The sequence below is a fragment of the Megalops cyprinoides genome, chromosome 7 (assembly GCF_013368585.1).
Source record: "Megalops cyprinoides isolate fMegCyp1 chromosome 7, fMegCyp1.pri, whole genome shotgun sequence".
Taxonomy (NCBI): Eukaryota; Metazoa; Chordata; class Actinopteri; order Elopiformes; family Megalopidae; genus Megalops; species Megalops cyprinoides.
In genome coordinates this window covers 23,450,795-23,522,266 of record NC_050589.1, presented here as the reverse complement: position 1 = coordinate 23,522,266, position 71,472 = coordinate 23,450,795, and the positions used below count along the sequence as shown (strand labels likewise).

At 45.2% G+C, this 71,472-nt stretch overlaps 2 protein-coding genes across 3 annotated transcripts; both read left to right on the top strand.

The window, feature by feature from the left end:
* Window positions 1–5,545: 5,545 nt before the first annotated feature.
* LOC118780374 (transmembrane and coiled-coil domains protein 1-like) lies at window positions 5,546–19,260 on the top strand. The gene is made up of 4 exons (XM_036532823.1): window positions 5,546–5,560; window positions 15,641–15,684; window positions 17,442–18,207; window positions 19,063–19,260. The coding sequence occupies exons 3-4, from the start codon at window positions 17,620–17,622 to the stop codon at window positions 19,258–19,260; spliced, it is 786 nt and encodes a 261-aa protein (XP_036388716.1). The 5' UTR covers window positions 5,546–5,560; window positions 15,641–15,684; window positions 17,442–17,619.
* Window positions 19,261–33,665: 14,405 nt separating this feature from the next.
* On the top strand, window positions 33,666–69,305 carry tmcc1a (transmembrane and coiled-coil domain family 1a). Of its 2 annotated transcripts, none has more exons than XM_036533245.1 (4): window positions 33,666–34,065; window positions 63,177–64,114; window positions 66,646–66,781; window positions 68,970–69,305. In XM_036533245.1, exons 1-4 carry the CDS (start codon window positions 34,027–34,029, stop codon window positions 69,282–69,284), a joined length of 1,428 nt encoding a protein of 475 aa, XP_036389138.1. In that variant the 5' UTR covers window positions 33,666–34,026; the 3' UTR covers window positions 69,285–69,305. The 2 variants fall into 2 exon arrangements, with proteins under 2 accessions (XP_036389138.1, XP_036389137.1); XM_036533244.1 differs by lacking the exon at window positions 33,666–34,065 and adding an exon at window positions 61,686–61,811.
* Window positions 69,306–71,472: the final 2,167 nt, after the last annotated feature.

Below are 71,472 nucleotides of genomic sequence, written 5' to 3'. Positions count from 1 at the left end.
ACAGCACCCCAGAAGGACACAAGCCTCCTTGGGTCCCTTTTTTGAAAGATGTGGCTATTCGGTTTCCGTGTGAGGAAGAAATATGAACTGTTTCTTGATGTGTCTTGATATGTCTGTGGCTAATTACAGTTAGACTTGTAGTCCTACCATAGGCATAATCAAATGCCTGTCAGCTGTTGTCACAATGGAGACCAGGCTCTTGATGTGGTATAAATAGATGGTTTGTTATTATGTATTTGTCAATATTTTGAAATCCTGGTCCTGGAGTTATCCCTATGTATGCTGGTTTTTCTACCACATAACCTCTTACATGGGTTTGGCCAAGCTTTCAGCTGAATACGGATCTGTATTTGACATGGTCATTGAATGTGTGTTTGAGTTAATATAAAGAATAAATTTAAGGTACTTAGGTACTTTATTTCTTCTGCATATTCTTTTAAATATGTGGCCTGCATAAAAATCATACAAATTAGAGGTGACCTCGATTATCATTAATTTTCCAAATCCTTTAGAATAGGGCTCACAAAAATACCTAACTGTCCAACTAATTTATCTTAACTGCAGCAAAAAGGTGGTGAAAGAGCATCCTTGTTTTACACAAACATATGCCCAACAACACATTTATTAATGGACCTAGAGCAGACAACCCTTCCAAGATTTTGAATACATATCAGCCTTAACAAATGAACTGGATGGCTCTAATTCAATAACTAGCATTTTTCCAGGCAAAAAGGAAAAGTCAAAATATATTTTAATTTAGTCATTCTTTTTTTTTCTTATTCATTCATCTTGAAAAACACCATTGAATATCTTCGACAATACTGCTATCTGCTGGATGTGATTAAGAATAGCATATAGTTCATTAAATTTTCAACTTAATTGGAAATTTTCACATGAAGTCGTGATGATTATTGGCTTAGTAAAACTTGATAGTTGATAAAATGTGATATTTGGATAGTCAGACTAGGTTTAACATCTATATTTGAATAATTATGCTTTGTATTGATAAAACTGATATGATAAAATAGCATCAAAACCTACAGTGCTAAAAGCATTTTTCAGAACATGCATATATGTATATTTGTAGGTATGTAATTTGGTATACGACTAATATTAATTGGGGTTCTGTTTGTTTTTCATTGGGGGACACATAGAGCTCTATGAAACGTTTTTCGGAATTACGAGCTCTCTGGAACAATAGCTCCCCCTGGTGTATAAAGCTGTGAACCAGCCTGTTACTGTTTAACTAAAGTAACTAAAGTAACGTCCAAAAAGGTGTAATAAACAGAAATTGATGGGGCAGTAAAATTAAACTAGATACAAGAACATAAAAGTAGTGTCCTCAGGAACTTCAGGAACTATGTATGATGCATATATAGGAAAGGCATCAGTAAAATGAATGAATGTCCTGTAGGTTGAAACAAAGCAATATGCCTGTATGTTTCAATCAGCACTAAAACATACTCAACCATATTCCCGCCTCTCACAATGACACAGTGTCATTCTGGTCTGCCCACACACACTTCAAAGATTCCATTGTAACAACACAGAGAGTGGGTGTCATAGACAGCATAAAGGTTCATTGTGCTGTACTGTATTTAACGTACATAAGACCAATAACAAGATATTCTCTACAATGGAGATTTATCTTTCGTATGTACAATCTTTTTATAATGCCTTTTGTTTTCCTCCTGTGATGCTTGATTTTTCAGTAAGTTCAAAACGTTACAGTTTCACATGCTGTCCTTACCACACCAATGCAATGCCTCTGTGTAGATATTGTGAAGAGAAGAAGCTGAGAAAATAAAATCTGGAATGAATCTTAAAGGAGTTCTTGTTGCCTTGGTTACCAATGGAAAATGCTTTTTCTGTTAGTGGAAAGAAAACATCTATCACATTATATAGTCAATTACAATTACATTGCATAAAGAAAAAAATATTAATAACTAAACTATTAAGCGCTGAAATGGTCCAACAGCCTGTAAGTGAGGGTGGGGTACCCAAAAAGTCAAACTGGGTGAAAAGTCTTGTTGGAATTTGTAGGCTTATTATCAAAAAACATAAAGGCTGAGGTCTTATGGTCACTTCCTTCCTTGTTTGTCTCTGAGCTACAGTCGTCAGTGTGGGTGAAGAGATAGGTTTATAGTTACAATCCCAGGCTGACAGAAACATGACTTCACACTGAGTGCTCGAGCAAAGATAACTGTCATCACAAAGCTACATTAAAGAACACAAGTTGAAACAAATGCTCTGAGCACTCTGCTTGCTGGCTTGAATAGCACAGCATAATATTACAGTATTTCTCATTATGAGCCTGAAGTGTCAGTGTAGTTTCGTGGTGCAGTGACGTATCGAACATGTACACGCTTGTTGGAACATAGCATGCATTATTGAATATACCCTGTTGTTCCCACAAAGGTGGAATGTGCAAATGGTGTCAAGAATTGGAGCTATTGTAACTGGAGATGAGTAATCACTGAGGTACGAGCCGTGAGACTCAGGACATGAGGAGGAGATCATGGGTTCTGTTTCACACTGCGAGTGAGGACTACGAAAGTGCCAGACCGATTGGCTGATCGAATGACTAGCTCAATGAATTGATAATGCACTGCTCTGCAAAACTTTGCATCTTTGTGTGAGGCTTGCTGTGTTACTAGCACACTGTTTTCCTGGAACTCAGTTTTTCACTCCTAGCTTTTGGTGGTGCAGTTTCTGCTCCTTGGCCCACTTCCATGCAGTTATTGCTGCCCTTACAACATTACAAAATTCTACAATCTATCTGTCCTCCTCCAGAACTGGTCTTGTGAATCCCTCATATCTGGTCCAGCCTGCCCTCCACACCTAGTGCTGTCTAATCCTGGACCTGATGTCTGAAGTATCTGTGTTCCAACCTGTTGTACTGCTGTTCAGATTTAATTTGAACATTTGTGTTGTTTGTGAACATTTCTGTTCTTTCCCAAACTTGATCTGTGTACAGTACTGTGTGCATGTAAAAATCTCTACTTAGGGATACTGGACACCTGGCTATGAAGCTTTGGACAAGCATTGGACGGTGCTGTATATCCTGCCATGAGCAGGATGCTGTTGCTTTTTGACGTCATTGGCCACTGCTAGACCCTAGCTCCATTTTGACCCTGACAACATATACTCGACATGACTTCAATCACTGTGTGATTGTTGAATATTGTACTAATGAGCACTCCATTAGCCAAGAATGCTTCGGCACATCATCTATCAAGCCCATAAATAGCCTATATAACTACGTTGCGCTCCCCTGACCACACAAAAATGGTTTGTCCCTGCACTATCAGCTACGTCTTGCGTAAAATACGCGCTCTTACGTCACCGTGGGAGTACTCAATCAGGAGAAATGAACCTACATCAGCACAATCCTCCCAGCGCTCCTGTAAGTGTCAAATTAAAAAAAATAACCTTTTACGTTTTGATTTGCAAGCATTGTTTAATGAAAAAGTTTAGTGAATGTCAGTGTGTGTTTTCTCTTTGAAAGATGCAAACTGTAAAGGCTGCAATGTTTTATGCCCGCACACCCAGTTTCATTAGTGTTGGCTAAGCTAGCTAGCTCCTTCGCTATCTACAAATGACACTCCAGCCATGGGTTTAGGCAGTGTAACGTTATTCAACCTGTCTGTCTCCGAAGTGCTACATAGTATGACAAAACAGAGTGATGTAAGCTAGTAAACTTGCCAGCACGATGCTTCGTCGTTTTTTTACTGAGACCTTTCATATTAGCCAACCGTCTAGCTAACCAGGTACCTGTCTGTCTTATCAATTTTGTGGCCTCAGTTAGCCAAATTCGTACCGATGCTGCTGCTAGCCTTCTCTTGCATTAGGTGCGCCAATTGGTCTCACGTCTGTCATTCTGCACTTTTGTGCAGAATAAAAGTCAGTAGTTGGAGTGTGTTAGAAAACCAGCTGTACTAACCATTTAGTTCTTCTAGCCAGTTCAGTCACCCAGCTGTTGCCATAAATATAAGTAAGTTCACATTAGCTAGTCTAGCTAAGTTAGCAGGACCATAGCTGGTGAGAGAAATTCTCGATGGTGACACATTAACTGGCTGACATATCAACTGGGATTGCTGTCCACTGGAATGTGATTTTTTTGGACATTACTAGCTACTTTGTTAGACTTGCTCTCTTAATTTGTCGTAGCTAAGCTTATGGGTGTTACTTTAGCTGTCATTCTAGCTAGCTAACTAAATGGCTAGACTAACGTTAGGTACACTAACGTTACCAACTTGGAATCAGTAGAAAATGATTGTGAACGATTGTCCTACGTTATATTAACAATCGCAAGCGTTTAAAGGCTGTCTGTCTACTTCACACAAAGTGTTTCACAGATGTCAAACGGTTAATGTGTAGCTAGTAACTTCTGGAAAAGGATATTCATGACATGTTGGATGAGTGTGCATGATGTCACCTATTCTAAAAGACTGATAAGAAGTCACCTGTTAGTCTGCATGAATTAGAAATAACAATGGACACGATACGTCAATGCATGTCCCTTTTGCAAGCCACATTTCGCCGATTCAACGTCACTTTTAGTCTCGGACCTCGGAGCTAACTCGATCATGTTTAGCCAGCTAGCCTGACTAACCAGCGACATGTGCCGCCTTGGTAGCTAAATATTATAACAGTTAACTTTATCGTTGCCATGATTATATTGAGACTTGTCCTCTGAAAGTTCGGTTGCTTGCTCTCCACTTTCAGCTGGCTAATGGATCGGGTCAGCTAACTGGTTAGTCTTACCACCTAATTTTGTAGTATTTGAGAAAAATAATACTTTAGGGTGGACCCACCACAAAACGGCGCACGATGTAGGTCACTGAGCTAACGTTAGCTATAGTATGCTTTCTATAAGGTTATACCTCAAGCCAGGCTTCTTAATACAGAAAGCCAGCTAGCTAAAGATAGTTACCATAACAGTGAACAGTTTAGTCGCAGGCCATTCATAGTATTTTCTCTGCTTTTAAATTGCAGGATGTTTTATTTCTTTAACTCCGGGGTGAAGAGTGGACATACCCAAGTATTCGCAGAAAACGGACAGCCTTTCTGGCGACAGGTTTTCTTAAGGATTACTGCTAAAATTTTATTCCATTTGCAAAACTGGAAGACTTGCTTTGGGATTAAATGCAGCAGTTTTTTCCTATCCTTTCCGTACAAAGAAGAAAGGAAGTTGCCACGAATGGTCGAGACTGAAGGTACGTGTGTAGCTTTCTTATATTGTGGCATGGTAGTCTGCATAGATGTCTTGGTGTTTATGACTCCAAATTTCAACTGATCAAGCAATGCACGCACGCACGCGTGGGGATGCCACGCGAAACAAGTCCCGTTTGATTACACCGTTCTACGTGAGTACCGGTTGACCCACTTCAGCAAAATGATGAGCGAATGTAGTACCCTGAAGGGGCAGCAAGAAATAACCATTCATGTTTCTCTCCGCGGGTCAGACCACACTGATGACGCTGTTGTTGATGCTGTGGCCGGTGAAGCATTGCCTCATTCCCTCACTGACTTGAGAGGGACTCGGCATCTTACCACGGTACACAACTAAGTGCACGCCTGTTCTGTGCTGTTAAGACTTTGTGACCGGTGTCGTGTTTCGAGAGCAGATCTTATAATGAGTGTAAGTATTTACGCATTTAATGTCGGTATCCTAATTAGAGAATGAATCATTACTACATTACTCCGTGGGCTGCTGCCTTTTAGTTAAAGTGAAACCAGGATGTGCCAGATATGGACGTTATGACACGCACGATGGAATTACAGATGATTGAAATTGTGGTAACCAGCTGTGACGAGATGATGAGTGATACTGGGCTACTGACTCAAAAAATCAAAACAAAATGGAACGGTTATGAAGTTGGGCATTTCTGGATGGTTCTGTGAAACAGCATTAAATTCTGTTATAATTGGAGGTATTATTTATTTATTTATGCAAAAGCGAGATTACATTTGGTTTAGCAGGGCTATCATTCTGTGGGCTTCAGTACTGTATCACTCCACTATTTTCTTCTTTAATCATGCATATCTTGAGATTTGTTGAAGTGACCAGTTTTCTTTACACCCACTATTATGCTGTATGGTAAATCCTTTAAAGGATGGCACTTGTGTGTGTATGTGTGTGTGTGTGTTTAATTGAGATTGGAATATTGCAATACTATCACTGGTTGTGCTGTGGGTGTTCAATGGGTGTCCTATGTCACTCACTCAGTACGGTAGCTCTTTGAGCAAGCCAGGGGGTGTCCGGTGTCCTTTGAGTTTAATCCAGTTCACATCCTTGGGGCTGGGTTGTTATTTAAATAGGTGATGAGAGACATTATTTCTGATTAAGGCACACCAGTGTGCTGGTGATGGGACAGCTGGTAGCTGGTTCACATTGAGCCCACCTGCAGACTTTATTTGGTAGCCTGTGAGCATCTCTGTTAGAGATGTGGGAATTGTGTGGTTTGTCTTTTCAAGTATTTTCATAAAATAGTTGATGAGTCTAGTAATCTATATTAGACCAGTGGGTGATACCTGTGTAGGGGCAGTAATGTTAATGCCTCATTGAGATGTCACATATAAGCACCTGTTTACTGGTAACAAATAAAATATTTGGAAGATATTGTCTGTTTTTAAGAACATGCTAGATTTTAGTGCCAAGATGAACCAGTTGGCAGTGTTCCCTTCAGCTTGTCATATTTGTTTTCTAAACTGTTTATTTGATATTCATTCTCAAGTAAACTCTCTATCATTTTCAATAGAAGTTATTAGATCAGTACTTTTTCAGACATCACATTGTGTTTATCATGTTAAGCTGAGCATGTTGTGTCCTAAGGCCCATACAGCTTGTTGAATTTGCTCCACCATATTCACCAGCCACTTTTCCGCTGTCAGCATCTCAACTCGGGGCGAATGGAACCACGCACCATGAACCACAAGCCAAAAAGCTGGTAGCGTTCTGGTTTGCGTTTCCATTCTGTTTCCTTTCGCAGATCCGCTCCCGGCTGCTCTTGTCCTCTGCCAGGGCTTTTCAATTAGGAGAGATTTGGCTAGCAAGCCGGCATCAGATTTCTTGCAAGATGGCAGTCTACCGGTGCAGAAAGCATAAAATTAAGTACCTTTTCTTTGAGAAGTGTTTGTTCCTAGATTAATTACATCAAATATTTGATGTCTCTTGACACAATTCAGCTGTAATATGTGCCCATAGCTGGCTAGAATCATAAAATAGCCATTTTCTAGAAAGCTCACCGTGGCTATTGATTATTGTAGACTGCCCTCTTTTTAACCCCCACACCCAGTGTTTAAACCCTTTGCCTGCTTAAGTGATGAGCTCAGCGCTTCAGCTATTGTGGCCAAATTAAACGCAGGCTAAGCGGCTGTTTTTTTCACTGGAAAAGGTGCTTATTAGCAACTATGGCAAGTGTATACAGTTTAGAAGCTGGCAGTTTGTCCTAGACAATGACATTGTCTATAGCAAGGCATAGCTAAATTTCAGTTAAATGGCTGTTTTTAGAATCATCCTAACAGGAGAAACTTCTCCAAAACCAATCGCTTGCCTTTCTGATTTTTACAGATTGGTTGTCTGCCTTAAAGATATTGATGTCTGTTGTTCTCATCTGATTGGATGATGTCATACCAGCTTAGATACTGAAGTATATATTTTAGAGTATTGATGTATTGTAGAGTATAGTAACCTACTTTTCTGATGTGACAGTGTTGGTGCTGCTGTGTTTCTATTAACAAAGTCTGATGGTAAAGTTACATCTTCAACTTCTTTTTGTGCTTTTGTGCTGTTAAACAGAACAGGTTACATAACTTATTTGGGTTATTTACTAGTTCAAGTAGCCTATTTGTCATGGGATCATGAATAATTGAGTGAATAACATGATTTATCTCAACCACATAGAGCTGAATCAACACAAATGCGGCTTTGCATCAACTTGCAGCTGTGTGCTGGCCATGTATGTTTGCTTGCATGGAAATAAAGGAAACAGAACACATTACCAGTCACGCACTATGTACACGGTGCACGCATAGTTCACTGGCCCAGCTCCTCTTATTGGCAAATGTCTGACTACAACACAGAGGTGGGTAGAGAGAGAGAGAGTGGTGGGGGTGCGAAAGCTGGAGACAGTGTTAACAATGTTACTGTGTGTGTGCCTAGATTAAAAAACTCAGGCCAGATTCCAGAGGGAAGATTAGTGCCTTGCAAAGGGGAGGTTGTTGGTGTAGTAGATAGTGGAGCGGTGTGTGCAGAAACACTAGGCTTTGTCAGAGTGGATCCTGGGCAATGGCTGTGTCTAATGGTCTTCGTGGCAGCCGGTCCCATTCATTACGCCGCTTATTGAAATGTTGTGTTAATTGGATGACGCGGCTGTCAGGCCTGTCGTTAACCTGACTCATCTGATGGTAAGCCTAGTTTCTGCCAAAATCTCTGATGGAATGAAGCCTGTTCTTAACTTTGTACCATGATGCGCTGAGTTTTCTATAGTTAAAAGAACAGTCTCTTAATGCCGGCCATATTAAGCACAGTCCGAAGCTTAAACTGTCCAACCCAAATATCTATACTGGTCTTATCACCACAGTACAGACAGAGGGTCACTGGGCTAATAAAGCATTCACAGGCCGTGATCCTGTAAAGAGGATGTAAATTATGAGGCTCTGTTGATTTATGTAGAACAAATGTTAAATCATATAAAGCGAGGTTTAGGTTATTCATTAACTACTGTTTGAGATACCTTTCTCGTATGGCGTTCAAATTCTAGCCTGTTGCCTTGGATGTTTTGGAGGATGTCATATGTAATTCTTTAGTACATGAACACTTTCCACCCATAAGGAGGTACTTTGGGGTGCATACATGTACTCTTCACCTCCCTCTGGTATACTTTACCCTTCTTCTGGGCGTCCATAAGTGTATACTTCTCAACTCCTCGGGGTACCTATCGCAGCACACTGTAAAGGACTGATATATGCTCAAACATGGTCAGTTTTGACCCTCTGTCATGTACCTTTATTTGATGTGCTTCCTTCTTTTTCATTGTAAGTTGTTCTGAATAGGAGTCTCTGCTAAATGACAAAATGTAGAAGTAAATGTATCTGTATTGACTCATCTTCTGTCTCCTGGGTGTCTGCCTATAGACTTCAAGCCCCTTCTGAGGACCTACATTTCCCATCTGTCTCCCCTCTCCTGAGCACCTGTATGTGCATTTTTACAGATATGATGAGTCTAAGAAAACTTCAGAGACCTGAGGATTCCTCTCTTCCTGCCCTGTCAGGAGTGCTCAGAGGTGCTGCAGCGCATAATGGTGTTTTGAACGCCACATTCTATAATTCAGCTGTACCCTTGAGCCAGGGACTGTACCTCTCAGCTTCTTCGCTTAAAGTCAATCTGTATTACTGGCTGAATGTAAGATGTCAACATTGTGACCAACATGTAGAGAACATTTTATACAGAAAATAAAAACAAGCTTCTGTCTGGTTTTGTCTCCCTTTGGATTGTGGTGAGGGGGGCACAGGACTTGGGGCCGGGCATTGCTGTCCTGCTTCTCGACTAAATTCACGTGATTCAACTGTAGAGACAATGAAACAAAAGCAAGTGCCAAACAGCAGGCCTAGCATTATTTGCTTGCCCAGCTGATGTTCAGATAATGTAAATGACTGTATTTGCCAGAAGCCCCATTGACTACTGTGCATGGCACCTTTGATAGGACAGCAGTGTTTGCGGGTTCTGTGGAATTGTACTGAATCATCATTGACAGTAGTTTGCTGGAACAAACTGCTGTGCTATTCATGCCATGTAGTTACCTTGTGGGAAGCGCGGAAATGTGGGGCCACATCTACAAACGCAACCAATCGCGCTTAATGTGGTTGACCAAGCGAGTAGTTGCAAGAAGTTGCGGAACTGGTAGCAAAGGGTGGAGACAGGCTGTACTTTCTGAGAAACTGTTTGTGCAATCTGTGGTTCTGCTCATATCCTGTCTACCTGTAATGAACTCTGTGGGTTTCTTTTTTTTAACACAGTTTCAATGACTGACAGCAAATGAGTAATCACTATGAACATCGGCAACAGCGTGACCACAGAAATAATTGCCTGCCTTTGTATTTGAAGAAATAAAGGTGCTTTTCTAATAAATGTGGCTATAGTAAAAAACACAGTTTAGGAACACCTTGGTTTGATGGCAGGACACAACAGTAAAGTCAATACCCTCCTTTCAGCTCCATTGATCTCGATTAGTGTGAATGTAGCGTTGCAGGCTATAGTGTATTCTGATGGCCTCTCACTGGCTACTCATGACATGGGTGTAATGTTACTTCTTTGCCTTTCAAGCCAGGAAAAGCACAGGGTGAATAGTACTACAAGAGCTTCAGGGACTTTCCAGTGGGAAATCAAAGCGGTTGGCTAAATGTGAAATCCCAATTAATGGATCAGGAATAATAAATGGGACTTACTATTTTTTAATTAATAAATCTGTAACTTGTTAATTTTGAAATAAAATACAGTAAATCTTAAATGTAGTTCATAATTGGTTGTGATATTTAAATAACTGTCCCTCACAATCTTGTATATTGTAACATATAACCGACTTCATGAATAATGTGGGACAAGGCTTGCTTTGAGATACAGTATGATGCAGGTATCCCAAGCTAGTGAAGCTATCTCATGTATCCAGATACTGCAGTCCCTCTCTTGGTGAAATTGTGTCTTAAAACGTTAGGCCTTGCTAAATATGATAAGATAGTCAAGTTACATGGGGTGCATACTGATAAAGTTTCTTGTGTTCATGTGTTTTCTCTTCAGCAATTCTCAGCCCTCAGACAAGAGCATTATAAGGACTGTACCTCTTGCATCGGGTACAAAGATAAGATTTGACCAGACAGCTCAATAGATGAACTGAGGGCATCACAGCAACAGCTAAATCCAAATCTTTGTCAGTCGCTACAGATGCCAGTTTTAAGATAGCTAGCAAGGTTGCCAACACACACAAAAATTAAATTGGTTTTAAAGCAATATGAACAAAGACAACAGTGACAATGATAATGAAAACAGAATGGATGAACAATGACAGCCTTGATCATATCGAAAATAATTTCTACTACAATTATTTCTGAATTTCTGAATCACTCTCCTTTCAAAAAGCCTGCTCACATTCTTGGTCCTGGCTTTTTGAACAACAGATTGTGTATGTGTGTGTGTGTAGACAGTCTAATTGTGTAGCAACCAAGTTGTATAGGTGTGTTATTCGTAGGGGTTTGCACTAGTGTACAGTCAACGAGGGAGAGGACATGTGTGTGACAAGTAAAATAAAATATATATAACATCCCTGAACAATGTGGAAGTTGACTGCTATTGGGAGTGTATGAGAAATGGGGAATGCTTGTTATTATGTAACAAATTTAAAAATTAGTTCTGCCTTTCTTGTTATTTGGAGTTAATTGTGCATGTAAGCAGAATACATTCATGTGTTGTCAAATAAGGCACAGTGTTCAGTTTGCAAAGCACTCTAGAGAATGTAGTTTAATTCCATGTGCAGTTAAACACCATAAAAGAGCTAATCATTGGGCAGCTTTCTTAAAAATGTGAAATGCACTTGCTTACTTTTTAGTTACTTAACCAAGTACATGCTGTTCTACCCAAACAAAAAGCCCTGAATGCAATTTCCTCACTCATTCTAACTGCGTGGACTCACTTGTTGGATTGCTTTGTTATTACGCATTCTTGATCACATAAGTGCAATAATACAGGTTAGACAGGCAGGAAGCAAGTTTCACGTTGCCTGTTACAAAATACTCACGCTGAATGGGGAGAGGCTCCCACAAACAATGGGCTGCTTGCTTCACTATGAGTCAGAACATGTACATTATTACCTCATACTGTGATTCAGAGCGAAAGCCAAATTTGCCATATTGCAATGAGGTTTTGAAGATCATAAAGCGTCAAACAAATGTTTTCCCAGGAAAGGGTTAAACAATATTTGTCATCAGCCTGGGATGCAAAATACCTCTTCCTCTGATAAGCTTGAAAATTAATCTACATATGGATGTGGCAAGTGAAGTGTCATAATGAGTATGATAAAGAAGTGAATATTAATCAAAAGGCAGCTCATACATGTTCATCCTCACGGTACAAGGTAACTTATACTCGCAGGGCAGGGGTGACTGGTGTCTGAGACAGTAATTTTAGAAAGAGCACATCTGATTAAAGCCTTTTGCCCAGACTGGGGAATGTTGGTGTAATGCCATCGATAATAGGAAGGTTTCACAGAGGCTGAAAATAGTTTTCAGCAACAAACTTTCATATCAATATGTCCTGTTTCATCGACTCGTTTAGGTCAGAATATTAAGTGTCAGAATTACTTTTCCTAAAAAAGAATGAAGGAAGAAAGTCAAGGCATACAAAACATGTAAATAATAGCCACATACCTAGTAGCGTCACGTATTCAGGCATGATTTCTCTTGTAAGCATGAGTAATTCTGACAGTGGTGCTGGAAGCCGTTTGGGGAAAAGATTTTGAAAAGTTAGCTTTTGCCTCAGCTTTTTCCTTTTATTAATTAGTTAACGGATGACAGGTGTACAATTTGCTCTCTAATTAGTTATCTGAAGCATAATTGTAACCATGACCACAAACAAAGTCAAACCATAACTATACCCATTAGTAGGACCTGGTAGATAACCATAATCTCAGCATGATTCACATGCAGACTAATTCATTCAGTGATCATTATATGGTGGCCATTTTAACTACACTAAAAAACTGAGACACTTGTTATTAATACAGGTCAATGCACTCTAGCAAATGAGCTCCCCTGTTCTCTGGGACTTGGTAGAAATGGTGGAAATGGTGGAATATGTTTTTATAGGACGGTACTGACATGGGATGTGGTGCAGACATCTAACCTAGATGTCTGCAAATATATAAACACCATCAGCTGGTGTTAAATATTACAAGAATAGTCACATGTTCAAAGCTGCAAGAAATGAATCATCAGGCTCCATGTGGAGTGTCTTGCACTTTAACAGCAGAGGATGATCCCAGCATCTTAAACCTGGAAATGCTGCTGATTCACCCTGCCCTTTCTGCCACAGCTGGGCCTGTAATCCAGTTTGGAGACGCATTAAGACAGTGATGAACATCTTGGCTGCACAGGATCCTTTCACTCATCTAATGGGTGTTTACAAACAGGTTTTAGCTCGCTCTGCAATGTAATCTAGGTGCTGATTGGTCAGGCCGTCTCATGGGTTTGTAATCTGCAAAGTGATTGGCTGTACTGTGTGACCGTGGAAAGAGACCTGCCTGCTTTTGGGGAGAACAGGACGTTTAAGGTGCATCCAGGCTGATAAAAAAGTAGATCCAAGATCACAGTAAGGTTCAAAATAATCGTAACGTGGAGAACAAAGATTTGTAGTCAAGGGAAAACATACACAGGTTCTTGACAAAGTCAGCAGGTCCCCAGAAAGGAGGAGTGTGGCCAGCTGGTCTGTAGTATACAGAATGGAAACAGGGCATTGTAGTCATGGGAAATTAATGAAAAATCTTAGGAATTTTTTGCACATGTAGTTCTCCATTTAAATTTTACATTGCTATGTTTTTCTGCATGCCAGCAAGATGAGATGCTTAGAAATTCACTAAGGCCATGCTTGCAATAGCCCGCATACAGCCCGCATACAGCTATACCACATTTATTTATTTATTTATGCATTTGGCAGGTGCTCTTATTCAGAGTGACTTACAAAGTTAATGAGGCTTGATGCATCAAATACAGCACAGTAGAAACAATAAAAACAGTGGTACAGTAGAGAATTGCACTAAATAGGCATTGAAGTAAAAGGCACAGTTAACATAAAACCATAACAATAAAAACGCAGTGCCTTGCAATTATCCCTAAAAGCAACATAATTGCGTCATACTAGACAGAATGGAGATCTTAACCGATCTATAAAGGCAACATGACCGTAGGTCATGGTGTCGACTGTACACGATGCCAAGCAATGATCAAACAATGATTCATAACAGTCATGCCCCATCATGTTCTCCGCTGCTCCAATCCAGATCACTCTCCAGCACATCACAAGAGGAGGTGGCCTGGCACAAGATAAGATTAGTGTGGTGCACTCCTGAGGTGATGGTGCTGGCTCAAGCCAGTGTGGTCTGGTCCAGATTCTGCTCCCTCTCTCTTTCTCTTCGTCCGTCTCGTAATCAGCATGCTCTCTGTACAGTGGTGTGGTGGGTTGGGCGTTGCCATCCCGGACTGATCAGGCAGGTGGAATTCTGCCGTTAGCGTGGGAGACCTGGCTGTGCTGAACAGTGAAGCTCTTTGCTCACGCTGATTCAGTTTACTTGGGTGTCCTGCGCGGCACACTGATTGGATCGATGAGGCAGAGCTCTCCTCTTCATGAGCCCTTACCAGGACATGAATGGTTGATTAAGGGATTGATTTGTAAGTGGTGCCTGAATCGATGAGGACATACTGTATAGAGCATATGTAAAACGCTCGTTCTCCATGGGCTGGTGCCGATGTTTGGTCATAGCAAGATCAGTGGTGTGAAAACATTAATATTTATGCAGTTTGTGTTTTCCTTAATTATGTGATTTATTTCCCTGTTTTTTCCCACACTGCATATGATATCCGGGTATTCCTTGCCTATACAAACAAGCCTGCCATGCCACCTAGATGGTATAATTCTGTCTGTATTTTAAATAACTTAAATAAATTAAAACAATAGATTACATGATTCATTTTAAGGTTATGCATGTTTCTGAGGGGTGCTGTATAGAGAAAGCTGCTCTGCTTTGTATTAGGCTTGTATGATAGATGACTGTATGTACATTCATTCATTTCTGTAAATTATTACCTTGAGAGCTAGCTAGGGGACTGTATAAACTTATATATAGTTTGGAGGGTCCATCATCAGGTTTGGAATAGCAGTGATCTTAGCAGATGCCTATGTGATACATTCATGAGCATTTCACTGAAAGAAAAACATGTTGTTGCAATTGATTGTTTTTGGTTCAACTTGAATTTCAGGTGCTGAACCTAAAGCTGTTTTACTCTGTGATATTTCTCACTCACTTTCGAGTTGTTAACCCCTGATTACAGTTGGTGATTACAGCAGTTTATTCCATTTGTGCCTTTCCTAAAATGTATCACATTGTCGTTGGTCTCACATTCATTTTGGCAAACCTAGAAATGTCACTGGCTCCATTTCAGTGAGTGTGGAATCGTAGCACACCGTAAAAGGGTGTGCAGGTGCTAGTGTTTATGCAATGCTGGAACAGGAGATAAAAATTAGGGGGATCTGTATCTGGTGTTATATGATATCAAGCTGTTTTACAACTTTGGGATCCACCTTAAAATTAATAGGCCCACATTTCTGGCCATTTACCATTGTAAGAACTGCATCTTCTGTACTTCTTTGGGTACAGCATGGAAATAGGTAATCATCTTGTGATAAGTAATAAGTCCAATCATTTTAATAGTATGTGCATCACAGTGACTTCCCTGGAGAATCACAAGTAGAGTATCAGCTCCCATCAATGATGCCCACAGTATTGCATTATCCTTCTGTAGCTGTTGAGCATGTTTTGGTGGAATCACTCTGAGGGTGTTTAATGTGGTCTCTCCTCTTCTTTCTCTGCAGGTGACCCTGGACTGTGAGTCAGGCCAGGCTGAACAGGGCTTATGGTAGGTGTGGGTGTCCCCCTGTATGGGGCCCTCTCCACTGTGTGAAGCACCTCATAACTGCATTGAAACTAAAATGTCCCCTAGAATTCCTTTAGAATTTCCTCTCCTCTCCAGCAATATCCCATCCAGTCACATCTGTGTAGTGTCCCATCCAGTCACACACCCCAGTCAAGCACACCAGACATTCTCATTCTAGAGCTTCAGTCATGATTGTGCTGTGATAGTTCACAGACATGGGGAAAAAGGGAATTAGTGTGTGGATATGACTTGTTTGCAAGCAAGGTCACTAAGCTCAAAAGTCACACACTGGCTGTGTTCTGAAGGCGTGGTGTCCACTGTTTTTGCCGCGGTGGCCAACCATATCCAAATATTAACACGGTTAGGCTTTAAAATAAGTTCAGCTCACAACCAACTGCCAATAGAAAACTGTGGTTGCTGTGCTCATGTTTTGGAATGAAATGAGTGCAATTGTTGAGCTGAGTTTGCAGAATCAGAGTCCATCCCATCAGGATTACGACTGCATTCATTTCCCTCCAGCGCACTTTGAAGATACCTCTTATTCAGTTTATTCACTGTCATTTTTTTTTCTGAGAAAGTGTTTCTGCACAGTTGATCATCGTGATTAAATCTCAGAATTTCTAATCCATATTTCTCTGATGAACATGTTGAATTTGCACAGAAGTGAATAAATATTTTAAATCCATTGTTTAGTCTTCACTAATATGATTATGTAAAGAATAATTGTCATTACTGAATGCTGTTGTGATTGTAATATCAATATACTGGTATAATATTACAGTGATGATATAAGCTGCTCTTCTAGAGGTTGTTGTTTAAGTATTTAGTTGCAAAATAATTTCTGATGTGAGGTTAGCTTTAGGAATCTTTGAAATTCATGTAGCCATTCTGAAAAAAGTATGCATGTATATAAATGCCAATTGACCAGTTGCCAATTAAGACTTTCAGATCTACATGAAAAATTGTGAGTTGTTCTGTAGATAATTGTAAGAAAAACATCCCGGATTGTCAGTTTGCTTGTATGAATTTGACGCGGGGAAGCACAAAGCCATGCCATTGTACTAATCCACCCAGCGGGGGAATTGCATTGCAGGATCTGGGGACAGACAAGGACATCGTGTCCTATGAAAGAGGCATGAGTAGCCATAAGCCCTCAGCCACACTCTCTGTGTTCCTCTCATCTCAACACTAAAAGGGTGACTCACCAGCCCGCTCACCAATGATTGGCAGTCCTGGACTTTGACTCTCTTCCTTGTGAAGAGAATTTGGTGTGATTTAAATATCAGGGCTGAGTTCTGAAATGGAATCAAGATCTTTATCATGAAGCACATCAGAAATTATTTTTTTTTGAAAGATCATTGCTTACATTGCTTTCTTTTTTTTTTGCGACATCCATTGATGCGGAAATTCATCCAGTCCATTTAACCCAGCAGAGCTTGTTTGAGCTAATTGTGTTTATGCTAATTGTGTTTTGTGCATTTTGTCATTTGAGACATGGCGGTTTTACATAACCAGAAAGTATTTCACGATTGGCTGATCAGAGTTATGGATTGCCCCAGTGAAAACAATTTGACAGCTCCAGTTTGAAACTTCCTTTAGAGATGCCCACAGTCAGAACTGGTATATTGTCAAACCTCCATGTCTCACTGCTAAATCAGAAGTGATTTTTTCCCATTGCTATTGTTGTCCCTCATTTATTGCCGCATGTCATAATTCATTTTATTTCCCTTTTGTGGTAGACGCGCATGACTTTGAGCCAATCCACAGATGCATGCACGCTCACAAGCCCGAGTTGAGCGCCGCCGCACGGCTTTGACCCGCCTCTCAGAAGGTGTAGCTAGAACACTACCCACCTACCCACTCCCCCCACGGCCTCTATATGAGACTGGAACCTGAGGTGCGCTGTGCTGCCCCCTGATGGATCACAGTAGTAGTGAGCAAAATCACGAGGAGCTGGACCCGGGAGGCCGCGGAGCGCCAGAGGGCAGGCGGGCGTCCGAGCCCGAGCACAGCCTGTCCAAAATCACCCACAATGCCTTGGAAAACATAGGTGTGCTGGGGCAGGGCTTGAAGCAGCTCTTCCAGCACCAGCGAAGACGCTCGTCCGTGTCGCCGCTCGGTGCGGGCTCCTCCCCCTCCGCCTCCTCCACAGGCAGCCCCGCCCCCGAGCCCTCGGAGGCGGGGCCGGAGTCGGGGGACGCCCCCCTGGCCCTGGCTGACACTGACCCCCACGCTTCCGCCCACCCCACAGCTCTGAACCGCGTGCTGCAGCAGATCCGAGGCGCCCCCATGATGAAGCGCGGGACCAGTCTGCAGAGCCGCCGCAGCAAGGCTGCCGGGGACCCGCCCAAAGGCAGCCCCCAGATCCACCGGCGCAGCACCCAGGAGGCCCTGATACAGGCGGGCCGGCCGCGCTCCTCCTCCACCACCGACGCCCCCAGCAGCCCCGCCCTGGCCGAGGCACTGCTGACCTGCACATACCCCGCCGCGGAGGAGCCTGAGCGGGTGAGTACCAGTTTCTGGAATGAGTTGGAAGGTTGCGGAGACCCCTCCAAGCAAAAAAAAAACCTCCCTAATACACAGCCCCTCAAACACGGCTAGCCAGATGGCACGTCTAATAGTTCAGTTGCGCCATTTCAACCAGTGCTAATTAGACCCAAAAGGCTGCATATTTGCTGCCCTTCTCGAAAAAAGGCTCTTAAATGCACTGGTACAGCTTGTTGTCATAAACGCGGTGCCTGGCTTTGCTGTGTGGCCCGGCTGGTTTGTGTGTGACAGTCCTGCGGTGAAGCACAGCGCGGTGCAGGTCAGTGAGCATTGGGCCCTCGGAGCACACGTGGTCCTCACAGTCGGGCTGATGCACCGCCACAGGACACGCTGCCTGCATATCGCCAACACTTTTTTGATGCTTGTCTGCAGTGGGTAACCCGGGGACTGGGGACACGGGGGGGTGGGGCTGGATGGATGAGGGGTCGGTGGGGTTATTTCAGCCGGTTTTTTCCGGGCGGTTCTGCTTGTGGTTATGCGGCAATGCGTTTGCAGTGTTTGCATTGTGAGAAAAACATAGGAACTGTGTGCACTGTCATTATGAAGCTTCTCTGTGTTGTTTTTGCTTTGTACAAATGGCTATTCAGTGGCACCTAATGGTTTACCAGCACACAAGGTAAACCCACCGCATGCGACCTGTTTATTATATATGAGCAGCTCCTCTTTGTACTGAAATGGTCGCCCCTGTCGCTGGAACAGAACGGGCGGGGGAAATCCAGATCCCGTTTTGATGCGTCAGTAGCTGTGATTTGCTGCAGGAAGAGCGGTTTATAATGTCAGGGCTGGGGTCACGCGTGACGGCGGTCGGGCGAGGTCCCGCCGCTGTCGCGTGTGCGCCCGGCGCGCTCCGAGGCCGCGCGCTCCGCGATCGGAGAGAACACCGAGGGCTCGCGGGCACGCAGATCTGCGCTGGGAGACGCTGCACCTGTCACCTACCAGCATGTGTGCGGTGCAGATGGGAAGCAGAACAGGAATCGCTGTGCTCACCCGGGCATGTGTGCTGACACCTAGCTCGCGTTCCGCCGCTCTGCCCTGTGGGAAGAACTCGTGGGAATATCTTCAAGCCGTTTTATGAGTAGATTCCAATGAAATGCTGTCACAAACTCCCTTTTTTTCTAGAATTTGCCATCTGTCTAAAGCTCGTTCTTCATCGGATTAAACCATGAGGAGGACTCTTATGTGCATATCAGAGTGATAAGCAGTTACTCATGCCGGATATCAATGAGAGCACTATCCAGACTGCAGGTGTGTCTTGGGTGCTGGAAAAGGCAGTAAAGCTCTGTCATTCATCGTGTTTTTTTAATAAATATATTTAGATTAGATACACGAGATTAAATATTTGTCTGTTGGTAATAGTCACTGCTATTCTTCAAAGAAAGCAGCATGCTTATTCTGAATTAGGCTGCTTAACTGACTTACAGCCCTCTCATTGTACTCTTCTCTTTTCTCTTTTACTCAGTTGCCTCCCTCTCCGTTACTGGGGAAAATATAAAAACAGAAATTATATTTTATAGAGTTTAACAGCTCCATGGAATGATTTGTTCCACCTTAAAAATAAAAAATAAATAAACAGCAGGAGTTTAGCAAGAGTATCATTATAAACATTAATAACTGAGGCTATTACATTTCATATCTTAGACTTTATTTTAAGGTTATTTTAAGATTGAATTATCCACTGGAATTTCAAGATAATTAACATTAGTTTATTTGATTTCAGGATCTGCTATTTGAGGAACATGTTTTTCTGTGTGCGTGTGTGGGTGTGTGTGTATGTGTGTACGTGTGTGTGTGTGTGTGTGCGCGTGCACGTGTGCACGCGTGCATGTGCTTGTGTGAGAGTGCTAGTGTGAGTATGACCCAAATGCAGGACTTGATCTCTGTCTCTGCCACAAGCTGCAACAGACTTTAAATATAGCTCCGACTGTGCTTTCGCACCTCACCTGACTCACCTTTCGCTGCCAGGTGCAGGAGATGTCTGCAGGCATCAGCCACAGACAGCCCTGCAGCAACACCTCCACCCCCATCCCACTGCCCGCCCATCAGATTATCTGCCTGCCTGCCTGCCTGCCTGCAGGTGTCTCTGGATTAAACCTGACCCAGACTCTACATCTAATCCACGTTGCCTGTGCCAGCTGCCAGCTCTGTGGTGCCTGGTGTGGCCAAACAGGGCGCTCTGGCAGTGGTGCTTTGCCCCAGGCCAGTCCTGATATTGAATTGCAATCAGACTGCCCTGCAGTCATGCTGCCGTTGCCGGTACAGTTTGAATACAACTCTAGATATTAATAAACAAGTCATACTTGATTATATAGTTGCATTAAAATCCAGAGTTTATGGTGCAGTTTGGTGAGGAAAACACACCTCTCCCATTGCCTTCTTTGCAAGATATAGATTGCAGGATCCTAAGTGGAATGGAACATAGAAACTTTGAACAAGAGGAGGCTGCAGTTTTTTTCTGTGAAGTGTATCTCATTCCCTTGAGTTCAGCTTAGTTTTTGGTTCTGTCATTGTGCACAGCTCAGTGAACGTCTTCAGTGGGTCCACTGGGTCCTTGATATGGAGGGGTGCGCACGCCGCCGAGGATTCAGCTGGCATAAACTTACCCAGTATCCATTTATGTCGGAGGTGCTGCTGTCTTGTGACACTGTGGCCTGAAAAGTACATTGCTGCCCTATGTTGTCACATTGTGCCGTTGTGAAGGTCTGGCACCAATCTTACCCAGCTGGCGTCACAGCACACTGAATCTGAGGAGAACCAGCAGAGCAGCTTGTTCAGTCGGTCAAGCGCTTGCTTTGGCGTCAGGCCCTTTTGCATTGGCATTGCAGCGGTGGCACTGGAGCAGTTTGAAGAAGAAGTATCTCTGGTCTGTTCATAAGGTCACATATTGTTACGGCCTCTTCTGATGGGCTTCATAGTCATTAAATGCAGTAACAAAGGTAACATATTGACATATTGTGTATGAGACTGTGATCGGCGGGATCCTGAGCTTTGTGTTGTGGAGACAGAGAATTGATCTTTGTGAGCATGTCCTGTACTGTATACTGTAGGTCTGTGGGCCTTAAGGTATTTCTGGGGTTGCCACAAATCCTTACACTAGAGTGCTTCAGCTATCTTGTGTTTTAGTCACACGTAACATATACCAAAGAATTAAACTGATAAAATGATTGTTACATTGCGGCAGAAGTGATCCCAGCGATTAGTGATAAGCACATCACTGCTGTATTTGTGGAGGAGCGATGCTATGCGCTATTGATTAGCAGAAATGATCCTATGCACTGATGATTGGCACGTAACCGCTGTATTTGTATAGACGTGGTCCTGTGCGCTGTTGACTGGCACATCGCTGCTGCATTTATGCGAAGATGACCCCTCCGTCCTCCTGCTCCTGCCCGCTGACACTGATGTACATCTGCTGACAGCTCAAACTAGGCCATCGAGGCCCTCCGTGCTCAGGCAACCAGCTGACCTTATTCATCCTTACAGATTCGGGTTAAAGTCACGTCAGAGGCGGCCGGGAATAGTGTGGCGGCCCAGAAGCGCGAAGAATCTGGAGATGTAAGAAGTCGCTTCTGTAACTCTAAAAGGCCATGTCTGCTGAAAATGAGTTTCGTCATCAGTTTTAAATAACGTGTACTGTAGACCTGTAAATAACTGTAAATAATCTCTGGACCCTATAAAATGTTTTCAAAGGCAAACATATAAAATGTTTGCCTTTGAAAATTAAAAGCATGGATGAAGATGAAGACTTTATTGACTTAGTCGGGGAATGGTCACATTTACAGGCACCGGCGTCCTCGTTTTTGTGACAAAACGGTCGCAGCTGCACCGGCGTGCCGCGCCTTTTATCAGCTGCCCTCTCGGCTCTGCCGATGCAGCAGGATTCTTTCTGCTCGCATTCACGCCGGGCACAAAGGAAGTGTCCTCTTTCAGCTTTTGAACCGGCGGTCAGTGGATTAATCTGAGAGGGTTAGCATGACGACACCTTGGCCGGGGTTACTGCGGTCACATGGAGCGCAGCGGGGCGGAGGCTGGCCGCGTTCAGGCGGATCCCCGGCCAGGCTGAACGGTGCCCTGCACTGGAGAGGGCCACTCCCAGAGCACAATGAGACTCTGTTGACTGAGTGACAACAGCTGGCAGCGCCACCGGGTGGCACTACCGTGCGGGCAGTGACACGGACCGGGGGCCACTTCCTCCCTTGGTACCGTGTTGCTGGTCCAGCGCTACACACAGGCAGGCATGCAGGCAGGCACACACACACTCACCCGCTCACATTTACGGTACCATGCTTAAGTCGTGATTATTGATTGCTGCGGTGAAATGCTTTGTAAGCTTTTCTCTCCTCTTTCACGTTCATTAGATTATCATGAGACTTGCTGTGTCTGGAGCGCCACTGAAACTATTTGCTGTAGCAAAGGTTTTTCTGTTTGTTTGCTGCAGTGAAATAAATGTCAAACAAAGTTCCCTGTCAATAATGCTAAAGCGGCCTGTGATTTCCCGCGGCGGAGCGGAGAGGGAGCAGAGGGTTGTTATGTAACAGCTCGTCAGGCCCTAATGAGTTGATGTAAGAGCTGAAACGGTGTTGCAGCTAGAGCACGCTCCATTAAGGCCAGGAAAGTGGCTTTGCAAGCCTCGGCTCACTCTGATGAGACCATTCGCTTGTCACACATCGAGGAGCTCCTTATCCAATCAGCTGCACTGGCATGGAGGCAGGAGGCATGTAGCATGGCGGTAAGGGGCAGGACTCGTAACTGAAAGGTTGCCAGTTTGAATCCCTGCTGCGGCACTGCTGTTGTAGCCTTGGACAAGGTACTTAACCCAGGAGTGCCTCAGTAAATATCCAGCTGTATAAATGGTTAGCATGTAAAAAAATGTAATGTACATTTGGGCCTCAGTCCCCCTGCTAGCACCTGTGCGCGAGCGCCATTCATTTAGCATTAGCACATGTCTAGCTAACCGCACTGCCTATTCAGTAGTGCCACACTTTGTGGTCTGATAGAAACATTACTTTTCCCTTGTGCCCTTTGGGACCAGAGAGAGTAGCGCTACACAAAGGAGTGAGTTAGTGATGGATCATGTGTGAAAGGGTAGTCTCGGATCAAACCCGGGGGAGACGTTCTGCAAAACAACGCACACACAATGGGTCGTCCCCCCCCCAGCACTGGAGCCCTGCCTGCTCTGTACAGTGCAGGGGTGTGCCGGCTCCCCCAGGCCTGGCGCTGAGCGTGAGGGAAGACCCTGTACCAGGCTCTGCTGTCTCCCGATGCCCCACGCACGCACTGGGCTGCCATTCAGAGCCGCTGCACGCTCCAAACCTGGAGGGGCACAGGACAGAGGAGCCCTATTGTTTCCCGCTGACCTTGAGACTGTAGGGGGATCTGCCTTACCTCAGACCCCTGCCTCTGTCAGCCTGTGTGCTTATGCGACTGACAGTGGCCCGCTTATGGAGCTCCGTGGTTGCTTTCCAGTGGAGCTCCTGTCTGCGGTTCTTCCCCAGCTGTTTATCAGTACCTGTGATGGTGTGCGGTGTGCTCACACGCACAGTCACACACAAGGCTGTGAGGGACAGGCCAGGACAAAGGCAGAGCAGCTCAGCTGTCTGCTCAAGGACAGAGGAGTTGGCTTGCAAATCCACTTTTTTAGTTTTAGATTAGTCCTCATTTTAATGGATGTGAAATGATATTTTTGTATCTCCACATTAGTTGTAGTTAGTACAACATTACTAGGTTACAGAGTTATGAGATGGGGTAAATATTACCAAATGCAGTCATTACAGTCTCTTTGATAGAAGGAGGAGTCAGACGGTTTGCCTTGTGAACAACCGTCCTTTTTAAAGAGCTTCATGTTTCAGCTTAGGCCCCTGAGAGAGACCAAAGGTTCCATTTTGGAAAAATTAGGGTGTGATCCTTAGCCGTAATGTAAAACAGAACATCTGAAAGTTAAAGGGAGGTGGATAATCAACATAACCATATTTTCAGATTGGCCTCTGCTGCATTCAGTGGGTGGGTGAAACCGTCATCTGAGGTAGGCCCAAGTACAGAGCCTAACAACACGCCTCTGTGCAGTTTCACATGATTGTGCTCAGCAGAAGCAGGGTACGAAACGGTTTTTTGTGTGTCTGTGTGTATGTGTGCATTTATGTGCTTGTCTGAGTATGTGTGTGTGTGTGTGTGTGTGTGTGTGTGTGTGTGTGATTGAGAGAGGTTGTGTAAGCTTGTCAGCTGTCTCTGAAGCGAACAGACCTCTTCAGCAGCAGTTAGAACGAGAATGTGCTGTTTCCACCTGATGGAGTACCGCTTCCTCCTCCTCTCTCACTTAACACCTCAGATGCTTCACCCACATGAGCTGTGTGCTAACCAGGTTACTGTAGCGTGATCACATGTTCCTTTTCACTCCATTGATTAGCCAGTGAAACACGCTGCAGTTGTGATGGGACTGACTGCATCCTGTGTTTAGCGGCTCAGAAATCAGTATGCTCTGTCAATATCATACCCTTTAGCAGTCAGTAATGAAGAGTACTAATTTCAGCATGCCCTGTGTAACAGTCAGCAGATGCTGCCTAACATTCAGAATACTGTGTACTGTGTAGCAGCGTATACCACATACCATTTATCATGCAATGTAATACTCCATTATACAGCCATACTGTATAACATTGAGTTAAAGACTGAGCATAATGATGTATAGGAGGAGTGTATGATCATATCAGAATCTTACAAAATCGAAAATGATGCCCTCAGCTGTACATTTTTTATTGTATCTTGCATTTGAGTGCGTAGGCTTGTTGTCAGTTCAACTTAACACCTTGGAATGGTACTATAGATGCAACACATTTTCAGTGCAGATGTTAAAAAGCTGATGGTAGAAACACATGCCTATTCAGAACAGTGGCTGTTGAACCCACTGATGCCTTGATATTTGATTACTTGCTGCATTATTTCAGAATGTATACTAGCTAACTGTTTGTGGTTTTTGATTAGTTTTATCTGGACAGTCATAAATCTCTGCAGTAAATTTCTTAAGTTACTAATAGCAGCTGTTCAGATGATTTATTCCATACCACTTGCAGACAAGAAGTGAGTAAGTGAAATGAGTCAAGGTTAAAAGTGGGTTAGGCTTACAGGTGTTGCCCAGAGATAATGCTTCTAGTCACCACACCTCTATGGGTTTCAGCAATGGAATGGAAAAGCATGTGCAGTGTGAACCGGATGTGTAGCAGTGTTAGAGGGGCCTCCAAGTATTTTTTCCACAAATGAATAATAGCAGGATGAATTTGAACAGTAAAGTGATGTCATAGCTGAATCAGGTGTTCAGTAACAGCCTAACCAACCCTGACTGAATGAGCCTTGCCCTTAATTGCAACATACACAGTAGTCTGCCAGTAATGAGAATGAGCAACGCCGGGCTCAGTGTTGCAAGGCAGCTGTTAAGGAAACGTCATTTTAATGTTGTCAGTGGAACATCGAGAAATTTGACTGTATTTGGTGCAACTTTGGGGCTAGGTATGACATTGCCAGTACTTTGCAGATCCATTTTGATAAATGCAAACCATTGCAAACTTTTTCCCACTGCATTTCTCTCTGAGAGGGAAAAGAGGAACATCAAAATTTGGCAGCAGTATTTTTAGAACAGTGTTTACTTGGAAATTGCGCTCACCAGCCCTGGAAAGAGAGAGAGCAGTTTGTTTCCCATGGCAGAGGGAAGTCTGGGTACACAGGCAGACGCTATTCTACAGCAGCTCTCAGACTGAACAGAACTGAGGTTGGAATTTCAGATTCCCCCCACGCTAGCGGTAGGTCATTTAATACAGTACACATCGAACTGGCGTCTCATTACCCAGTCTCTCACCAAAGGATAAATCCAACAGTTGTAGTGGTGCTTCAGCCATCTTACCGCCGTGTCAACCTGCCTCGGTGTCAGAGTTGCAGTGTTTGATCACCCTGCTCTCTTGGGTGATGGTAAAGACGCTGACCTCTGTCCTGCAGTGAGCTGTTAGGTTCTGGCTGGCCTTCCCTCTTTTGCCTGTCGGGGCCCAACTCCTGCCAACTTCACCAGAGAGGCTCAGAGAGACCGAGCCAGGCCACCTGGAAAGCAGGGTCTGGGTCTTAACAGTGATATAAATAACTAATGCTGAAACGCATTAACTCCTGTATTGCTCTTGCACAGACACACTGCACAGTGCACTCACTCACAGTGCACTCATTGCAATCACATTTGTCCATTATGAATTGGCTCTGTGGCTCTATGGTTGACTCCAGGTGATTGATTCTCTATGCAGTTCTCTATGCATTTATGCTCTGCCTTGCTCAGTATGCATTAAGGCATATTGGCCGATGCTTACGAGCATTTAGGGCTTTGCGGTGAGCGCGTTCATGCCTCAGTGCCATCAGGGAGCAGGCAGGCGTGTGATATAACACATCCTGCCATTCTCGCCAGTTTGTGTCCCTGGTGATCACTGTCTGCCCCCTTTGAATCAGTCTGTCCTTGTGCCTGTTCCATGGGGGGCCAGTGCTCTGTATGACTCTGCATGACTTCTCTGTGTGATGATGGGGAGGTTTGTAGATCATTCTGATTGTCCAGTATCTGTTGGTGAGTCACAGCATGGTTGCTGGCTCTCCGTGTGAGCGTTTTCTCCTGCCGCGCAGAGGAAGTTGGGGTTTATAGGGTTCCTCTGCAGCTTGAATTGTGACTCGCGGAGGGCTTGGCCTGGCTGACCGAAGGTTACCCAGTCTCTGTGTCAGGAATTTCCTTTACTGAGGCACACTTTACAAGTTTCAATTTGAAAGGAGGAGAGACAGAGAGAAAATGCGTTTGTGTTTCTGCTGGTGTGCGGTGTGAGAGGTGGCTAATGTCTGTGTGTGTGTATGTGTGTGTGTGTGTGTGTGTGTGTAGGGGAGGGAAAGAATATATTTGTGCTTCAGGGATAATGTGGTGGTTGTGAGAGAGCTATTGTGGATGAGAGAGGGACGGAATGCCTTGTTTGAGATTGACAAAAGCCATGTGTGTCTGCGCGTGCGTGTGTGTGTGTGTGTGTGTGTGTGTGTGTGTGTGTGTGTGTGTGTCTGCGCGCGTGTGTGCGTGCGCGTGTGTGTATGTGCGCATATATGTATATGCATATCTGCGTGCCTGGTCACGTTTGTGCCAATGTCTCTGAGAACGTGTTTGTGTATGAAAGAATACATGTTAATGAGCGTCAGGGAGTGTATGTACTTGCGCAGATAAGGATTGTTCCCCTGTGAAGTTAGGAGAGATTTGTGTGGAGGGCTGGTTTTGCACCGTAAGCTCTTTCTAAATTTGCCTGTGTCTCTGGTGCGTGCTCTTTGAGTGCACTGTCGGTCAATAAATCCATGCCCCACATACCGGCAGCGTAAACATGCAGGTTAAGACAGTTCAGTAAAATGTTAACTTTCCAGTCTCTCTTTTCAAGCTTGGATTTTAGATCCTGAAAAACACTTCGTTATTTTGTCTATGCCTTGACAAAAACGGTTACTCTCTGTTGTGAGTGCACCACGTACAGTTACAGTTCTCGGAAAAAAATTAATCTGCACTTCAGCATTATTATGAAAAACACATCTTATACAAATCTTATTCAAATCTTGATGCAGATATTCTCTGTAGAACGAACTCAAGTGATGCAATATTTAGACCTGGCACATACATGTACAGGATCAGGCAGACATTGAATAGATGGTATTCTTGCTTGGTTTGTGTTTTGAAAACAATACAAAGTGCCCTTTAAAATGGAGATACAGAATGCATATATGCAGAATTTAGATAAACACACCTTTTGGGAAAGAATGTTGTTACTGTCAGCTCTTGACACAACTCCAGTATTACTGGATTAAGTGTCACGGCTGCTTGTGGAGGTTGCAGCTCATAGGAAATTTTACCCAGCCACCTCTACTGTGGGAGGCTCTCTACCTGTAACACTTAGGCTGCAGTGTGTTTGTGACTGTATGGTGATTTCTCTGTCTTTCGCTGCATCTTGGTTCATACAACAGGCATGTCGTGTAGTAAAGATCATGCACGTCACCTGCGGTGTATTTATTCATGCAAGTTGATCGGATGTTGATACAGAGGGAATGCTCCCCTTGAAATGCATTTTTGAGTGACTGGATCCTCTGAGGCAATGCTAACACAGAAGCAGACTGTGCGGGGTGCCCGTCTGCGAAGTGGAGAGTGTTTAGCCCCGTTTTTGATTCGGCTACTTAGAGTGTGTGCCACGAGCCGCGGTCCCTTTGTGTAGTTTTGATGGTGAACAACCTTTTCCAGGTCAGGAGAGAATCCACTCAGAGCGACAGTGTCCTTTTTTCCTGGCTGTCTGCAGGACACAAACGTCCTCCCCACACCGGAGCAGGGATCTCCCTCTGTCTCTCAGGGGTGAGTGCGCGTGCGAGCGCGTGTGTGCGAGTGTACATGTACAGTGCGAGTGACTGTACGTGAACGCGTGAGCGTGTTTGTTTGTGAGTGAGTGTCTGCATGAGATGATGTGCGTGTTTTGTGAGCAGACCTGGCTATGTCTTTTCAAGCAGTGCTTCCTGTCTTTCACTCTCTCTTGCACGTCTGCTCTGTTGTGTTCTCTCAGTATGTGATAACGCGCCACTGTGGTTAAGTATATACGTGTAAGTGTAACCGTAACTTAGAAGTCTGTGGGTGAGCTGGCTTTGTCTCTCTCTCTCTTTCTTCGTCTGCAGGGTTCATAACACCAGTTTGCCTCCTCTTGCAAGCTGTCTGTATCCTGAGTTTCATCTTGCTGTACATAATGTTTAGCCTTGCTGTGGAAAAAAGATGACTGTTGAAGGCATGTGGGCACTCTTTAGATTTAATGACTTATTTTATGTCAGGAAGTCATGAAACCTCTCATTATGTAAGAAGCGAGCCTGTCTGTGTGGGCAGTGACTGACATAGTGTCTCAGTCAGAGGCCTTTGGGTGTTCTGAAGTTGCCTTATTTATTCATTAACTCTTTTCTTCCTATTCGCCACTAGAGGGGGCTGTCAGACCTGCTGTGCATAAGCTATCAAGCAATTCTAGTTTTTGATCTGTGAAGCCTTCACCTTAAATTAAACACCAGGGAACCAAGATACCAGTTTTGAATAATGAGAAAGAAAAAGATGCCTGATATAATAACAACAGTGGTTGTTTTTGATGTAAGCATTTGTACTGTTGTTTTTAACATGTGCCACAGCCAGCACAATGTTATTTGTTTCTTTCTTGCACATCTAAAGGCGTGTGTGTGTGTGTGTGTGTGTGTGTGTGTGTACAGGGGAAGGGCCACAGTATATCTGACCTTGTTGGACTCTGGGTAGGAACAGAGTTGCATCCTAGTACAGTGTTGAGATGAAAGTGAGTTTTGGTTTTGTCTCAATCCCTGCATTACACATTTTTTTTATTATTCTGTGTGTGAAAGTAGGGAAGGCATTGGTGGTATTGTAAAGTGCAGTGGGAACCAATTTCAAAGAGGTGAGAATGTATGAGAAATGAGAGATGAAAGATGAAGGTAGCTGTAAAGGACTGCGGTCACTGCTCAGGGACATTGTCACCACTACAGTTGTTATGAGTTATTAAAAGCAACCAGACGAGTGACTCACCATGTTACTGGGGGGCTCTGCTGTCCCTCTCAGAGCGCTCTTTAAGGGACAGTTTATACTCCAAATGTCTGGTCGTTTCCATTTTGATCAATAATCTTCACCTCTGTGTTCAGCAATTACTGGTTAATTAATACACGGTATCTCCACAGCAGTGGTCATACACCCACCCATTACCCATAATGCTTTTCCATACTCGGGACATCTACACTGATCAGTTCTCCATGCTGAGCAGTACTCGCATATATCTGGTCAGTGTAACGGTCAGTACTTATAAACTGATCAGTGCTGTGTGAGCCCGTGTCTGCGACTTTTGGTCTGGAGCCACTGGTGACACCATTATCATCATTACTGTGTTCTTGTCTTACAGTGTTTTTATGATATGTGTGTAATATTCACAGTTTAATACTTTAATGCTCATAAGCACTTACAATTCGCAGTATACTGACATGGTTGCCAGAGCCAGTAACGTGGTGACAGAGGATTGAGAGAAGCACTTAATTGCAAAATCAGCTCCACCGATATGATAACAGCAGTAATTGTCAAGCCAGAAGCACTGAAGTACGTTGATTGTGCAGGTCAAGTGGAAGAGACACTCAAACACAATCAGCTCAATGGTGTCCAAGTGTTACTGCAGCAAGACCAGGCCTGTGCCCAGAGTGCTTTGCTCTGTTGGAGGGAGCGTGATAAAGGCAGAGACGGGGCCGGCAGAGAGCATGTCTCCCGGCAGAGGGCAACAGTCTTTTAGTGGTCACTGGCCCAGCGGATTGAATGTGGGTGCTGGCTGTTGACACCAGAGCGCTGCCCTGTGCCGGACTGCATATTTTACCCACTGACACAGGGTCGTCTGAGCAGTTACTGTGGAAACCCTAAGTGCATAAAGAGATGAGGAGTGCTGCTTGCGTGTTAGTTTGTTTGTGTGTGCGTGTGCATTGAGCAACGCTATCCGGAACCCTCTGACTGGGTGGCTTTCTGTGGTTCCCATAGCAACTGCCAGCCGCTCAGGTGACCTTACTTTAATGTCAGTCCTACCACATGCAGGGTCAGAGGTTAAACAAGTGAGCCAGCTCTCAGATATCGCTCCCACACGCTGGAGTGCCTGTGTAGCACACAGTCTCTGCTCTCACCTGCTGTAGAACAATCATAACAGGCTGTTTTTGCTTTAGTAGATCTCTTTGGTGCCAGCAGCTTTGCGCAGTGATATGACAGGAGGCATTTACTCTATTGTGTCATCCAAAGGAGGAAGCAAGCTCTCTATCTGCTCTCTTGATCTCTCACAGTACAAATAGAAAGAGGAAAGAGGCCAGCTTCCTCAATACTTGCTTTAAATGTCATTGATTTTTTTTTTTTTTTACCTTGCTCACCTGTTATCATTTCTCACATTCTTTTCATTCATGTCTCACAATTTTAACAAGGTTAAAATTAGTTCATTTCTCTAACGCAGCATCAGTGACCCGTTAAGAAATTTAAGAAATTTTAACCTTAAGAGCCCTTTTCAATTTAGCCGACTGCCGTTAACCTTGGTAGTGCTTCCTGAAGGTGACCAGTTGTAAAACTGCTTTGAATAATGAGGTTCTGTCACCCCTATCAACAAATCCTGCTTGCCCTAGAAAGAGTGAATAAACAAGAATCAGCCTTCTTGTTTTGAACCTCCCCTTTCGTTTAATGAAACCGTTCCACTCTCTCATCTCCTGACCGCTGTACGGTAAATAATTAGGAGCCTGTATTTTTAATGATGGGATCCAATGGGGAGTTAACAAGGGCAGATTTTCTGAGGTTTTTAGAAAGCACATCCTAATTGGGGGGTGCAGGGAGGACCAGGTGGGCCCAGAGTGCGGAGGCTCAGGCTTGACCTGTCCGATGCTCTTTGTGTCTGGCTGTCTGAGGGAGGGACACACGCTGTGCGTCCTGGTGCAGACGGTCTAGCTGTCATAAGGCGTTGTTGCCTCCAGGGAGTGGATAAGTACTTCACCTGCGCTTGAATGCGTGTTAGCGCCCATGCACGCCATGTGTGGGTGCATGTGTGGTTCTGTGCGGGCGTGTGCCCATGTGTGTTTTTCCCCCTGTGCCTTCGTGTAAAATGCGCATGTGTGTGTGTGTGTGCTGATGACCTTCAGTACCTCAGCCAGTCCTGTCGTGTGGATCCTGCCCCGCGCAGCAGCGCCTGCTTTCGGAGTCTATTTTTGTAAGCAAACATATTTGTCATCAGTAGAGTGTCTGGCGGCCCCCTCTGCCATGCAGCCGCTCCGTCCAGGAACAGGCAGGAGCCGCGTCTCAGGCACACCGCTGCAGCGCCGGTCTGGGCTCCGGCTGGGGGGTCAGCGGGGGAGAGCGGCAGCTGTCACATGAGCCTCCCCCCCGCAGACGCGAACCCGCGTCTGACGGTTCGTGTGTCATCGTCCCCCTCCGGCTGTCTAACCTTCGTCTAAAAAGGACAGCAGCCAGAGATCCCCCTCCCCTGTTCAAAACGCTCAGTCTTCGGTGTCAGAGCCAGTGGCTGGTCCAAGCCAGCGAGAACAGCGCGGTCCTCTAATTCACAATATGCACAGCGTGCAGTTCCTGCTGGCTGTTGGGGTTCCCCATCTTTGGATCTGTGCTGAAACTGTGTGTGTGGACTGGGACTCTGACATTCTGCTGGCATTTTTCTCTGCCCTGACCCCTTCTTTGCTTTGACTTTTGTGATATTACTTTAGATTGTGCTGGTAGGTTTTCAGTATTGTGGGTGTTGGTTGTTGGGGGGTTTTTGGTCATTGTTTTTAGTCATTGTGATTTGTGTGAAGTCTTTTGCTGTGCTCACTCTGTAATTTTTTTTGTTCAGGTTTTCTGTACTTCTTTGCAGTAATATCCTCCAAGGCTCTTCAGACATCCGGAATAAGGGCCTAAATAAATAGGTGTGCACTCCCTCCTTTCACTACCTAACATGTGGATGCAAACAAAGGCTTGGCGAGGGGTTGATAGATGATACCTTCTGTTGGGTTGGGCTGTCGTTTTTGGCGTCAGGTGCTGCATTCAGGTAATCCGGGATTGAGTGGGGTTAAGACGGTGTGTGCAGGTGGCTGTTTGCCTAGCAGCAATGCCGGTTGGGGGAGAGAGGGTGGGGACACCACCAGAGAGTAGGCTTTTGGCAGTCGCAGGGTCTTAAACCCAGTCTGTAGACGTGTCTGAAACGTTTGTGCGGTGCATGCAGGAGCTGTTGATCGCTGCCAGATGCAAAATGCACCGGAGAGCTTGTTTCGGATGCCTTGTTTAGGGGCACACAGCACAACCCCCCCCCCCCCCCCTTTAGTTGTGTTGTTTTTGAGCTGCGCTTGCCGTAAGCGTGGTAAGCTTTGATGTGATGGGCTGATGTGGGAGAGCAGGGGGGAGGGAGAGAGACGAGGGGAAGAGAAGGGGGGGTGGGGAGAGGGAGAGGGAAGAGGGAAGAGGCCAAGCCTGGTTTCAGCAGAGAGGAGCATGTATTTATTTGTGTGCACTCAGCTCTCCGGGGGGGATTTTTGCTGAAGGCCTGTTCAGGAGCCAGGGGCTACACACCACCTTTGTTAAACCATAGAACCTCCCCTCCCTCCTTCTCTGTTTCTCTCTCCCTCTCTCTTTTTTTTCTCCCCTCTCCTCTAGTCTGACTGATGTAGCAGAAAGGGTTTGCCGGCTGGCTCTATCTCACACTGAGAGAGAAGAGTTTCAGGAGGAGGAGAGGGGAGGGGAGGTACAGATTGAGCCAGCCAAAAAGAAGAGGACACTCCCCCTTCAGCCCTCCCCTTCCCCTTTAACACCCCCCCCCCAACCCCCCCAGCCTCGGCTTGCCGCTCAGCTGATTGACAGGAAATGTGAACGCCGCCCTGCCTTGTCTGTGTGCGCTGGAAACCATGCTGTGCTGCTGGGCGGTAGCAGCGAGCACCTCTCGGACAGCTGAAGGGGGAGGAGATCGTCTCCTTGCGCACTGCGAGCTGGAGACAGTGCTGTGCGCGCCGGCCAACGGCGGCAGTTGAAATCGCGCCACGTTTGTGGGACAGGACAGCCGAGTGCCGACTCTCTCTCTTTTTTTTTTTCCTTGCTGTGCCGTGGTTGTGTTTGCTGGATTCATGTGCTTACTGCCGTCATGTAGCCTCCTCCGCTCCTCCACCCGTCTCCCAGCATCTCTCCTGCCTGTCGGAGCAGGCTCTGGGTTTTTGGAGAGGAGAGCCTGAACAGCCGGGAGAATGGTGCAGCGCTTCAGCCTCCGCAGGCAGTACTCCAAGGTAAGCTGCCGTCTCCTTCCTGCTCTCCCCTGCCAGCGCGCCGCCCGCGGTCCGGCTCACTCTCCGAGCACAGCGCGGCTCTGCCCTCCTGTGGAGCGGCCGTTTGTGTTGTCAGGGTGGTAGGGTGCCTTCAGCAGAACTGGAGGGAGGCTGAATACTCTCCCTGTGCCTGGGCAGGCTGTGATGAACTTAACTCTGCTGTGCTGTACTGAGGCATATCTGCCATGCTTTCTCTCTGGCCTCAACGGTGAGGTGTTGGTTAGCTTGCTCTGGTTTGGTGTTTGGAGTACAGAGCGGATCCACCCTTCTGAGTCTGGTAACGGAAGGAGGCGAGTTGTTGTTGCTGTTGTGGTTTAGCGGGAGAGGATGAGGAGGGGTGAGAGAGGGTGGCGCAAGTGGCAGAGGTGACATCGGTTAGAGAGAAGCGGGCCCCATCAGAGGGCAGAGCAGTCACAGTTTTGTTTTGTTTTGTTTTTTTCTGTTCGCCCCCCTCGGTAGATTCCAGTCACAAGCGCTCCGGTCTCTCTGATCATGCACAGAGCGAGCAGGTCTCCTCGGCGTGACCCCCTGCGACCCGCCCCGTTTCGGCACGGCGGTTCCTGCGGCTCCGTCTTTCTCTGCGCCTCTGTGCTCTATATATACAGCCGCGGTGTCAGCGTTCACTCCGGGGCACTGATCTCATGACAGCCGCGGCGAGCTTAAACTCTCCCACGGCAGACAACGAGAGAGATGTGCTCGTAAGTGCGACAAGCGCGATGAAAATAAACTCTCTGCTGGAGCGCTTTTACATTTAACAGTTTTCAGGTATTATAGCACTGATTTTATACATCAGCATGTTTTGACTACCGTGGAACTTCACACAGCCTATATTTTCAGTGTGACACTGGTAATTGTAGCACTGCATGAAGCAGTCTTCCTGCCTGTTGTGAATGTAACCTCATCGGTGGCTGCACCTTGCCTTACAGGTCGCTCTGAGTAACAGCGTCTGCCAAGTTAATAAATCTAAATGTGGCGCTGGAATCACGAATTTAAATGTCAAAGGATTTAAAAGGTGGCATGAAAATGCAAAAAAGGCAAAAAGCTCCTTATTTGGCAAAAATAAGGAGCAGTTATTAAGTTTAATACAGCAACAGTATTTTTTTCAAACTGCTTCAAAGAGAGAGACCGATCAAAGAGAAACACTGCACTAGGACTGATCTCCTCACTGCAATTCAGAGCTCATGGCTTGAGTTTCACGGCGTTCTGATAATCAGCACTTCGTCTCTGCCCAGTTCAGAATTGCAGGTGCTTTACCAGAGGGACTCCTTGCTCCTGTTTGGGTGTTTTCAGCAGTACAGTAGAAACATGCTGCGGGACAGATCAGAGGGGGACTCGCATTGTGACGAAAGTAGGTACAGCAGTACAGTGCTAATGAAGGTCTGTTTACACAACCATTAAAAGTGTTTAGTCTTGAGGAAAATCCAATCTCAGCAGCCAGAATGGAGGTGCATTACAATCGTATTGTATGGACTTCCTGTGTCTGCGTAAATTTGCTTAAGATTTCCATTTCGAACACTGTTGTAGGAAGCCCAATAAACTTAAGTCGCACAAAGGTCACATGCTGCTTTTAGTCTGAGTAGTGGAGATGGGAAGTACAGATTAAATGGGCACACTGAATCCTCCCATGAAACACCCAGTTTTTCTTCCCCTGGTAGTTTAATGAAAGCCACTTTCATCATCTGCCTTTTGTGAGTGGCGCAAAGCAATAACATTTACAACCAGCTAAATTGTCTGCTTACAGATAACAGGCAATATTAGTGACCAGCAGAGGGAAAAAATGACGGAAGGTCTGATAGTATACAGTGTACTCAATTGTAGTGGGTAATGGCTTGAAGGTTACAGGGACTGAAATTTGTTTGACTGTTTGAAAAGTATGTGGAAGTGGCTTTTTAAAGAAACGGGGTAAATTGTCAGAGCTTTTATAGCTGGCAATGTCAAATGTTGCCCGGCCCTTTTGTACCGGGGTGGCCCTCTTAGGGTTTCGGAATTTCTTTTTATTTGCAGGAATCATTCTTCAGAAGTTACTTATGAAAACGCCCCCCTCCCCCTACATGGTTCTGTCTTGTTTTGTACCAAATACAGAAGTGGTTTGGTTCCCAGGACAGAGCCTGTCCATAACTGACACTGAGGGACAGGCTGTATCTCTTATGCAAACTGGAGCTCCTCTCTGAATGCCCGAGCTTTCTCTTTTTATAAGCAGATCATTTTAATGTAAGAATTTCAACATGTTTTTAAGGTTTCTAGACAAGGCTGTGTGCACCTTCCTGAAGGTTTCATGCAGAGTTAACTCTCAGTGATGCAAAACCAGGGTATTTTCACATTTCTGTGAGAGACAAGGCTAGGCTGAAAGTGAATGCTGAGAAGAGCTTTTGTCAGAATGTTGCTTTTCGCTGCCGTCCTCCCTCTGGACGCTCTAATGTAACAGTGTTTAAGCTGAATGTGTCAGCGCAGAAACTGTGGCCTTCTCTTGTGTCAGGTGTTACTGCGTGAGCGGGACATCGCCTTTGTGCAGGTAGCCCTGAAGGCAAGCCAGCACAGGGGTTGCAGACAGTTCCCAGGTGGGTAGGTTCCAAAAACCTGGATGTTGTCCAGTGCTTTTGCCGCTGCAGTCATGCTGGCTTTGGAGCGCTTTCTGTGTGTAGCGGAGGGGTCGAAGGGCGAAGCATATCCCTCCAGCCCCCAGACGACCACGCTAAGTCGATTATCCTGGTGCAGGGTGCACCTGGAGCTGTTGCTGAGATTTATTGATTAATTATTGATTGCTGCCATGGCGCTCTTTCTTTCTTTCTCTATCTCTCTCTCTATCTCTCCCTCTTGACTCCCCACCCTCCTCCCCGTCTCTTTGAAAAGGCCGCTTCTGTTTGCCTAGAAGCATGGCCAAGAACGCAGAAGAAGTTGATTGATCTGTGTGAGTCTTTATGGACATTGCTGGAGTCACCCAGAGGGCCTGGTGCTTTAATGCTGTGCCCCAGTGACGAGCCTGGGGGGTTATAGTCAGAGCCCGGGCTCGGGAGAGATGCTGGGGGTGCGGTGGAGGGGGGAGGGGGTGGGGGGTTGTTTTAGAGCCGAATAAAGAACAGACATCTTGTCCTTGGCAGCCTAGCAAGCGGGGCAGTGGTTCACCTTCAAGGCATAGTGGGTTGGCTCGTGTGAGATATGAGTTCATCCAAGTCTAAAGCATCTGTCACGTGCGCATATCCAAAACGAAGGCCCTGCTCCTCGCTGAACTCTGCTGTTTGATCGGTCAGTATGCAGGAGCAGAGGCCCCTATCACCTCTGGAACAGCCAGCAACGTTTTCCGAGGCCGCCAGAGGGGATTGTGGCTGCTGTAGTATTCGGTTACTGGGGGTGAAACTGGGTGCCGATTAACAAAAAAAAAGGTGCCTGGAAAAATGTGCAGCCTCTCCCAGTAGCTGAATAGTGTGAGCTGCTATTGTCTGGCCACTGTTTCATGGGTGCAGAGTGAAAAATGTCCTGAAACCTGAGCGGTAGTTAGGGGGGGTTGTGTAGAGCGAGAGAGGAAGACAGAGACGGGATGTAGTCATTTCCTCTGAATCACAGTCGTATAAAGTACTCCCTTGGGTGGCAACATCGGCGGTTGTGCCTTCTGTTGGCATGCAGTGATTAAATAGCTTTATTAATTTCAGGCTGTGCCTGTGACCCAGCAGTTCTTTAGTCATCATACCCTGCTTTAGGAAGCATGTTAATAAAGTTATTATATTTGAAGGAAAAAGCATTTGATGGACTTACATCTGCTTTTCATTCAAGCCTTTTTAAGAATCATGCACTTCTGGGTCCTAAAATATTTTACTGGCATCCTAAAGTTAAAATTGGCACCAAAGTCACAACTGGAGGTGGATTCAGAGGAACTAGTCATTAGAGAAAAACATTCTCTCTTTATTGTTTCTTCTTGATAATCTTTGTGTTGTTTTTTTTATTGTTCAATAACACAAGGAGGCATCTAGTTGAAAGACCACTTGAAAGACAGACATGTTTTCTACTATTTGTTTTAAGCTTTCTGCTTGTATTATTTTTCATGGGATTTAACTTAGATATTTAATAAAGCACTGGTTCAGTTGACCATGAATTTGTGCTGCTATCATCAGTTGATGTGCACAACACCATTTTTGACAGCAAGCCAAGTGTACCTTATGTCTTCCTTCTGCATGTATAATGAAAAAGAGCCGTGAATTTAGCTTATTAGGTTGCAGATGAGGAGAGTATACCTTGCTAAAGAACAAAATGGAGTAATTACTTACATTTCATTCATTTCATTCATTTACAGATTGTCTTGTCTTGACTAACTATGACAAGTTAATTATGAGGTTAGCAAATCAACCTGTCTTTGTTGTTGGTTGTATATAGGTGAAACCGACTGGGATTAAATTTATGCATCTATCTGTCAAGATAGCTTGCACAATATAAATTACAAAAAGCACAACATAAATGAAGAACTCTCTGGAAACAGACTGCTAATGGCTGGTTTTTTGCTTATATTAATTACTGCACCTGAAGACACTTGAAGGCAAATAGACATGCACTCTAAACAGTGACACTTCTAACTTCAGTCTTTGAGCAGATTTTGGGAAGTCAGTGTTATCAAAGTTTAATGTGAACTACGTCAACTTCCACTGAGCTCACCATATTTTTTTTTCCCATATTGACACACTAGTATCAATTCCTTTACAGGAGACAGCTATTGAACTTATTATGACTTAAGTATGCTCATATCAGTGAACATTTTCATATTTAACCATTTGAGAATGGCTAAGCAACTTAATAGTTAATCGTTGTTTACATTCTTCAGTATTTTCTTTTTCTTACTCATGTATACAAGGTAAAAAAAAATTTCACAGGGAGACGTATTCCACAAGGTTCGGTCACATGTCAAAATTGTATTTTGCCTGTGGTTCCTTGAAGCATATTTTGCAAACATAGTCATCATACTATGATGCAGTATGTTTTCATCCATATACTGACGTACTTCATACCATAAAGTTACCCTTGTATTTCAGGAAACTACCGGACATGACAATTCTTTGACGAACTTTCAAAGGGCTTGAGTATCTGTAACATATATGTCTGACCCCAGCCAATCAATGTTATCTGACCCCTCTGACTGATCACTATACCCAGACCCCTTCAGCCAGTTACTGTAATCTGACCCCTCCAACAAATCACTCTGCTCTGACCCTTCCAACCAATTACTGTACTCTGACCTCTCCAATCAATTACTGTTCTTTGACCCCTTAAACCAATTACTGTACCCTGTGACCCCTCTAGTGAAAAATTCAACTCCCCCTGGAGTTTGTTTGGTTTGGACCTTTGTTGTCTGAATTATCAGCCAACCAGGGACTAGATGTTACATGTGGTCAGTGATTGTTGTTGGGTCAAAGCTTTAATTTGGCAAGCAAATCATGCTCTGGAGAAAAGAAATTGAGAGGTTATTTATGGTAAGGTTGAGAGAGTCACTGTCCCATTTGTAAGGCAGTCTGCCTTTTGTCCAGCTGCCCTCTCTGTCAGTTCTTCAAAATACAGCGAAGGAATCGGCCCATCGGCCCAGTGCAAGAAGTATTGAATTCCCCTAATTCTGGTTTTGTGTTATCATCATTCAGAGAAAAGGCTCAAGACCACTGGAACAACAAGTCCTGCCAACCACAGCGGTTTCATGCGCATGGAGTAATCACTCCTTTCATATGTGCTGCTCCCATTGTGTTCCTGTACGCTGCAGCCTAAAATTTAAATGAAGACAAGAACTGTAACGCAAGCTCACACAGACACTGACACAATCAAATTCAAACATACGTCTTTGCCTTATATCCTGCGTTGGTTTTTGGAAATGTTTAACAGTATCTGCTGTGGCCATAGCTGTACCCCAGGAAGGACCTCATCCTGTGTGTGACATCTCCCATCAGCCCGTGACAACGTGGCATAGCTGCAGCCACAGCAAACCGCTTGGAAGCCATGTCTTCCTTGTCCTATATTTTCTCTTGAGTGGGACCCTACGAGCGTGGTCAAGTTTCTGCGGTAGATAGCAAGCGCTCTCCGCAAACAGGCTTACCATCCTTATCTGTGTCAGAAGACACAGCTGCTCAGTTGAGTTTGGTCTCCCTCAGATAACATCTGTGTTTTTGTGCTTGACTCGTGTGGCTGTGTTTGGCTTTTTTTTAAATTTTTTTTAATCAGACAAGTCTCTCTTTCACCAGGCAGCTGAGAAACACTTCTGCTGAAACTGTAAATATTTCCGCCCTCGCTGGCCACAGAAATACCAAGACTGCAGGGTGCACTAGCTTGCGGGGAGTGTTGAGAATGGGGATGACAGGGCTTGCTGTATAGTGGGTAGATCTGGCATGGCTTACAAGTTAGCAGCTTGTGTAGAGGATCTTGTACATCCTGAAAGATGTCTGTCTTTGTTACATTGGCATGAAACCGCAGAAAGCACATCCATCCTGGTGTTACCTTCCAGTACAAACTCAGGGTACCAGCTCCTGGCCAAATGCAATTACCCTGACTCAGAAAATCAAGCAAGGACAGGGCCGGCCTGTGTGTTTGTTTTATGATAACGATGTGTTTCCTGTGTGTGTTTGTCTTTAATTTGGCCGTGGTTATAAAGAAAGGTAAATGGTTATCCATCAGTATGAATGTTAACTTAATTTGTGTTCCCTGTGACGGTGTCTTCAGGTGATTGCCGGTCTGCCTCTGGCTCCAGTCACACTTATGTCATTGAATAAACAGCCCCTCTTTGCCACCCCCCCACCCAACCATGGGGGAGCCATGGCAACCAGCCCAACTGTATGGCTGTGTCACAGCCCAGTGATGGTTCGTTTGAAAGAGCTGAAACTGCTGTTCTTGAGGTTAGCCTATCGATTTTAATTGTCTGCTGATTATCAGTCTCAGTTAGTATACCTCTCTCAGTGGTGGCCTGTGTCTTTGAAATTCTGCACTTCCTCAAGTGAAGGGGGAAATAAGTTAGTTCAGTAAACTCTGAATGTCACTGAGCTACATTGTTGCAAGTCTGAAAAAATGCAGTTGGTAATATGAATAAACCCCCAGTTTTATATGTACATTTTTGTAAAATTATGTAAATACCAAAGGAGTGATGAGGTCACAAACTCCTCAGGATGCTTGCCTGGGCTGGAGGGGCGAATCACTGCCATACCTCTTGGATGACTAGACCCAGAAAGCATTGCATATAAGTGGGTCAAAGACCACCACTGCAGAGCTGTGGTTTTTACCAGCATTGACATTCTTCTGCTGCTATCAGTGTTTGCTTCAGCAGCATGTCACGGGAGCGGTCAGTTCCCACTCTGACTCGCGTCATTTCAGTGAGAAACGCTATTGACGAGAAGATGAATGCCTTGAAATGGCTGGCTGCAGTCCAGTAATCTATATTAATTGTGCGGTTAAGCTGACACAATTTCACAATCTTGTGTGATTAAATTGGGTTCTGCAGTATAGAGCTATTAATCGCTCAGAAGTTCTGTGTAAAAAAAAAAAAAAAATTAAAAAAGCAAGGAGAGTTTTCGCCTTGCAGCGGCTTCATGGTCGGCTCCATCCCTCTAACGTTCGGGTGGGGTGTTTGCCCAGCCCCATGGCCTGTGTTAAATGCCCCGGTAATTTAGCTGTTTATCTCACTGAAGCTTTATAATTAACCAGGGGCTTCAGTGAAGAGGCGTAGTCTTTGATGCTGTTCGGATCTGTCAGCCCCGTTTGTGGTGCTCTCTCTCATGCTGCCAGGTCCATTAGTGGCCTTTGTGCTTCCTGGCTCCTGGGTATGTCCCGCTGGGTGCTTGGTTAGCAGGTGCAGCCTGCATCCCTGTTCCTCGACCACATGAAAGGTGCTTGTCGCTAGCGTCAGTAGAGACCTCACCAACGCCTCTCTCCCTACTTTACTGCTCCAGAAGTGGGTTGTTTTTAGAGGACAGACCTTATTCAGTATCGTCAATTTTAGTGACCCGCTGAGAAATTACAAGCGATTTGTTTATTTAATCTCATTTTCTTAGAATAGAATGATATTCTTTTTTTTTCCTACGGCCTGTCCGTGCCATTGGCGTGTATGAACATATTGGTTACAATTTTTCATATGGATACATTAGCTATCGGATGCATCATATGGATGCATTAGTGTTGTTTGAGCATAGTGGTTGTAGCATTTCCACGAACATATTGATCATGGAGGTTTTTATTGATTTATTAGCTGTTAGTGTGCTGCAGTAGCAATAAGACCGTTGTGAGATCATGTTGCCTCAGGTTTGTCCTGTTCTCTCTGTCAGAAGTACAATGCAGACGCTCCTGTGTTTGTACCTGGTTGTTTGCAGAGGGGAACATTGATCTCTGGCCTTTCTTTTTCACTTATTTAATCTTTATTTAACCAGGAAGTCCCCTGAGATAGAAAGTCTCGTTTTTGAGGGAGACCTGGCCGAGCAAGCAGCTTTACAGTAGACAGAGTTAGAAACAGAATGACACAATACAATACAGTACAAACAGTGCATTACAGTACAGTGCAATAACAATATAAATTGATCTGAAAACATGCCTAGCAGAGAGACATGCAAGCTGCTGGAGATTGTGGAGGTGGTATAGAGCGAAATGGCTGAGGCTGAACAAAGGGAGATGGGTGCTGCTCTGCGTGTTGCCATCCCCTGCCCTTCCAGGTCACCGCCGCGTGTGTCAGCCTCCAGTCCCCCCCGCCTGTTTCCAGGCCTAATTGGCAGCCACCTGACTGGCCCAGCTGGAGTTCTCACCTGATTGCTGTCTGCCCTGGCATGCACCTGAAGGTCGCCGTGACATTCAGCAGTACGGTCCTCCATCAGCCCAGCTTCGTGATTGCCTCTCCTGGCTGAGGCCTCAGTCCTCCACAGCTGATTCCCCCTGCCAAGCCCCTGCCAGTTTCCTTATAGGCCATATTGTCCATATGGCAGCATGTGTGAATGAAAGTTCCATCACGTTCGTGACCGTCATGGCTGCTGGTTAGGGCTGGGCATGGACAATGTCTGTAACCGCTGCTGTTGCTACCACGCCACAGAGCCGTCAGTGCGCACCATCCGTGAACATTTTGTTCAGAGTTGGTGTTCCTGTGCCGGCTGCTCTACAGCCTATACGATCTCACTGCCGATAGGCAACCTGAAAAACCCATGCTTCCTGTTGTTTTGCATCTGAGGCCCCGGTCTTTGTGTTGTGAATATGTTGTGCTCTCTGGATGTGTTGAGGTGTTAATGATAGGTGTGAATGATAGGCAGATGGATTTGGGTTTCACAGACTTGCAGTCTTCAGGTTTCTGCAGATAACCAAGAAGAAAGCACAACTGTACAGCATGTGCACTATTCTGTGCAGCACTGTGGATCATGTGCTAGTCTCTTTGCAGGAAGTACCGCTGTGCAGCGTGTACATCATTTATGCACAGAGTAGCCCCCCATGAAGCTCACCTTGAGTCACTTGGACCCCAGTTGTGATAGACTGTTGTGTATTTATGCGTAATTCTTTTACATAATTCTTCATATGCGTTATTTGTAGAAAAAAGGTGTCAGATGTACTGAGGGTAAAGAGTGGCAAGCATTTTGGTGTCAGAGTTCCCTCATTGGCTTTATTTTTGCACATCCCAAGAAAAGAGGCTGTCATACGCACAGACACAGACACACACACACACACACACACACACACACACACACACACACACACACAGACTAGCTTCTTTTTGCAAATGTGTAAGTCCACTCTCTCTGGCCCCAGTTGTGTGTGTTTGCATTTGTGTGCGTGTGTGTTATTTTTTTGAATCTCTCTGTTGCCACAGAGCGATTAAACCACATATCCTTTCGTTTATTACGTGGATTAATAATAAATGAGCCAGCTGAGGACTCCCTCTCCCCCCCTCTCTCTTTCTCCCTCTCTCTTTCTCTCCTTCTCCCTCTCTTGTCTTTTTCACATCTTTCGCTCCCCTCTCCTCCACCTCACTGACAAGACAAATTATCTGGTGCTTAGAGTCCCCACCAGCAGCAGATTAGATATTTCACCGAGACCCTGCGCGGCTGGCACTGTTGGGACTAGGCTGTGGTTACTGGGCCAGTGTTAATTACTGTTCGCCCGTTCTGGAGATGCTGCGAGACAGCTCATTTCACACTAATGCGATCGCGTCTGTGCGCGGGGGCGTGCGTGTGTGCCTGTGTGTGTGTGTGTGTGTACAGTACGTGTGTGTTTTTACCGCTCTCGTCTCTGTTTCCCTTTGAAGTCGTGCTCCAGCCTGTTTAATTTCCATGTTCTTGCCTCTTGAATATTCACTTATTATGTATTAGGCTGGCACTCTGATCCAGGGGAGCCGGCATTTATATGCAAAAGGGAAGAGCAAATGTGTACAGATGAAAGCGTACGCAGGCGTGCGGGAGCCCGGGCAAACAGCACATGCTGACCAAAGATGTGAGCTTACGGTAAAGGAGGATTCTGCCTCTGTCCCCATGCCAACCGGGGTGTTCTCGCTTAGGGAGATGATATGGATTTTCTGACGGCCTGAAAGAGGGGAGGGGCAGCCGTCTTGCGCTTCACAAATCAGCCGACGCTGTCTCTCTTGGTAACATACTTAATTGCCTTGTCGTGCATTAATGGGTCAGCTTTTCATAATTTCTCTCTGTGGGTTTTTTTTTTGTCCTCTCCCTTTAAAGAAGGAAACCACGTGAAGTGTCAGTTTCTATTGTGTTCTTTATTTTTGACACAGCTGGCATAACCTCATTTCCTGTTTTGCCAGTTTTCCTGTAGTGTCTGAGCCAGTGCACGTGGGGTTGAGCTCTGGCCCAGAAGCGCATAGATTACGCTCTGACCCACTGTGCTTAGACTGCTCTCTGACCCACTGCGCATGGACCTTATTCTGACCCAGTGCGGTAACCCAGTGCCCATAGACTGTGCTATTGCACTGCAGCCCAGCTCTGACACAGTACACATATAGACTGCATTCACTTGCCGAGTGTGTCTGTACCCCTTTCTCATCTAGTGCACGCGGGCTGAACTCTGACTCAGTGAGCCCAGATTGTTCACTTACTCATCAGTCATGGGCCTCGCTGTTTGGCCTAGTGGACATGGACTGCATTATACTTGTCAGTCTGACAGTGGGGATGCCATGGTCTGTGAAATGAGAGGCTCCGGTGTCGTGTTTGCCAGGTTTTAGTGATGTACTGTAGGCAGTGCAGGACACATCCGACCTCACTGGATGAGTGATGGAATGAGTAGGTATCCTCTGTGAGCTGTGTAGCGTGGAGTCTCCTCTGTCAAACCTCTGGTGAATAATATCAGTGTTGAAAGCTGAGTCTTAGCTTTCTTTCCGAAGTGTGAGTGTGTGCGTTATGTTTGCGCGTGTGTGTGCTTGCGCTATTTGTTTCGAGTCTCATGCACCTGTGAGCATGTGTGTGTTCACGTGTGTGTAGGTGTGTGAGATGAATAATGAATTAAAGACTAACATGAATTGCTGAGTTCAGCTCTGTCCCAGTGACCCAGTTTACTCACAGTAACACGCAATCAGGTCCTCTGTGTCATCGTCACGTCCTCTTCATCTCCCGTTCTCAGGTGGCGGTTGTGTCCGGGAAACATGGCATTATCCCCAGTGCCAGCGTCCTCTTACCTTACCTTCTAACTCTGACAATAGGGTGTCAGGCACAGTGTGTCATGTTGGGTTTTGAGTGTGGGTTAGAATAACAGATCTTCATTTCATGAGAGTTAAAGGAAATGATCTCCTACCATAATGCAGAAATAGCATACAGTACCCATTCAAAAGCCACACATTTTACTCTCAGTCGCACATAAATCCAGCAGATGACATTTAGATTTTCAGTTCCTCTTTGTCCTCTGTGAACGCACATTATTCGTTTATTCCGCCATGCGCCCTTATTCGTTGTGACCAGAAATGTGAACATCTTCACAGATCCTTTAACCCATTTCCACAGCTGGAGTGTTTTGCTGGTTACCCTGTAAACATGCTCAAAGGTGCATGGCAATGACCCATGTGGGACACGGGCCCACGGCCACCGGAACTCCGGTGCCCTCGCGCCTAAACTCGTACAGAAACTCCTGCCAATAAGCCTTTTCCCCTCTTCTCTCTTTCTTGCTCTCCGTCTCTGCGGGCAGCTGTCTCTAGCCTCTGTGATCCGCTCTGCACCGTCCTTTGACCTCTTACCTGGCGTGGTGCGTATTGTTATTTGTAGACAGCTGTAGAGCTGGCAGGGTCTTGCTGGAGTCCTCTGGTCATGTGACCGTCTGGAGTGAGGCTCGCCGAGGTCCCTGCCAGCCGCTTTGGTCCATGCTATTAAAGCAAAGACGTCAGCAAAGAACATATGAACTTAATACATTTTGTTCACCTCATGATGATCTGCAGCGTTTCAGCGAATTTTCATCAGAGGCTTCACAATATTGATAATAATAGTCATGTTTTTCTGTGGAACGGGAGGAATGTCTAAAGGAAATGAACTGGCTTTGTTGGAGGATTTCGCTGGTCAGGTGCAAGGCATGCACCTGGCTCCCGGCAGTGGAATGTTTGGCGCATTTCCTTTCGTTGTTACTTTGGGAAATTCGTGACATGCAGGTGAAAAGAGGACATTTGGAGGTTTTCAGCAAGCCCCTTGGCATTGTTGGCAGAGCTGATCAGATTTCGCAGTTTTATGGCAATTGTTGCCAAGCAGACACTGTTTATCCAGGGCAGCCTGAAGTGTTGTAGACACTGTCTTGTGCTCACATTCCTTTTCTTATTAGAGCCAATGAGTTAACCTGCAGAGAGAGGGGTACACCCCCCCCCCCCCACCTCCCACTCCTGCTCCATGTTTTCCCTCCCCAGTCCATGTCTGCTCTACGCTTCTGAATGAAACTGTTGTGTGTGAGGTAGGAGTTTATTGAAACGGGAAGGGTGGAGGATTATGCAAAGAAAACCTCAAGTATTTTCCACGAGTGCTGCAAACAAGAAGACCCTTCTTTTCTCAAAGCTGATTCGCTCCCTAATCCCCAGTTAAGAAGATTGGCCTTTTTTGTTTCATTGTTTTTTGTTTCAAGAACAACAAACAGGTTACAAGCACAACAGAGACCACAGTTTGTCTGGTACCGTACTTTTTTTTGGGAATCGTCCAGCCTTCCAAAGCTTGTGATCCAGACAGAACATATTGTTTCTGTTGTAGTTTCGGTAAGAATTTTCATTTCAGACAGTGGACTTAAGGGTTCTGCTTTCCAGAGTGACTTCATTTCCCATAGTGCTTTCTTGCTGACTGATTTGAAGGACATATCTGAAGTACAGATCAATTGCAAGTAATCAAGTAAAGTTCATATGTCCCTTGAGTTCCTTGTGGCAACACCATCACAGGACTTATCCAAGAGCCAACTTCAGCAAACTAAATTGCACTGGTTTTAGTACCTACAAAGACCTTTGCATACCAAATGTAAAGATGTTGATGTAAACTATTATTTGCCTTAAATATATGTGCATTTATACTAAGCAGTAGCTATGTGTTATGGTTATGTCCCCAGATGGATGAGGCACTGCTGGGAAGGACTTAGTGAAGCCATTGTTAAATCATTGCTTTGTGAAAGTGATGCATTCTCTCAGCTATTCATGCCATTCATGAAACTAAATAGGAGTGTTCCTCAAGTGACAAAAATATGTTTTACGAGATGCAAGGATTACTTCCTTTCCAAAACATGGATCATTTTGATCTTGGGTAACAACTGAGAAAATGGTAGAGCATTGTGTGAGTGATATTCAAAACCAGAAGCCCAGAGGACATACTTATCATGTTCCGGAGGTTTACAGATATCCTGGAAGGTGTAAACGGTGGGGTAAGGGAACAGGTTTCAGGTTGCCGATAATACAACTGGCACTTAATGAAGAGAAACAATGCCAATTCTGTTATTCACTTTTTTAAAACTAAGTCTTTTAACCCTTGTCTCATCATATTGTAATGTGCACGTTTATATGACTCATCTTCAGCTCACATGTCACAGCACCCTCTTGCTGCTTGCTGATCCAGTATGACTTCATAGCATCCTATCTGCACTCTGATTGGATACGACAATTCTTTGTCACTGTAGTCTGATTAGCTATGACTTCATATTACCCAGCCTGCTCTCTGATTAGATATGACTTCATCTCAAATGTATGTCATACTCTTTGGGTATTTTTGTTCTATGAAATGAAATGAAATGAAATTTGTATTTTGTTCCTTTAAACAATTGGGGCAGCAGTGTCTAGAAAAAGTTTCATGGTTTCTGGTGAAATTGATATTTCCTGTTACAAAATATCTCTGTCTCTGTCCCTTTCCTTTCCAAGATAGCATGGATGACCAGGAACTGGGGTGTAGCACCACCTAGTGGACAACCAACATTTTTTTTTTCTTAGCAGTGGCTCCCTGTCAAAAAAGTGATGTCACCAATGCAAAATATGTGGCTCAGAGGTGGAATGTTCAGAATCTGTCTAATGAATCAGCACGCAATTCATACCAGTTAAGGTCAAAATCAAGCTGAACAATGGTTATGGGAGGAGAAGTCAGATGGCTCAGATGATAACCTCTGGCATACGCCTGTGCCAGTCCGTTTAAGAAACGATGAAACGGGTTACAAAGCATGGGTGGCGGTGTGCCTAATGCTGTAAGGGTCAGAGGTCAAAGATGGAACTGTGGTCAGTGGAGGGAAGGAACAGTAGAGTGTGTGTGGGATGCAGTTCTGCTCCCTCTCTCTGTTCAGGACAACAGGTTTCCTAGCCTAGAGACTACTCAGCCAGGGATGGGGACCTCTGTTTTCATGTCATATCAAGTGTGTCACATGAATTACACATTACAAATGGAAATGTAAATACCACTATAGATATCTTTACATACCCTTTACCCTCCCCTTAGTTGCTGTGGTCTAAGGCCTCCACCTCTTGCTCCAGTGGTTAAAATAAAGAAACATGAAGTCTGACTGACATTTTAACTTTGTTCCGCAACATTTTCGTCACACCTGTGTCTGAAGCACAACACTTGGATACGTGATGTGTGAAATGAAGTGACTTGCTGCACGCAGGTGCATTCTGGTGAGAAGATCTCTGGCTCACATCCGCACGGTATTAAAAACTTGTTTGCCTGCTGATTCAATCAGCCTTTTAAAATGTACTGTTGTAAGACCCTCAGAGCCTGCCAGCCTTAAATTATTGCCCTCTTAAATTGAATCAAAACTTCCATCCAGTCTTCTGTAGCGAGCTATAAGGCCAAGACCTTGAAATCGCCTGAGTTCTCTTGCCTCCACCCCTTGGAAATCAAGTTACTTGCCTGCACATGGTATGCTTCCAGCATTTTGATTTAATACAGACCCTAGGACTGCATCCAGAAATTAACTGGCATTATCCCTCCCAGTAAACAGACACACACTAAAAGCCAATGAGAAGCTAAATGGAAGTGTATGCAGTGTATAGTGTGCACTTGGCTCAGCATAAGTAAATAAAAACAGTGCTGCAAAGCTCTGGAGTCTGTGCTTGGTACTGATCTGAGCGGTACCCTGCTGTATACCCCTGCCATTTCCCTGTGAATGTGTCACAGCGTTTTCCCCGGGTCACCGGGGGTGTGGGGCCTGACCCCAGCAGGGCAGGATGAAGGGGGCAGAGTGGTGCCCGCCAGCACCACGGAGCAGAGGGGGCCCGAGTTGATTATTTTATTGCTTGTCACTTCCTGCTGTTGAATAGATTGGCAGGGTTTTCATTTTTCCACCCATTCCATCTCACTGACTGCATTGTCCCCCCACTGCACTGTGGGAACTTTGCCGCCTCCTCTGGTTTATGTAATCTGAGGGGTGTATGAAGAGATTTAGTAAACAGCATCCCTCTCAGCCACTGTTTAGCAGTCTCAACCAGCTTGATTTTAACCACTATGCAGTACTCCTTTAAACTAACCTGAAAAACTACCCTAATATTAACTCCACTAATGAGTAAATGAGTTTGATTTTAAACGCAATACAGTACCTCTCTACACCAGTCTGATAAACTAGCCAATGTTTAGCTTCAGTGTAGAACCATTCTGAACTAGCATAGTTTAAAATCACAATACCCCTTCAACTGTCACTGTACAATATTGTTGCATCTAGGGCTAGAAACCAGTGTATTTTTAACCATACACAGAGAATATAGCTTACTTGCTGTGACAACTAGCTTGAGCAAAACAACCAATGTACTGGAACTTGGGTTTTTATGTTCCAAACACATAGCTCTTAACTGAGGCCTTCAACAGGGTTCATTTCGTGTTGGCCACAGATGATGTGGTCATGGTTAGCTCAACTGCCTTATCTTGAATTGCCTATGTTTAGTAGCATTGAAACAATTTCCCCAGTTGTATATTTTAAATAGTCCCGTTTGTTTTTTAGAGGTAATTATAAGTTAATTTGAAGCTGTAATTTTGGATGCTGGAGTGTGTTAAATAAAAACAGTAAAATTCTGATCATTCTTCCATGAGTGACCTTGATCTCTCCACCCCTGGTGTTGGCCACACTGACAGACAGTGAGTCTGACTCCCCGGAGAGCTTCTTGTCTGCTGGTGACGGGATTGGAACATTAGCCCCAGGATGGTTAGTCACTCCGTCTCCTAATTGACATGTGCTGGGCTTTCACTACAGCCTTCATTTGAATCCATAATTAAGATTGCGACAGATGGCTCGGGTTGTAATGTTGGCCATTAATAATCGGCAATCAATTTATATAACATTTAATGAGTTCAGTCATTAAAGGAAGGGAAAGGCCTCTCAGATGCTTCAGTGTTCAGTGTGTATTTTCAGGTTCACTGTGTCTATACAGTATCTTCTTTCTGAAAGTGTGTGTTTTTCCTCTCAGAATTGAACAAAGGCTTGGCTCTTCACTCTTTACATAAGCCTGCTTCCTGATAACTCAAATAACTGGAGCAGGGCACAGTGTTTATATGAATGAACTCCCCCCCCCCCTCCACCTGCTTACAAAAGCCCTCTCCCTCTCACATTCAGACCAGTCCAACAGCCATGGCTCCCCCTCCTCTTTTGCCTATGTCACTGACCCCCACTGGAACTTTCTAGCCTGCTCTGGCCTTGGTACATGTCTGATTGTGCATGGTCCGCTGACTGTCTGTATCTCTGCGAGAGGGGCCCACTGTGCGCCCAGTGTTCTACTGGAACCTTCCATGCTTCAACTTACGTTCCGCTGGAAACCTCCGCATTCCAAATGACATTCCTCTGGAACTTCCCACAGTTTTGGAACTTACTAAGTGACAGCTGATTGTTCTAGAATCCTTCACGCTCTGGTTAGCACTCCTCTGGAATGTTGCACTCTCAAGTTAAACATCCCTCTACAACCCTCCAGGTTTGACAGATGATAAAGAAATCTTTCATGGGCCCTTCTCAGTTGCTGTCTCAGATGTCTTTGCATTCTGGATGGAGAATTCCAATCTCTTTTAAGGGCAGCTATGTATTTGACTGAAACTATGCCAACATAAAACTGTAGTTATTCAACAGACACAAGTAGTTTTAATTGGAGCTTTATATTCAGTTCTTAAATTCAAGTTCTTTTGAAAATGTTAGTATTCATATGGGACCAGATTCTGTTTCTGTTGTTTTTAATCATCTTGCCAGGCTTCAACTCCACCTCAAGTTGTCTGTGGTTTTGTCTTGTGACATTTGCATTGCATTTACATTTTCTATTATTAGGTATAGAAAATCATTCAATAACTGCCAAGTGGTATTAAAAATGGAAATTCACTGACTGCTTGATAATGAAAAGACCTTGATAGCTGCATTGGTGGCCTTCTTGGATGTTGTTAGTCAAATTCCACAGCAACAGAACAATGTGAATCTCCTTCTCTTCCATACAGAAAAAAACAGCTTCACTCAGACCTCTGGTGTTAATTTGTAGAAATCGCATACCCTGAAGGAAAACAGACCCATGTTAAACATGTAATCAAAGCGCAGCGTGCTTCTCACGTTTGCAGTACAACACCTATCAATAATGTATGATAATTCACCAAGGTGCCTTTGTATTGAGTTATACCATGGATAAAGTGATTGTGTCTCCACTTTTTAATAGTGCAGACGTACAACACCCAGCCCACTAAATCACACCTCTGCAATCTGCAGTGTCAGAAAGCACCAGACTCTTATGAAAGTGTTTTCTCCTCACCCTCAGTCATAGTACGTGCACTGTAATGTTAAAGAAATCAGCACCGCAGGGCCACTCAGGCTTTCCCTAACTTTCCACACAGCCAGGATGACTGGCATACAGAGAATTGTACGGATAACCAGTTCCACAACAGTTTCTAAAGGTGATCTAATCCAAGAATGTGTATGACAGCAGTTTTACACTGACATGCCTGGGAGACAATGCCAGATAACCCCTGCATTATTTATAGCTGACCTCTGGTATCCCCAGGGCACCACTCCTTTAAACAGTCCTACCCTCTGTATATCCACCTGATGACTCCCAGCTAATGGAATACTGATTGTCTGGGACAAATCACCACCAAGTGGCTTTTTGGTATCATTCAGGATGGACACATTACATCAACTCTCACAGTGCTGGCAGGTCCTCCTACTGAGTCTTGTGCGAGAAGAAAATAAATGGAACACTCCAGAGCAGTGGGACTGATCATTATGTATGGTTGTTCCCTTTTTTGATATCAGAAAATAATGATTATCACTAATTTGTGCTTGAATCTCACACATTTTTGCACCAGCGGCTGTCTGGAGTATTACACCACGGGTTTCTGTTTACCTTGAAGTACCTCGCCACTAGACACCCCCAATAGACAAGTCATTAGTACCCCACATGCTCATTCCATCTCTAATTGGCACAATGAATCTTCAGGATTCTACATTAGAAAGACCAGCTTTTGTTATCAGAGTCAACAGCTACTGCTGGTTCTCCCCTGGTGAAGCTGGTTGGATAATATGCTTGGGCTCTTACTGTCCCTCGATTCATTGTTCACTGATGTGATTCTCCCTTGGGTGAGATTGAAGATTTAAAATTAAGTGAGGAGTAAAATGAGAATGAATATGATTAAAACAAGAATGAAAATTAAAGTGCACACTTAATCTGATTGGTGGAGCACCTGGAGGCAGTGAGGTTGAATAACATATCAATAGGAATAGCCTATGAAAATTGTTACATTTCTGTATTTTGTTTTTAAGAACACGAACAAGAGGAGGGTCCTCTGAATAACTGATTTTTAACTGATTTACTGCTCCAGGACTTTTCAGAATGCATGCTTAAGTAAAAGCCAAACTGCACCAGCGTGACACACGGACACAAAAATGTTATTCCTTCATAGATATGGGCGCAAAGTTAATGGACCATCCCTTCCCTACTTGTCTGCGTCTCTTACTCTGATGCTTAAACAGGACTTATTTTTAATAGACGCACTGCACCAAACGTCTTTGGTTTGCTTTTCCAGCCCAATCCACCTTTAACCTCATGAGTTACATATTTTACTTCTTTTAGTACATATTCTACATACGTGAGTCTATACATACAAGTCATTACTTTCATGTGAAGTTGTTCCCTTTAGCTTAATGATGGATTTTCCCCTGCGTGGCTTGCTGTTAAGCAATGTGTGGAGGTGTTCCTGTGGTAGTACATTCCACGCAATGTTTATAGCAATGCATGGAATGTACTACCACAGGAGCTGTGCTCATGTACCTTGGTTGTGATTTTTGGTCCAAAAGGTATGGCGACCATCAACCTTAGGAACCCTAGGAATTATTCTTTTTGATTGCCAGGGAATGTGAGTCAAGTTGTCTTGTCCTGCTTGAATGAACCCCCTCGTTTTCAGCAGTGCAGATATTCCAGGAATCCTTTCATTGACAGAAACACCATATGTTTCTGTATAATAGTCCTTTGCAGTGTCTTTGTGGCCTCGGGAGCTGTGACTGTTGCAATTAGGTGAGCAATGAAGTCGTGTTGCAGAGTGTATTCTGGGCTCCACACTAAGGCAGCACACAGGCTTGTTAGATGTCAGCCTCCGTGTTACGTAAGATACCTTTCCTCTAAACTTGTTCTCTGGGTCTTGTTGCTACTGCTGTTCCCCTCTCATTAATTCCCTCATTCATTCACCCCATCCTCCCCATCCCCCTCCAAGTGTGCTGTCCAGGGCTTTTGGCAGCGAAAGCCCCTTGTTACCCTTGCTCTGCTCTCTGCTTCACTTCTCCCCTAATTGGTTGTGAGCACACATACTCACAGTCTCTTTCCCTCTCTCTCTCTCTGGTATCGCTCTTTTGTTGGTCAAGTCATATGACTGCCTAATCTGAGGTCTTAAAGCTTGAAGAAAAGATGTTCTTTTTTCAGGCTATGACTGATTTTGCATTTTTGACAACTTTTAAAACATCAGAAGCAAGCAGACCGTCTCTGTGTCAGTGTGCTGGGGCCAGGTCAGCATGGGATAGTTATGAGAGTGTCCAGTTACAGCTCAGTGATCAGGGGCTTCGTCAGAGTTTTTTTTAGTTGTGGGAGTTGATCAGCCTGCCAGTGTCACATTAACACAGCAGCTTCAGTATCTTCTGGAAGAGTTGCCCTTTTGAACAACATTCTTTTTTTGTTTTTGCTCTCAAGTCATTTTCTTCACTGTCAAGTGAGGTCTGAGTCTGTGCTGGCCCTGAAACTGTGTGAGAAGAAAGGACTCAACCCCCTCCTACCCCCTCTCTCTCTGTTGCTCTCTCTCTCTCTCTCTCTCTCACTCTCTCTCTCACTCTCTCTCTCCCTCTCTCTCTCTCGCCATCCCTTCTCTCTCATACCCTCTCTTTCTCTTGTTCTCTATCGCTCTCTCTCTCTCTCTCTCTCTCTCTCTCTCTCTCCCTTTCTTTCTCTAGCATTCAGTCATACTCAGACGACCTATAGGGAACTGTTTTCCAAAGGCTCTCCAGTTTTCCAGGCCTTGCATATCCAGGGAAGAGGACTTTCCTACCTGTTCAGTGGATTCTGTGCGTTGAGTAGACGGTTTGTGTTGAGTTGGGGGCTGGCCAAGGGGACCGAGAGAGCTCGCTTAGGGTGACGATGCCGAAAGGCCACCCGTGTCGCCTTGCCCGTCCTGACAGACTCTCCCCTGTGCGTCAGTGTGCGTTGCCCCCTTAACCCTCCGGAGACGACCCCGCCGCGCCGCACAAGTCCGTAGTGGATGGACATGCCAATGGAGGTCATTCTCAGCCTGGTAACTGCTGACTGTTCCTCTCAGCCTCACAACCACAACACTGTGAGTGATGACTTGCACAAGATGTGCGTGGGCCCGGGGGGGGGGGGGGGTTGATGTGATGTTAATAAGATGTGTGATGTCGCAGTGAGGGTTTGTGTAATGTAAGTCATGGACTCGTTAGTGTTCACATGTATAAAATGTGTGAAATGTAGGAAAGTGTTGATGAGCATAGCGTGTGATACCTATAAGTAGTAATTGCCAAGTTGGGTAATGTGTGCAAAGGCTATGCTCATGTCTGGTTTCCTTTCAGACTCACTGAAACAAGTGGTGACTCTGTACCATAATAAAGCGGTAGTATTTGTGTTCTAAGTGTTAGAAATGATCTCACCCTTCTCTGTACCACTCGGGTCTGTGATTATTTCATAACCGTGAGTTCCTCTTTTCACTTTGTCATGATGTTCAACATTTCTGCAGCACTGGAAGTGCAGCCATGGCTGTTTCTGCAAAGTCTGTGTAATTGGCCTATTTTTGAAGATGTGAAGCACTGAAAGATGGTGAAATACGCCCATGACATATTGCCTCGCGAAGCAGATTAAAAGGCACCAGCTCACAAACTGATAGTGAGGGACCAAAAAGCTGATAGGGATGAAAGTTTGATTAAGACAGATGTTATGAAACGCTTTTGTATGACACAACTCAAAAAGTCTTGAGTTATAGCATCACAAGTGCTGGAATTGCCGGGCAGTGAAAAGGTTACTGTTTTTTTTTTTTTTTTTTTTTTTGTTGTTGTGTTTGCTCTGAGAGGGGCCCACAACAGCCTGCTTTTTAAAGCCTCTGTGAGTTTTCCTTGGGAACAAAAAAAAGTTTCTGGCGGGCTCCGGCAGAGTTTGGCGTGGTGTGAGTTTGCGCACATTGCTGCATGCCCAGCACCATGCAGAGTTATGTAATTGTCCATAAATTTTGAATGGAGGGCATTGTTGCCAGATTTTCTCCACTTAAAAAAACAGATTTCCATTAAAAAGTGGCCTTTTGTGCAAATATTAGAGAGGCTTAATTTGGCCTGGGCTGGGATGTTTGCCTGAGTTGTTTGCGCAGGCTGGGTAGGGTAGTTCCTGTTTGAGTTCGACGTGTGCTGTGAGGTTGAAACCAAGGTCTCCATCCTTCTTTTTACCAGTGTTTCCTGTTCTCTTCCTCTCAGTCTGGAATAATTTGATAGACAGCGTCAAACCTGGGTTAGCCTTGATTCATTTTGGCATCTTTTACACTGGTAGGGGGGATATCAGACATAACTTGTTTTATTCAAAGGTTAATTCAAACGTAAATTGCATGTGAATGGGTCCATGAGTATAGTATAGTTTGTGCGTGGTTCTGTTTCATACTGGTAAAGGGCTCATTGCAGCTTTTAGGAAAGATTGCCAATATTTCCCGGTATAATATTTGAAATATGACAAGCAGCAGGAGTCTTCATGTAGCAAGTTCAATCCTTTTGTACAAATAATTAAGGTCATCAGTGAGTCTGAGTGAAATAAATGCTAATTGATAAATATTAATAAACAAAGTCTGTTTCTGTACTGTTTCTGTTGCACTGTAACAAAGCATAAATGTGCAGTAAGTGTAAGTTAACAATAAAAAGGTAATGTAATGATCATTTTCAGTGACCAACCTTTAAATAAAAAGGCATGATGCAATAGCCTGTTCCTTGCCTTGCGCTCAGTCCTTTGACGAGGTCATCCCAGATTAGTGCTAATCAGAGTGGGTCTGTACCCACTGTTTCAGTGTCCCGTAACACTGGGCCTATTTGAGTTTCCAAGTTGTTTGCCGGAGTTTTGTTGTGCAACGGCTGTTTTCCTACCCAAAGGGCAGCGTCAGTGATCTGAGGAAAGCCGGTTACCTCATCAGAAGAACAAGGGCCTGCTCTCATGAAGACGGGAGCACGGTAATGCGCCTTATCCCCCCGCACGCTCCTCCTAATCCCGCAGGGTCCTCCACAAACACACTCCCCTCTTCCCTCCGCCTCGCAGTTCACGCGCTGGGTTTTTTTTTTGTGAGTCGCTGGGAACGGCTCTGCCTCGTGCCTGAATGGCTGCGGAGCGGGTCCAGCTGATAGAAGCCGGGAAGGGAGGCCGGCTGTAGCACGGTAGATGCCGAAGCTCTGATGCATTCCTGCGCATCTCCCAAACATGATTCCCACAGCTATGAGCACAGCTGAGGAACAGAGCCAGGCAAGTATAGCGCTGTAGGGGGCCCAGTGCTGTGTGCTTATGAGAGGCGGGACAGGCCGGCTCTGCAGTGTGTGGGGGCTAGAGGCGCGTTCCCCTGGGCTGCCTCCAGGAAGCGCAGGCCCCTTTAAGAGGGTGGTTTATTGGAGGGTCCATGAGGGCAGCGGATCCTGGAGCGGCGAGGCTTGTCTGCAGTGATTACGCTGCAGGTTGGCAGCAGAGGGAGTGGGACGGTGGAGCGGAGAGGAGAGGAGAGGAGAAGGGGAGGGGAGGGCTGCTGGGATGTGATCCATCAGAGAGGCACTTGGGTGTGCGTCTGCTGCCGCAGCAGTGCTGAGCGCGGGCCCTCTTGCAGGGAGGCTGCAGCTGCAGAGGTGGTGCGCGTGTGTGTTTGTGCACACGGAGACAGAGCACGCCGTGTGTGTGCACGTGTGTGAGTGTGTGCGCGTGTGTGTGTGTGTGTGTGTGTGTGTGTGTGTGTGTGTGGAGAAGAGGGGGCGCAAGGGGAGCCAGGGCGGCCGGTACCATGCAGCGCTGGCTCCAGTGGCAGTGGCAGTGGGAATGTTTATGTGCCACACCTGCTCCTGCTGCGGACGGCCACTCTGGAGCCTGAGCCAGGTGAGATCAGCCAGGACGGGGGAGAGAGGGGAGGGAGAGGGCGATACGTACAGGAGGGAGAGAGAACGGAGGATTGGAGGGGGGGGCTTGTTTGGGAAGAAAGAGTAGTGACTCTGCTCGGACAGAAACTTGCTCTGTACCACAGCATGTTTTCTCCATTCTCAGGAAGGTTACACAGCTTAGTGTTTATAATCCAATGCCTTGGGTTTCTAAAGTATTTGTCCTTAGACGATCGGATGTTTTATAATGCTCTGTGGAACTGTCACGTCTACTTTGTTTCTTATTCAGTCAGATTAGGAGGCGCACGTTCTGGACCAGCTCAGGTTAAGATGTTCAGGTCTGAAGAGTAAGAATACGACAGCAGAGGTCTCTGTGGCAGAAATGGAAAATGCTGCTGGATGGACTACAGCACCTTCATGATTTGAAGGAGGGTTCAAATATAACCATGAACAGTAGGTGTAATGACCTTTTGCTGTGGCCTGGTCAGTCCCAAAACTCATTTCCAAAGCACAGCACCTAGGCTGTCATTTTAGTCTCCATGGATGTTTGGAGTAAATAAGCTACTGGAGGGTGTCTATCTTACTTGCTAATACTAGCTTTTAGTCTTTAACTGTTTGGGATGTAAACATCCCCTGCCTGTAATGGAGATACTTAGTTCATTCTCAAGGTCAGGTTTAACTGCCAGCTCTGTTGATGTGTACCTCATGTCCTACAACTGATTTTGGAATTGTAGTGTTTTGTCTCCACTATTGTGTTTGCAATGTACTTTCAGTGGCCAGAGGGTCCTATGCTCTCGGCATCTGATTTTTTCCTACAGTCCAAGGAATTGGCCATCCTTCCCTGGCTATGAGGCCCCAAAGTCATGTGCTGATTTCAAAACTATGTGACTCTGTATATACAAATGAAACTGCTCTCAGCTATCTGCCTCAGCAAATTAATCTGATTGCAGCTTGAGGTGACATATCGGTTCATATCTGTACGCACGTGTGGAGGACGTTCTGATGGTGAAATACCACATCCTGTCCTGTCATCATAACATAAGCCACAAACCAACTCTTCTACATCCTGCCAGCTGATTCACCAGGACATACCTCCCAGTGATTCACCTGCCAGGCTCTGTCCTGAAGCTCATTTGACATGAAAGCATATGGGGCCGCTTTTCTCATTGGGTGAGATATACAGAAGCTTGTGTTACTCTGAGGCTCCTCATGTCTTTAAAGTACACTCACAAACCGTTGTGGTTACCTAAGAAACAGGGCTATCTGCTGTCTTTGGTATTCCTGATGCTGATGTCCTCTTAGCAGTGATCTTTGGTAATGATCTCTTTTCTGTATTTACTACATGTTCCTCTGTGGCAACAAACAGAGCAGGCTGTAGAGTAGTTTTAGGCTCCAGTAGTTTTTATAAGCATGTGTTTCTCGCACCTGTTCTGTATGGTCACAGGTTCCCTTTTTTTTTTTTTTTGGCCTTCCAGGTTACAATTCCCTGCTAATCTACAGTCAGTAGTGAACGTGCAAATTCTGTTTTAATTCTGATTTTCTCATGGGGTGGGGAAGTGCATGCGAGGACAGTTAGCTAATCAGTGTAGTCCAGCAGACTTGTGCACCCCAAAGCATGTTGTCATTGATGAGTGAAACGGGGTGTGATCGCCTACCCTCTGCTCTCTGACTGGGACTCCTCTCGAGACCTATCGGCCACCGAAGATCACGGGAGCAGGGATTCCTGGCCTGGGTTGCTGAAGTCCTCTCATTCCAGGTCGATTACGGAAGCCTCACGAAGCCGGTGTGCCTGAGGGGAAGGCAGATAGCCGCACGCATTCAGGTGGAGATTTGTCAGATTTGTTAAAAATCCTGCTCCTGAAGGGGCGCAGCAGGTACCCTTTTATTCAGGAGGATTAAGTGTCGTATGAGCTGGACTTTCTCAAGGAATTACCATACCTGCCACTCACACTGGCCAATAGCATGAGTTGTCAAACAAAAGGCTGGTACTGCAGTCTGCCCAGCTCAAATGTGAGTTGGAGTATGAGTGGAGCTCTCTATGCTATATGTGTTAGTGGTTGTATTCTTAGTTATGGCCTTGTTTGAAATTTGAAAATTAAATGCAGGGTTAATTGCTGAGAGCCATCCTTCATGAAGGCAGAAGTAGGCCTAGTTTTAATTCACCTACCAAAGAAGCCTCATCAGGCATTCAAAAACTACAAAGCCAGGCCTGGCATCACATACTGGCTCAGCCCAACATTCCAGCCCTTCTCAGACTACAAAGCAGTCGGACAGCTGAGAACTCTATTGCGTTACTTTGGTATTTGAGGGTATGATGTCATTATTTAGTAATGTAATTGCCTTAGAGAATCAGGACATTTCAGGTATTTCAGGTGAAACACTAGATTCTAGGATAGCATTGCGTAAGGGTGACAGTTTTTTTCATTAGAAAGAATATTCTTTACCATTCTTTACCCTCTTTGCTTTAATGTCAAGCTCTTGCCTCCCAAGAAAAACTGTACTTCCTAAAATATAGAGCAGAGAGATTCAGCATTTTAGCTCCTGCTCGTCATTTTGGAACATTTGAGATCCTGTATAGGACCTAAAAGTTTGTGAAACCCCTGACTCAACATTCCCCTGGATGAAATGACGGCAAGTTATTTTCCCTAATCAGCGTGCAGCCACTGGACTGAAATCATGCAGCTGTTTCCTAATCGCAACTCCAATAATTTTAGTGTATTAAGAATTAAGTTTATGCTACCTAGCCCTCACATTGTGAATGTACTGCTACAGTACACACAGGAGATAATTTGAATGCCCAAAGGCGGCAGCAGTCTTAATGTTTCCTGATTGGAAGGGGTGAAAGAAAATGGACAGGAAGATATGCTATAGTGATGCATTTTTAACTATAGAAAGAACATATTGCGGTAAATCCTATAACTCTACAGTATTTACAGTTAAAAGATACAAAGAGAGATCTAGAACTATGGATAAAAATGACACCTTTTGGCATAGAGCCACTTGATCATTTACAGGTAACAGTAAGTTCGTACAAAGAGACACTGCAGCAGAATCATCCGAGAATGTCACACGCTGTTGTAGGGATCAGTTCTTACGTTCCCCATCGTCTGTAAACCACTGTAGTATAATTGTTAAAATGGTTTTCAGTACTTTCAACTTGAAGTTGAACTTCATTCTGCTTAGAAACAAGGTGGCGGTGGATGTCCGCGCTTTATTGCCGTCTGGAGATCGTTTTAAAAAACCGCTAAACCTACAAGGAGAGTGTTTTGATGATTTTCTAGTCACGTTCGTATCTCAGACATTACGTCAATAGGGAAACCCCTATATCTTGCAAGTTTACGTAGCCTGCAAAACTGTTGAACCGGCCAGACTGGACCAGCAGTGAGCTAACTGCACAAGCTTGTTCGCATTGCTGACAATAGTCTCGGTGATAGTATCTCACAGAACGCCCTCTTTTGTCCCGCTTTCGGCAAAGCAATATAATCCCAATGCGTTAGGAATGGTGAGGCCACTCGCACTCCTGGCTAACGCCGCCTCCATTTGGGAGGAGTTGCGGTGTAAGGAGCCTCAGTCGGTTTCAGGTGTACTTCAAGTATCGACTTTCAAAACAAGTTCGATGAAAAGAAAACGGTAGCGCATGTACTCAAGAGAGGAGACACAGCCGGACTGTAAATGAGATCGCTAGTTATGTTCATTCTCCTATTAAGAAGATGCATTGGAAAAGGTTACCTCGTTTAAGAAAACGACAGGTGAGACTGATTTTATAAAAACAATCGGATTTCTTGCGTTTGTTACCCTGTTCTGTGTACAGAATGTATGCCGGTTAAGATATCCAGTTCAGTCCAGTGGAGTGATAACTGCATGATACAGAATGTGGTCGCTTATCCACGTTGGAATCCGGCATGTGGTTTTACATTTTGATAATGTTTCAGCTGTATTAAAATTTACTTGTGGTCAGAAGTTGTTTTTCCATCAATGTTCGTTAATTTCGTATATGAAAAAACTTGGAATCGGTCAGCCTAAAAAACGTTTTGATGAGTTTATAAAGTCGATTGCCGGGGACGGTGTACCTCCATTTATTGTATATGTTTATTATTATGTACGTTATTATTATGCTGTGTGACTTGTTAGGCGACTGTTGTTGGGTTTCTAGTACTCGATGTTTTTCGTGGTCATTTGAGGGTACGTTTTAATCTGATGGAGAATAAGTGGAAGTTGATTGAAGTCAATTTGAATCTAAACGAACCGAAGGACGGCTCGGGTACTCATTAACTTGTAAAAACGGTCTGAGGTTATCTAGTGTTGGTTTACAGTGAAAAAACTCAGATTATCTAGCAGGTTACCAATTCTCAACAAGAAGTTCTGAACGGATCCTTGAAAAAATGATCAATGCCTCAGCTGAACTTCCCGACAGCCTTTCGACTCTAAACGTCCCGTTTTATTGGAGATATTGCAGCGTTAGCACTGTAAGTCTTTGATTTACAATATGCTGATTGACAGTAAATCAATTCAGCATATATTCCAAAGCGACGATTGGCAGCATGAACATGAGGCGAACATATAACTGCAGTATTTGTTGAGGATTTTTTTTTACCGGTTTCACCAATTACCAGTCTTACATTTCCGGTGTTTTAGTCATACAACCGGCTGTCATGTATAGAAACTCATTTGGTTTCTATTTATTTAGTTATTTAGCTGTATTTGGGTGTGATTATTATCATTGTAATATTGTTTTGCCCAGTAATTCAGCAGCATTTTACTTCTCACACAAGGAAAGAAATAGGTTGCACAGTTGTGTGCTGCATTGGTTATTTTAGCTCAGATCTTTGGGGGAATTGTGAAGATTTAAGATGTTGCTGCTTATGATTTTTACTTTTTGACAGTGCAGTTTGTGGTTTGTGGCAACGCCGTGAACACCCAGCATTCTGCACTAAAAGCCTATCATCTGACATCTTTTTCTGCTGGAACCAGCGGGGGGAATTTCAGATGGTACAAGATATCCCTCTCCATAAAACCACATCAGCACAATGTCTGGCAAAGCCTCGGAGGTTGTTGTTCCCTTTTTAAAGGACACCAGGCTTACTCGCTCTCTCGCTCGTCCTTTGTCTCCTCAGATCGAGCGGCTGGAGGTCAGTGGCCTGGCGCAGACGTCCAACGCGGTAGCCTGCAGCGCCGATGGCTCCTACCCCGTGGACGTGGTGGACAGCACGCCGGACCCGCAGCGCACCAAGCAGGCCATCACGCAGCTGCAGCAGAAGATCCTCAGGCTGACGGAGCAGATCAAGATCGAGCAGACGGCGCGCGACGACAACGTGGCCGAGTACCTGAAGCTGGCCAACAACGCCGACAAGCAGCAGAGCGCCCGCATCAAGCAGGTCTTCGAGAAGAAGAACCAGAAGTCGGCGCAGACCATCCAGCAGCTGCAGCGGAAGCTGGAGCACTACCACCGCAAGCTGCGGGAGGTGGAGCACAACGGCATCCCCCGTCAGCCCAAGGACGTCTTCCGGGACATGCACCAGGGCCTGAAGGACGTGGGCGCCAAGGTGACGGGCTTCAGCGAGGGCGTGGTGGACAGCGTGAAGGGCGGCCTTTCCAGCTTCTCCCAGGCGACACACTCGGCCGCGGGGGCGGTGGTCTCCAAGCCCAGGGAGATCGCCTCGCTGATCCGGAACAAGTTCGGCAGCGCCGACAACATCTCAGGCCTGAAGGACTCCCTGGATGAGTCTCAGGGCGAGGAGGGGGGCGCCCGGCCCCTGGGTGTAGGCAGCCACCTGCAGTCCAGCCCCAAGTACGGCAGCGAGGATGACTGCTCGAGCGCCACCTCGGGCTCCGCGGGGGCCAACAGCACCACCGGCGCCCCCGGGGGCCCCCCCAGCTCCAAGGCCAACGCTTTGGACACCCTGCAGAGCTCAGGCTTGGACGCACTCTTCCACGAGATTCAGGAGATCCGTGAGAACCAGAGCCGGCTGGAAGAGTCCTTCGAGAACCTCAAAACGCACTACCAGAAGGACAATACCTTAATCATGGAGGCCCTGCAGGAAGAGCGCTACAGGTACCGGTTGTCTGTCATTGCATGCTGCGTTATACTTAAATATTCTAAAGCAGTCTCGGTAACCCTAAATATTTTAGCAGATGGCAATCACGGGCAGTATTGATGGAGTGTTGTGATTTTCTTGTCCTCCATGTTTAGTGGAAAGAGAAGTTGAAGGGTTGTTTTTTTTTTGCTCTCAATTAAGATGCAGTTGGACGAAGAGAATTTTTAATTAACGAACTGTTGTTTTAGTAATAGTTTCTCTACCAAACGCTTGGGGTGACGAAACTCGCATGTCTGTGTTTTGGTGAGGAAATGCTGGGTGTGTTTGATGAAGTGCAGTGTGACTGAAGTGTGCTTCAGCGCAGAGGCTACATTCCAGGGTCTTTGTTCTCCTGTGATTTTTAATAACGAATGAAGACGTGTTGCGACCGATCTCTATGACTCAGATTCAGCAGCCAGTTGCCTGTTGACTATGCATGAGTGGTTGAAAATGGAGACGCCTCCTATCGAATGGCACAGCCAGGTTTGTGCTGAGTGCGCCAGGTTTGCGCACTACAAGCACCCACACAGCCTGCATAGCACTGCCTCCAGCAAAACACACCGTGTGCGACACATGTGAAGGTGATCACTGTTGTTAGTTGCACTGGCTTTGATTTAATGGCACAGAGGCTGACAGGCGGCCGGACGTAGCTCTCACGTATACACATGCACGTGCGCACACCCATGCAGACACACACACCTACACACTGTAAGCTGAACCCTACATGATTCTTGACGAGAGCACTGTCCTTGTGGATTTGTTACATGACTCTCATTTACTTCTTATACCCACCCATCTCTCCCCCCAAAATACATGCACACTCACACATATGCACACAGCACTGTCTTCACTGACATGAATCACTGTGGCTGCACTAATTAAAGCTGTTACTCTCATTTATACCTATAATCATCAAGATAATACCATGCAAAAAGACTCATTTAATTATTCATCCTCATCCGTCTCTGTCTGCTGGAAGAACAACAGCTGATGCTCTTCACAGGCATCGGCTAAGAAATCTAAGTTAGGAAGACACTCAAGGGTTACCAGTGTTGTTTTACCTCACCTGGGCAGATGGTGCCCAGGTGAGGTAAAACACCAGCATGAGTCAGTGTAACACAGGATGAGTCAGAACTCAGATACTCTCCTAAGTTTCTGTCACAGTATCAGGTTATCTATGCAGATTATTGTTGTTGTTGGGATAGTGATATCTATGTAGATTTATATCAGTGTTGGGCTAGGGATCTCTATCTAGATTTCTGTCAGTGTCAGGGAGCAGACATCTATGTGTTTATTTGTCAGTGAAGGGGTACAGATAGCTGTGTAGATTTCTGTTAGTATCTGCTGTCATCAGCCCAGGAGGCAGGCAGCTGCCTAAAGGCCATCTCCTCAGACACTGACCATATAGGACAACAGTGGACACGCTCTGGATTGGCCAGAACATGCTTGTCGAAGGTGGAGAGATGGATTTTGTTGGTTGATGATTAATCAGCTCAGGTACTGATTACTTGTCAGCTTGCTAATGCACTGTACTCTGTGACCAGTGGACTATGACTTCCCTTTCAGTGAGGTGATAAAGCATCCAGGGTTGAGCTGAATCTATAGGCACAGACTAAATTTCCACGAAAGTCACCTTTATATATTTATGTCTGACTCTTGTCAGCTTCTTGCAGAAACTTTTTAGCAGTTAGTGAAATGTGGCGCAAGATGAAATGATACAACACAGTACCTATTTAGACAATGGTACAGCACAGACATGCAGTTTTAGTCATGTGCATTGAAATAAGTGGATAATTGACTGCCTTTTTTAAGCTTTCACCGCTCCCCATGACAAGTGACCACACATCTTGTGATTCACAAAAAACTGGATCTCGCCTCTTGGGCAATTACAGCAATGATTGGTCTGTATTGTTAAAGGTGTCTGTTTTGTGACACTTTTGATTGGGCCATACTGCTTGTGGATTTGGCCTGTTACTACAGTGATTTGTCTATGCTTCTGATAAGGAGGATAAAGCTCTGAAGAGAGCTCAGATGGGACACTGTGTTGACTTAAGTCTTAATTACATTAGGTTAACCTAGTGATGCTAGATCAGGTTTCAATTATGTGTATCAGTGGCACTATCCTTGCCCATAAATTGCTCTGGCCATCTAAGTTTCAGGATTTAATTAATTTAACTTAATTAACCCTTTAGTGTGAAGGTATACCTCCGCTGTTCCTGGAAAACAGGATTAATGTGCGCTGCCCACTGCACATGCCAATGTATAATATTGTGTGCTAATTGTACATTCGTTAAGCAGTCCCTAACCCCCTGCCTCTTACACACGCCAACCAAAAAATAACTAGACACATTTTAAACCAATAGCAATTTTACTTCAAAGAGAAAATTTGACTCCCAGCTTTCTGAGTTCATGTTTTTGCGCTGGGCACATTTTTAATTTGTCCAAGAAATGATGCTGCTGCAGGTCTATGAGGTATAGGCAGGTGACACCGACCTGTGTCTGTGTGCAGGTGTGAGCGCCTGGAGGAGCAGCTCAACGACCTGACGGAGCTCCACCAGAACGAGATCCTCAACCTGAAGCAGGAGCTGGCCAGCATGGAGGAGAAGATCGCCTACCAGTCCTACGAGCGGGCACGGGACATCCAGGTGAGGCCGCAGCGACAATAACTCCCCCCGATAATGGCCCCTTTTATGACTTTGGAGAGTCCCTGGCATTTTGAATACTGAGCACTTCCTGATCTGATCAGAGCTCATGTGTCTGCATTGTTGAGCTTGCAACAAGGTTATGTGGGATCAAGAAGTATTCAGCATTTAGACCACTGGCTTTTCCTCAAGTGTAATCTCAGAAATACATGTTTCAATAAATGTTTATGTGTCTGTCACACACACACACACACACACACACACACACACACACGTCTACATAGTGGATTAATAACAGGAGTTTATCCAAAAATGGATTTTCAAAATTTTACCTTAAAGGTATGGATGACTGTTAGTAGCATTACTGATTTACTTTACAAAGGTCTTGTCTTTATTCTACTTTACAAAGGTCTTGTCATGTAATATAATGGAGCTAGAAATTTTCTGTAACAAGTCAGATACCATATAAACATCATCCCTTTGAACAACCTTCAGTTAGATGCATCAAGGACAAACCAATGACTGTACAAAAGCTTGTTTATGTATGCCAGACACCTTATCTGTGCTTTGTGTTCCCCTTGAAAAACAGCTACAGCTTTGTTTATGGTGCCCTGTTTGACTGTGCCTTGGTTTATTGTTCAGTTCATCGTGCTCGTAATGAAAAGACATTATCGCACCGCTCAGTGGCCTAGCACGCCATCCAAGGATAATGTTTTTATCAGTTGTATTTCTGTTGTCTTGCTCCGTAATTCCCTTCCTGCAATTTAACCACCTCTGCGTCCGTCCGAGACATCTCCTACATACATCTGTCACATTGCCCTGAACTACACAGGATCACCAGATATTCCTTTGAGGGGTGGAGCCAGAGTCTAGACATAAGGATTACACAACTGGAGGGATCCTGCCTTTAAGTGCATAGATCAGCTGATTTCGTAAATGGGACTGCAGAAACATTTTTGCACGCGACTCTAGGTCTCCCTCTGTCAGTTCTGTCCACAGTGGTCCTATATCAAATGTCTCTCCTGCACTTATACAATTACTGTAGCAAACCCCATCTGAGAAGCTGCCCTGTTGACCAGTGCGTGCTGTTCCATTATTGCAAGAAACCGGGAGAGAGAGGAAGTGAAATAATATGACCTGTGAGATTAAAGGTGTGTTTTGTTGTTTCAGTCTAGGAGGAAAGCAGACACACCACTGTGCAGTAGCGCTTCAGACTCCACTTATAACGGGTGTGTCTGTGTGTCATACCGGTGTAGTTTCCTCTAGCGTTCCTCTGAGAAGCTAACCTAACTTTGCTTTCATCAACATTAACTGTTTCTATTACTCGCGACAGTGATAAAACTGAAAGGTTATCTGTTACCAATATGTGCCCCGGGTTGGAGCTGCAGGTGTACCTTGTGTTCTCAGATGATGTAATGCTGATTTATGAGATCGTTATCATCGAGATCTAAATAAGAACGCCCTGTAGTGAGGCAGAGGGTACACGGGTGCAGCCGGTGGCTGTCCCGTCTCCCGTGTCATTTCGCAGGCACAGAAGTGTAGGAAAAGGAGCGAATACTAGAAGCATTGTGTTTGGAACGGGGTAAAGAAACAATAGGGCATTGAAAGCCGTGGTTTATCTTGGCAAGGATGGGGCAAAAACAATGGACGGGCATGAGAGCCGGCTCCCCGCTGTGCGTGTCTGTGTGTGTGGGCATGAAGTGGAGCCAGGCGAGCCGGCCTGTGTCTCTCAGCAGGACCGCGGTCAGAGCTGAAGGTGGGCTAAAGTCTCCCACCTGAAGTTTTTGTTTCATTGCGAAATTCCCAGTGTCCGCTCAGGGCACTGGCTCCTTGGCCTCCACTCCTCTCCTTTCACAACCTCTGCTCACACCGAGGTGGGGGGTAGGGAGGGGTGGGATGCGGAGGGGGTGTGGGCTCTCATCCCAAGAGACATGTGTTCTTCTGTGGCAGAAGTGGGAATGCTCCTCACTCATGTGGCCAGTCACCAAGCAGAAGATGAAAGCCCTCTTGCTAACAGTTTCTCCTTGGATTTGTCAATTTTTTTTGTCTAAATGAGTGTCATATATCCAAACATCATTTCAAATGTACAGGTGTGCTTTGCTTGTTGTGAGGAGCAGTGACTTAGTGAAAGTGGTGCTATGCGGCTGTTGGGCATTGCCAGTCTAACAGTGTTTCCCTGTCTGTCCTGCAGGAGGCGCTGGAGGCCTGTCAGACGCGCATCTCCAAGATGGAGCTGCAGCAGCAGCAGCAGCAGGTGGTCCAGCTGGAGGGCCTGGAGAATGCCACGGCGCGTACCCTGCTGGGCAAGCTCATCAATGTGCTGCTGGCCGTCATGGCCGTGCTGCTGGTCTTCGTCTCCACCGTGGCCAACTGCGTGGTGCCCCTCATGAAGACGCGCAACCGGACTTTTAGCACTTTCTTCCTGGTGGTGATGCTGGCGTTCCTATGGAAAAACTGGGACGCCATCTCGGGATACATGGACCGCTTCCTACAGTCCCCCAGATAACCGCCACAGGACAAATCAGGTGCAGGGTGCAGGGTGCAGGGTGAAGGGGTGGGGGGGGGTGGGGGGGGCAGGAGAAATCGAACGAAAAAACCTGAGCACAATACCAGGGGCGGTCCGAGAAGATAACAACCAGGCTTTGTTTTCAAGGAAAGGAGTGAATTTGTTTACATTTTGGAGAAAAAAAAAGTTTTTGTTTTTTTTTTTTTTCTTGCCAGACACATTGTAATAAGTTTCCTCATTTTTAGAAGTTCATCAAGTTATATTGTTTATTATTATTATTATTATAATTATTATTATTTTATTTTGTTGAATTACATGTAGCATTAAGTTCCTTTTTCACGCAAATCCGCGTGTTTCTGCTGAAGATGGGACACGCGTGTCACCCCGAAAACCCACAGGAATCGGCCTGTTGCTGTGGAAACGTAAGCACATTCCACGGAGGGGCGCACCCGAGCGAGGGGTCCGGCTCTCGCCCCCCCTCCCCCCCCAGCCCCCGCAGATGGGACAGTTTAGCGGCGGCTCGCACGGAGCCGAGCAGGTGGGGGGGATCTGAAGGAGCGAGCGACGGAACGGTCACGCCAGAAACATGCGGACTGACACTCGGCCAAACCCACCTCACAGCGTTATTTCATTTCACTCCGATGAGTTTGGAGACGGAAGGAGGACGCTCCACTTTCTCCCGGGCAAAAAAAAAAAAAGAATGAAAGAAATGCGAAACAAAATGAAACAATGACAAGACGTTAAAGACAGATGAACATACTTGAAGAGCATCTAGCTCAAAGACTCTCAGTGCTTCCGTACTGTTTCTATTAGTGATGAATTAAAGTCGTTTTTAGTTATTTTTTATTTTTTAAGAAACAAAAAAATAAACACGCTGTTTTAAACGAAAGTAATGAGTGAATAATTTAAAGTGTGAACCACCACTTCGGTGTGGGAGAGAAGGGTGAAGTCCAGAGCCTGCTAATCACCGGGCCGTCAGAAAGAGGCTGCGCATGTCCCACGCTCTCGAGCCACGCCCCTCACGAGGTCACAGTGCACATACACTCAGCCTTTCTCAGTCTTTCGCTCCCGTCATCTGCACCCTGCTGCGTCCTGTCCACTCGTTCTTGCCTTTCCTCACTCGTTTGTCTGTTGGTCTTCTCTCTCGTTCTCTCTCGTCTCTGGCCTATACCGGTCTGATTCCCTTGCTGTAGCAATTTGTATTGCCAACATGTTGGAAAAGGTCTTTATCACTTAAGGGCTTGAGCTGGTCAAAAAGAAATGTGTATAGCCATTGTGGAAGTTACTGTGTGACGCGTGGAGAGATGTGATCCCGTTAGACCCGTTTGCATGGATTCTCACATCTCTTTGGATAGAGCTTTTCTGTGATTTGACATTTCAGGTAGCTCTGACCTGCCTCTGTTTCAGCATGAAGGTAAATACTAGCTGGCTAACAGACATGTGATCAAGGTCATAGTACCAGTGACTTTATGCGTGTAACAGCAGGAGTCTGTGGAACTCTGTCCATATGGGGGCAAGCATTCATCATGGTAATCGCCCCCACTGAGTGTTCATCCCGAGGCAGTTTATTGTACTCAGTTATGTTTTAGGTGCCAGTGAAGGAAGTTGGTACAGTCTGGAGTCTTTGACATCACCCCAACCTTGTCCTCTCTGTTGGCAATGGCAAAGAATACCTCCCCAAATGCCTACCTTGACTGAGCCATCAGAATGCGTCATTTCTACAGCTACGTCACCCTTTGTGCCAAAAAAGTCTTGCGTCAAATCACTGTTTTCCCTCTTCCACCTTTCCAGGCTGTCAGAGCTTAAATTTGTTTACAAAGAAACCTTGCACTGTCCTTTTTGAGCTCAAAGGAAAAGTTGTTTTTGTATTATCCACTAAAGCCTGTTCATTCTCTTCTGTGGTTCTGAAGTTGACATTATCCACAAATAAACTGCACTCTCTGACAGGAAAACCAGAACTCCCATTGAAAGCTCTCCCTTTTTTGAAGTGGCCAGCGATAGGTCATTCTCCAGTCAGTGCTTGGTCCTTCCATGGTCTGTTCAGGTCCCTCCCTACTTAGGAGTCTTAGCAGTATTGACTGAGGTTGTCAGCTGTGCACAGTGTTGCTAACACACCTTTTGCTTGACCTCAGTGAACTCCTGCTCTTCCTCCCGTGAACCTCCTGCTTGGCCGTCCCGTGATCATTTG

Excerpts from the sequence above, each read along its gene's own strand:
- LOC118780374 (XM_036532823.1), top strand. The coding sequence starts at position 17,620 with ATGGATCACAGTAGTAGTGAGCAAAATCACGAGGAGCTGGACCCGGGA. Across the intron at positions 18,208-19,062 it reads CCGCGGAGGAGCCTGAGCGG|GTCCCGCCGCTGTCGCGTGT; the intron begins GTGAGTACCAGT and ends CGGTCGGGCGAG.
- tmcc1a (XM_036533245.1), top strand. The coding sequence starts at position 34,027 with ATGGTGCAGCGCTTCAGCCTCCGCAGGCAGTACTCCAAG. Across the intron at positions 34,066-63,176 it reads TCCGCAGGCAGTACTCCAAG|ATCGAGCGGCTGGAGGTCAG; the intron begins GTAAGCTGCCGT and ends TTGTCTCCTCAG. Across the intron at positions 66,782-68,969 it reads AGCGGGCACGGGACATCCAG|GAGGCGCTGGAGGCCTGTCA; the intron begins GTGAGGCCGCAG and ends TCTGTCCTGCAG.